Raw genomic sequence first — 60,948 nt, 5'->3', positions numbered from 1 at the left:
ATCAGGATCATATAAAAAATTATGGCTTGCTTTCAAATAAAAATCTTTGCAAATTAAAGCTGTGGGGGCTTTTCTATGACTTAAAAAAGGAGCCTGACAGAAACATGATTTTATCCATTAGACAAATAACTGTATATTGCAGGGTTGTTCTATCCATATTGGTCCCAGGATATGAGAAAGAGAAGGTGGGTGAGGTAATATATTTTATTGGACCAACCTCTGTTGGTGGAAGAGATGAGCTCGGTGTAGTGTGAAAGCTTGTCTCTTCCACCAACAGAAGTTGACCCAATAAAAGATATTACCTCATCCACCTTGTCTGTATCAAAAAATTGTAGATAGTCGTGCTTTGAACTCAAGTTTGTATTAACTGTTCTCCCAAAATTGAGACTGACTACAGCAGTGATTCTCAAACTGCGGGTCGGGACCCCAAAGTGGATCACCCCACTTTGATGAGGTCACCAGGGCTGTCTTAGACTTGCTGGGGTCCGGGGCCAAAGCCCAAGTGCTTCAGCCCTGGGCAGTGGGGCTCAGGTTAAAGGCCCCCTGCCTGGGGCTGAAGCCCTTGGCATCTGGTTTTGGCCTCCCAGCCCAGGGCAATGCGGCTTGGACTTTGCCCCACAACCCAGGGCGGTGGGGCTCAGGCTTTGGTCCCCCCCCTCCAGGGTTGTGTAGTAATTTTTGTTGTCAGAACTCAGAAGGGAGTCACGGTGCAATGAAGTATGAGAACCCTAGACTACAGTGAATCAAGACACCACTGCCCTTTCAGTTAGATTAATCATAATGGCTTGTGTGTGGTTTGTGGGAAGTCCCCAGGGAAGACTCTGGCCTTGCTACAGGCCCACGGTGAGTAAATGGGCAATCTGTTTAATATTGCTAACAAACCCCAACCAGAGTGTCACATTCCACCAATCAATTCAGATCTGCAGTATCATGATGAGCACTATGACATCAGAGGCAAGTGTTGTAGGTCTTCATAGTAGCCTCTATGGATTAGATCCTCATCTGCAGAAAGTCCATGTAGCTCCATTTAAATCAATGGAGCTACATCAAATTACCCCAAGTGAGGATCTGACCTTATATGCTCTGGTTAGTTCCTCTGTAAATACTCAGACACATTTACTAATAAAGGAGTAGTCATTCCAAGGGCTGTCAAAAGAGAATGGCTTCGACTACCTGTGGTACAAAGCCTTCATTAGAACCAAAAGGAAAATATGTGCTAATTCTAAATGAGGTCTTTGGAAGTGCTGAATAGGAGTGTTCAAGAATAGCCTTGCTTCTCCAGTTTAGTATCTAAAATATTCCTTTAGCCCAACCCTCTCTGCAGAGAGAGAGTCACTGAACTCAAACCTGGGCTTGCCTCTGCTCAGATGTCCCCACCCAGCAATCACATTGTAAGCCTGTCTGTCAAGGCTGATTCTCCACTCTGGCACTTCGAGTGCAGAAGGTGGGGGCCTGCAAGGATTCTAACAATTAATACTGGCCACTCCAGGCTGGTATTAAACTCCCAAGGTTACAGCTTTTCTCTGACCATCGCTTGGTAAATGCTGCCACCACCCAAATGCCAACCCCTTTTTGGAACTTAGGAAGATGCACTTGGGAGTTCCTTCCTCTGGGGTACCCTCAAGCCCTTTCACACATACCTCCTCCAGAGAAGAGCTGAGAAAGGAAACAAAGGAAATTATCTATTGCCACCAAACAGCATATGCACAATCAAACAGCATATGCACAAACCTCTTAGGACACAAAAATCCAAATCCTTCAGAAAAAAAGTAAATTTTATTAAAAACAAAAAGAAAGAAAATACATCTGGAACTTAGGCTTTTGCTAGATTTTAAAAGAGCAATTCAAAAAAATTAAGCACCTAACATAGCTTTCTTAGGGGTTCATCTTAAAGGTTACAGGCAAACAACAGCATCTGGGGTTAGCACAGAGGAAATCCACAAGCCAAAATAAAGAAATAAACCTGATCACGTCTATCTAAACTTTCCCTGTCCCAATGAATCCTTCTAGGTATGGAAGATGATTTGTCATACCTGGTTCAAAACTTATACACCATCCCTGCTGCCCCAGTCTCTTCAGCCCAGAGAGAACAACAGACAACAAAGGGAATTTTTTCCCCAATTTTAAAAAGTTCTAGCCCTCCCATTGGAGGCATTTTAACCCCTTACAGGTAAAACAGAGAACAGCTACCAAGAGGGACTTTATAGCTAACTGGCTGGCTGGGTGTCCATAAAAGGGATCTACCCCCCCTTCATGTGTCACACCATCTATATCACTTCCCTGCTGCCCAGTGGTTTCACTGATCCATATATTCTGTTGGATTATCTTTCCTGTTGGTGACTGGTAGGGTGACCAGATGTCCTGATTTTAAGGGGACAGTCCCAGTATTTGGGGCTTTTTTTTTAATATAGTCTCCTATTACCCCTCACCCCATCCCGATTTTTCACATTTGTTATCTGGTCACCCTAGTGATAGACAAAATACCACTTCCCCATTGTCCCTGAAAAAGCTCTTGCCTGTTCCTCATTCCATGCTCCTTCCACACCTCATTGTCTATAGAACTAGGTGAGGGGTATTGATTCATTCCTACTCTCCTTTCTACTGGGGAATTTTTCCCCAGTAAATATAATCAGAGTCTGACTTTTCATGATCTGATCAGCCTTTCTTCAGGTCCTGCTCTTTTAAGGTTCTGGCCGACTACCAATGCTTTATGGAAACTGTATTGACCCTTCTATCTTGACTGCTTCCATTTTCTTTTCTGAATAGTGCTGTAACCCTTATTTTCTCTTAGCTGTTGCTGCCAAGCTCTCCAAGGCTACAGATCATAGCTGCCATCAGAGCTGTTGCCAACTTTTGCCCTTTTTCCTCACAATATTTTATTTTCTTAAACCCTCAGTTTCTGGAGCCAGATTATTTAATTGGAATCTCAACTATTTATTTTTAACAGGGCTTTGGAGCTGTGCTCCAGCTCCAGGCAAAAACCTGCAGCTCCAGTGCTCTAGCTCTGGGCTCCACTCCAAAGCCCTGATTTTTTAACTAAGTTTCTAGCCCTTGTAGTTAGAGAAAAGTTTGATAACACAAATCAAGTGCATGGCTCAGAAGACTGACAAATAAGAACTCCAAATTTATTATTTTAAAGACAATCTCATGACTTTGGGGGTCTGGTCTGACTCATGAATTTTAAATACTTGGGGTTGGCAATACTGCATCACTTTTTATTTGGCAAGGACTGTACTTGTGTTTGTAAATTTGTCCAGGCTGCATGGTAGCAGGAGACAACTGTAGCAATACTATGCTCAGAGTCCAACTGCTTCTCTCCTGCTTGCTTAGTGGACCCAACCATCCCATGCCAGCTATTCAAGTTATATAATAGCAGCTCTAGCTCTGCAAGATGCATCTCAGCTGCTGGTTGCCTAGAGAACCTGCATGCCATGCAATTATAGAAGAGGTCAGAACCAGCCCAAATGAAGAACAAGAAGGGAGAGAACACACAAATAAAAGTAGTAACAGTGGTTTAAGACCACTTTTCTAGTTAAAAAAAATCTCTATTATTGACATATACAGGCTTTTGCTTTTAAATGTTTAAAAGTTTGTTTTGTTCTAATTTGCCTCCATGCTGAAAAGCCAAAAAAAACCCAAAAAAATCCAGACTGGATAAGTGAAGAAGCACTCTAGTTGCAAGCCTCTCAGCAGTAGAATAATTAGGTTAATGTGCAATGTACTATTATCCACAGAACCTACAACAGGATAAGAGGATGAAAAGATTAAAAGCAACAATTAAAACTGTCTATAACTATACCACTCTGAACAGGCCTGATCTTGGAAGCTAAGCAAGATTAGTAGTTGGATGAAAACATCTTTGACATACTGGTGATTGTAGACTTTTTGATTCTACTCTAATGCCAGATGGTGCTCTCTTCTCAAGACATTTTTCTCTCTCTTTTTTTAAAACAACTTTTCCACTAAAAGCAAGTGCAATACAGGAAGACCCAGATCCACAAAGAGACTTAGACACTTCTGAGAGCCACAAAACCTCCATTCAGCTGCTTCCTAAACTCATTCAGCACTTAACTTTTCACTACATTGCTACTGTATTTTCCACTCCATGCATCTGATGAAGTGGTTTCTAGCCCACGAAAGCTTATGCCCAAATAAATTTGTAAGTCTCTAAGGTGTCACAAGGACTCCTCATTGTTTTAACTTTTCACTGTAACAGATCCATACTTGCCTCAGCCACTATCACATACCAAAGTCTCAGCCTGAGCGTCAAACCCTGGGAAGCTAGGCATTCTCATACTATCTTTAAAAAAACAACAGCAAAAAGAAAGAAATATTTTCTTTTTTTACCTAGTATAGAAACACACACACACACACTCTCTCTCTCTCTGACGTGCAATATGGACAATATGTACCAATGACAGATTTAAAGTCCAACATCTCACAACTCACCAGAGCTTGACATGAGCTTTGTATCAATAGAGAAGGGGGATTCCTGGTTTTCCAATGAGACAAACAGTACTTACTTCTAGCCCTGGAAATTTTGAGATGTCTTCTATTTAAACTGTGATTTATACATGGGAAAACAATTTTAGGTAATTTATGTATGGAATATAAATTACCTAAAATAACTGACCATTACTGTTTTAAAGTGGGAAATCTTCCCTTTTCCATTGTATAAATCTCCCACTTCTTGTCCTAATTGCTTTACATATAAAGTCCCAGTTTTGTAGAGTGTGAGCAGTCTCACTGTATGATCAAATACATAAGTGTTCCACTTATACCAATGTTTATATTACAAACTAGTCTGATAACATAGCAGCCCTCCCAGACTTTGGATATGTTATAATTTAATACAAAATGCAAGAACTTGAAATAAACTTCTGCAAGGTTGGGGATGAGAGTGGGGGCGGAGGAAGGGTATGCAAGGCAGCAAGGAACCACAGGAGGCAACATCAAAGCTAAATGCTTCTCTTTAATTTCAAACTTTGAGGGTACCTACAGATTAAAGTAGGACTTCCAAGGAGTCTTATGTCATTCAACGCTGGTCACAGCACAAACCATTTTGATTTAAATTGTGTTTAGGATTATTTCCCACACTACCACCCTTTTTTTTATATATTATTAAAAGGACAAGTAATTTAAAGTGCACTTTTGCTGTGAACAATAACTAAGTAAAAATAGCATCTTCTATATTCAACAGATCCATTTTCTGTATATATTTTCACAATCAGATCTGCCCTGTAGGGACAAATACATCTGTACTGCTTTTTACTCCTTTTAGTGCTACAGAGCTCAGTTAACACAGCTGAGAGAGAATGGACTGGATGGATTCTGTTATTCCGTGTGCATCAACACTAGAATTGCTTACTGATTTCTAATCAGTTATACCCGCACAACCCAGTGACATAAGTGTAACAGAGGGCCTAATTTGACCCAGGGAACCTTTATTATTTGTTGAATTTTTTTTTTTGAGGTGAAGATATATTTACCATTGAAATAAACTGACATTGGAGGCCAGTGCATAGGCAGTTGTGAGCCAGATCTAATACTGCTGCAGCCAGCGTGAATGCTGGATACAAACCCCAGGAAAGGCACCGCACTAACAAGTCCAGGGCAGTTCTCCTTACTTCTCACGATTAGCAGGGAGGGAACATTTCTGTCAGCTGAACATATTTAAAGCTAGAAATAATGGATAGTACATAAAGGGCTCCACAAAACGAAATTTAGACAGTAGCTGTTCAAACTGTGCCAACATTAGGCAATTTTTTCCAAATTGTAAAATCAATAGAAATATTTTTTTTCTTTTGAACACTAATAGGATCTAAACATTTCCTTGCAGTTTACTTCCTGAAACTGACTGTCCAATTTCCACTCTTCATGCTGAGAAAAAAGCAAAAAGTAAACCATGTAAAAGGTGAAAATAAAAATTCCTTTTAGTTTAGTAAGCTGGCTAGTAGCAACAAGTAACTTTGCTTCTCAACATGTTTTATCTTTTTGGTGACCCTTTAACGGCAACACCAAGGGCGCCTCCAAATCCAAAGGATGGTTCAGGGAGGCTTCAAAAAATGCGCGTGGTCCCAGGGAGACGCGGTGGGTAAGGCCATGCCTTTTATTGGGCCAACTTCTGTTGGCGAGAGAGCCATGCAGGGGACATAGTATTTGCTCTGCCCTGAGGAAGGGCGCAGGTGAGGCCGCGGAGCTGCCAGCGCCACCCCCCGGCTGCTCTCTTGGGGGGTGGGTTTGGAGCTTGCCACGGGAGGGGAGTCAGCGGCTACTGAGGGGGAGGGGATGACCCCGCGCTAGGCTTCCGGCCAATAGCGTCGCCTCCTCGTGGCTTTGAGTCTTCTTCCGCTCGAAGCCTCACGTCAGCAGGCGGTATCCCTCCGCGTCTCCCCCCCCGCTCCGATCAGATGTTCGGCTGCCCCATGCGATGTCCGTTCAACTGTCAGGTTAACCGCCACATAACAGGCGCGACGCCGTGGGAAGGCGGCGGCTCTGGGCCGGGACCCCGCAGGGAGGAGGAGAGGCGCTTGAGAAGTAGTTCCGGCGCGGAGCCGGAGAAGGGAAGCTACTGCCGCGCCGCCGCCGCCGCCGGGTGAGTAAAGGCGGCGCGAGACAGGGGGCATCGCCGGCGGGTCGCGCTGCTGCAGCTCCGCCTCCCGCCTCCTGCGCGCGGCGGCCACTGCGGGCGGCAGCGGCTCCTCCCAGGGGCAGGCTGGGGGCGGGGCGGCGGCACTCGCGTTTCCTCCTTCGGCGCCATTTTGTAGCGCAGAGAATCCGCAAATAAAGAGCGGGCGGCAGCGCGGGGTGGGGGAAGCGGCGACCGCGGAGGCCCCGGGTTTGGGCGCTGAGGTGGGTGCGGAAGGTGCCGCACTTGATGTGACGGGCCAGGCCCGGGCAGTCGGTGCGCGGGGACAGCGAGGCCTCCGCGCCGCAAGCAGGAGGTGAGTGACCGAGCGGCCTCCCCCGGGCCGCCGCCGCCTCCTTCTTCTCCTCCTCCTCCTCCGCGCGGGATGTGGCCGCTGGAGCGGGGGCGGTGCGCACCGGGCACCAGGGTGTCCCCGCCCTGCTGCTCTTGGGGCTGGGGGCTCCGAGCCCGGCGGCTCCGGCCGTTACCTACGGGGGCAGGGGCAGAAGCGCCTAGAGCCATTTTGTGTGAGGCGCAGGCGAGAGCTCGGCTGGGTGCGTGAGTCACGGCCCGGCCCCGGGGGCGTCCATTGTCCCCACCCGCCGGCTGAGGAGGCCCCGATTTCTCTTGTAGGAGGCGGCGAAAGCGGCCAGGGAGGGCCGGGCGGGATTGGGAGCCGTTCGCCCCCTTCCGCCGGCAGTGAGCCGCGTCCCCGCCGCGGGGAGAGGCCTGTGCGCTCCGCTGTCAAATGGCCCGTGTCGCTGCGGCCGGGCGGGAGAGCTGAGCGGTTTCCAATGGCCTGTTCAGGGCGGCGGCGGCGGCGGCAGGGTTCGCCGGCTGAATGCGGAGGCGCAGCTCCCTTGGGTTCCCGTCCTGCGCAGGCTGATGCACACGCTTAGCTTTACGCGCTGTGCGTGGGTTCCGGGAAGGCAGCGGGACTAGTCACCGCGCCTAAAGTTGAGTATGTGAAGAAATCTTTGCAGATCCGGGGCCTTGTTTTGTATTTTTTGTTTGTGTTGGAGATACTGGTGGTGGTTTCTACACAAACTATAACAAAAATATTAGCTGCCAGGTATTTAAAAAAAAAAAAGCCTGTAAAGCAATGTTTTAATTGCAGTTGTTTTAGTTAACTGCATAATTTTACCTCTGTATCTTTTATATCCCTTAAAATATTACAGTACTGATGACACAATATTGTAAAGTGGCATGTGAGATAAAATAGAACACGATGATCCTCAGGCATGAGCCTTTTAGTTCATGTGTCAAATATGGCAAAGTAACAGCTGCTATAATTAGCTTGTAATAAGTTTTAAGAACTTACATAAAAACTTAAATAAAAACCCATCCTGTGTTCCAGCTGTCTGTGTTACATTAATATTTCACCTATTTGTATCTTGATATTACTGAGAGCAAAAGTAAAAGGTTGGAAAGTTGACAAGCTACCATTTGTCTCTAGAACGAATTTTTGGGTTAAGATGTACATTTTTAGTATGATAGTGAATAAATTATGCCATATATAAACACTGAATTTGTGTTTATTTCAATAGGACATATTGAAGATTATTCTTTAAAAGAATTTCCGTTGTTTATTCTTATAGAAAATGACATATTGTCATGCTCTTACAGAAAACTAGGATCACCTTAGCAGTGAGCTTGAATGTTCTTTCAGTTGAGAGCCAATTGAGGGGAGGCATCTTTAGCTGTTGCACAGTATTTAAAGTTGCTTCCTTTTTTGTTTAAAAGCAAAGCACAAAGAATAACTTATTTTTAGTTAACATATTCTATGTACTGTGGTCAGTGTCTTGGAGATGGGTCAGAAAACATGCTAATGGACCACCATCTTACTATTGGCATGTTAATGGCATTTAAAATAATAAAAATTGATAAAATAACAAACAAGACCTCTTAGGCCTTAAGCTTGCAAATAATTAAGAATGCAGTAACTTTACACATTGAGTAAGAGTACCTCATGCTTAAGTGTTTATAGGATTGTTGCCTTACTGATTTATTTTTTTCTTTTCCTATATCCAGGTACATATACTGACAAAACAATAAGCAATTTAAAACAGCCAGTCAGCATTCAAAGACAAAAAACAAATTTAGGTTGGCTTCTGACACTCCTTCATGCTGCTGTAGAGGTGTCAGTTTTGAGGAATTACCTAATGCATCTCAAAATGTTGACTACTGGGGTGCTGCTATCAATCTGCTCTGTATATCTAAATCTCTCAAGTTTAAATTGCTAAATTACTATGAAGTATTGCTAATGCAGAAAGTCTTCCATGTTCCAGTAATAGGGTGAAATATATATAATATGTACAAAAAAACTATTACAAGAAAGTTAGCTATTTAGGTTGCAAAGTCAACCCCTAAGTTAAGAAATACTGGATGTACAGTTGCTCATGCAGTATGAATTCAGCCCCTTGTGCATCCATCTGGTGCACTGAATAATATTAGCTGCGGGGGGATACACACAGTCAGATTAAAGGTTATATCATTATGCATATACACAAGGGGGGAGAATTAAGAGTGCACAGGAAATTTACATCTGGTATTTCCTAATATTTGAGCCATTTGGCTTTGCAACCTAAATAACTGATTTAATGTAGACTAATATAATTTTGTAGTTCTTAAAGGAAAAAGTGTTAACATTATGCATATAGCATCATTGGCATGCATCATTATTCATATAGCAGCGTGGTTTGAACTCTGAACCTTCATTGCTTCAGGACTCTTACTACAGTAGTTGGCAGCAGGAGAAACAACTTGGGTTGATTAGCTGCTGGTAGCTTTTGCTGGGGTGGAGGCAACCTGGCCTGGCTCTGATCAGTACAGTGCCCCCTAAAGCAGAGGTGGGCAAACTATGCCCTGTGGGCCACATCCAGCCCATGGGACTGTCCTTCTCGGCCCTTGAGCTCCCAGTCAGGGAGGCTAGCCTGTGGCCCCTCCCCCGCTGTTCCCCCTTCCCCACAGCCACACAGGCAGCACTCTGGACGGCGCATCTGGCTCCGGCCGAGTGGCATGGCTGCCAGACATGCTGCTCTGAGCGGCATGGTAAGGGGGCTGGGAGATTGGATAAGGGGCAGGGGGTTCTGGGGGGCAGTCAGCGGACAGGGAGCGGGGGGGGTTGGATGGGGTAGAGGTTCTGGGTGGTGGTGGTGGTCAGGGGATGGAAAATGGGGGGTTGGATAGGTGTGGGAGTCCTGGGGGGGGCTGTCGGGGGGGTGGGGGTGTGGATAGGAGTTGGGGCAGTCAGGGGACAGGGAGTGGGGGGGTTGGTTAGGGGGTGGGGTCCTGGGGGAGTGGTTAGGGTTGGGGTGGGTCCCAGGAGGGAGTGGTCAGGGGACAAGTAGCGGGGGGGGGGGGAAGGTTGGATGGGTTGGGGGTTCTGAGGGGGGCAGTCAGAGGACAGAAAGTGGGAGGGTGTGGGGGCCAGGCTGTTTGGGGAGGCACAGCCTTCCTATCCGGCCCTCCATACAGTTTTGCAACCCTGCTGTGGCCCAAAGGCTTAAAAAGTTTGCCCACCGCTGCCCTAAAGCCTTGTGCATGGTCCAGAGAGATGGTTGTAGGAATGGAGCCCAGCTGTGCTCCCACCACTGCATTTGCAGCTCGAAAGTGTCTGCTACTGCAACTTTGGCACAGCAACTAGGACCTGTTTTAGAATGTTCACGTTTTGTTTTGGCATGCTGCTAAGAGTTGGGAAAGAGTTCTGCTGGGAAAGAGTTGTCTAACAGATTGTAACTTCTCATGCATTTTATGAGACAAGCAAAAGGCACATCCCTATCCCCAAGGTTTTCGCCTTGCTGAATTTCAGACATGCCAAACAATGCAGATGTGTTAGAATTACTAACAAAAATAAATGAGCCTTTTTTAATGGAGAGTGGTAGGTAACCTAAACATAGGGGGCCACTACCAGTTCCATCCTATGATGTAGAATAACTTGAGGTCTTTCTGGTTGACAACACCTGGAGCAAAAGCGATTTAGTAAAACCAAGACTGAGTATTTCCATTACAATCCCATTTTCAGTTGCTTAGCTCTTTTCAAAATTTTCATCTATTGAACTGAAATCTCAGAGCGTGGTTTCTGCCCACAAATGGCTAGTTTTAGAAAGTTTGAGCAAAAAGGTTTTGGTGGCTTTTCAAAGGTGTGAGTGTTTGGGGGGGGGGGTAGTGGCAAATGCTTCCCTTTTTAAAAAGTTTGAATAGCTGTAACTCCACTTTTTCTGAGGAAAAGTGTCTTTAACCAGGTGGCGAGGTTGATAATTGCACTTTGTACATGCACTGTACTTCAGGTGCAACTTTTAAGTACTTTTTGCCACTGTTCTATGCATGGCTAACATAGCAATGTGGTGTATGTACATTTATGGAGCCCTCTTTCATTGAGTGAGTATGGCTTTGCACATCTGAAAACAGTACATTGCCAGTGCAGTATTTAAAAATATGAAAAACTTTAAGTCCTTGCCTTACTAGGTGCTCATCTAGAACGTCTTGCAGCGTCTAACCTATATGTTTGGTTTTAAAAAAAAAATCATTTAAAAACTACATCTAGGAGTATTATGCTTGCAAATGGTGAATAAAAATCAGTTTAAATATTGATAATTTAATTTAAACAAAGTACAGGCTTATTTAAAAAACCTGTTTAACATAAAATTTGAAATTGACCACCTATGTTAAGACCTAAACTTTCTATAATCTATTAATCACTTAAATTAAATACAGAACAGAACATTAAGCAGCACATGTCAGGTTGTAAAGAAAATGAAACCACTGAGCTAGTGAAAGTCAATAGCTAAGCACCTGGAACCAGAGTTTGATGAAATGCTAAACCAACTTTTGACATCAGTAGCCTCGTCTGCAGAGAGAATATTCTGTTCATTTCAGTTTATTCAACTAGTTCAGTTTAATGACTAGCTCATTGAAAGTTAAGAAACCAATTGGGATTTGGGAAAATAAGTTTTCCTCTTCCAATCTATGTATAAAAAGTAGGTGGGAGGATGAGATGATCTGCTAGTTCTAAAATCTTGAATGACATGGTGACCAGAAACTATCAGTTCAGTTCACAAACTACATATAATCAGTTTTAAATGCAAAGCATGTTTTGATAAATGTGCAAAATACATAACTTTAAGAATTTTATTTAATGAAAAAAATTAAAATGCTCTTCATGCATTTTGAGTTTGGGATTTCTATCTAAATAGAGCTTGACACATCACAAGAAAAATTAAGCACCTAGTAAATAAGAAATGCATCACTCACCATTTTCTAACATAATTAAAAATTAAGAATTTGAATAAACATAAATTAAGCTATATAATTGCTTAAATGTGTATGGATCATGTATCCTAGTTAGCAAAGTGCCAAATTTAGCACAAAAGCTATATTTAGTTGCAAAACAACCTGTTTTAATAGGTTGATTCTCCTTGACTGGTAACTTTCTTTAGGAAAATAACAAATGCAAATACATTTGTTAATGAAAAACGTGATTAAAATCAGTGACTTAAATCAAGGTTTCCTGCTTGTCAGTGTAAATCATGATTAAAATCAGTGATTTTTAATCAATCCACCCTGCTTGCAAACGAGGTAATGCCAAAGTTAAGGTTTGCTGCTTGTATGTATACCTCACACCATGGTCTTAAGATAGTATAGAATTTGAAAAACTACTACATTTTGTAATATAAGGTATTTCAGAAGATTGGAGGGCTGTACTGGATTCTTGTACGTTAATGACATTTGAGGACTCGTGGCATTTCAGTGATTAAAAAATGCCACATCTGTTTAAGGTGTGGAAGTGTATACTGTAATTCAAGAAAGTGTAATCTAACCTAATGTAATTACTGTATTGTGACACATGCACAATGGAGCAGAATTTAGGCTGTGCAGGCACCCTAAACTTTGGTAATAACTATGCAACCTCCGGTGTTCTAAGTTGCCGCAGTATACTTTCCTTCCATCCAAAACGTTAACTTCTTATTTCTGTATTCTTAAGAGACGTCTCCAGCATTCATTACCATCTTCACATCCCCTACAGCACAGTCAGTAACACTCTCAAAGTTATTCACTTCCATCACCAATAGAAGTAAAAAGCAGTATGCATCCCAGGTTATCAAACTTTGATTCTAGGGCAAAACATTAATAGTGATCTCTGCAGTGTGAAAGTAGAATGACATTACATAGGTATGGTCTGGGACATATATTGATATTATGTGTCAGAGTTAAGATTTATTTGGGAGTGTAGTTGGCCAAACAAGGCATTTGAACAACTGAAGAAACTCACATTAATTCCATTAAAAATAAACTAGTATTAGCTTCTGATAGCCACTGTGGAAAACTTGACGATAAACAGAAAATTCCTTCATGACCTTTCTTAAATGTTCTGATTGAAACTTCAAAAATACAGAATATTTTTGATGATCAGTGCAGATATTTTTGGCAGTTGTGTACCATAAATTCATTTTATTAGGAAGTGCACTTTCTGTATTTGAATTATATTTGTTCTTAAAAAATAGCGTGGAATGGAGGGAGAGAAGAAGCTTCATGATACTTAATTAAGCCTTGCAAAATTATCTTGAAAATGTTCCTCAAGGGTGTGTGATAACTGATTACTTGTCTCCCCCCCCCCACTGGCCTCCCCCCCCCTCCAAAAAAAAATTTGCTCATGGCAAGTGGGTGGATACAGTTTAAAAACTAATTTTTTTGTAACTGATCATTCAAAAGAAGCATTTGCTCTTTGAAAGTCTGAGATTTAAAAAAAAAAATTAAACTTTCTCCTTTGAAACAAAACAAAAGGAAACTTACGGTTTTCTTTGCTGTCTGGGAGAAAGGTACATCTTATAAAGCAATAGAAAAGGTGTGGGATTTAAGCCCTTAAACACTAAAATCAACAATTCTGTATTATATTATGAATTTAAAAATAGTCCATGCATTTGTAATTGTATAAAAACCACATTACTGGAACTGGACTAGTATTTTACTTAAGTAAATTTATTTAAATTTGGGTAGGTATAACTTACCTACCCACTTGACCACAGGACCACTTTCTTTTAAAGAAACAACCATTCATTACTCTTAGGCCAGGTCTACATTTGTTGTTCAGAGGTGTGAAAAACCACCCCCTGAGCAATGTAGTAATACCAGCCTAAGTCCCTGTGTAGACAGCGCCATGTTGGCGGGAGAACTTCTCCCACCAACATAGCTACTGCCTCTCTGGTAGGTGGATTAACTCTGATAGGAGAGGTCTCCTGTCGGCTTAGTGCATCTTCATTGAAGTGCTACCGTGGTGTAGCTGTGCGGATGCAGCATCTTAAGCATAGACTTGCCCTTAATGATCTTTTTGTCTTTTCTGAGTGCAAGTGTTCTTTATTGCTTGTAACATGCTGATAAGTCTGGTCCTGAGAACAGCTAAGAAGGCTGTTGCTTCTACCTCTCAGATGAAAACTAATCATTGGTACCTCTCTCCTGTGGTTTAAAAAAAAAAAAAAAGTCTAAATCCAAGTTGCTCTTATCACAAGTTATGTCTCTGCTAGGTATGTTTTACCTATGTAGGTATACCAATATACGACACTGGCGGAGCTCTCCTGGTGTGGATTATAGTGGTAAAGATGCATTCCGTAGTTTATTCTGTGGGATTGTCTACACAGTATGTTAGTGAGCACCAATGGGGATGTAAATTCTTGTGTGCAGCAGTATGTCATAAACTGTGCTGGTGCACTCTAAAAGTTCCCTAATTGACATTGCCATAGTACTGTTTGAAACTCTTAATCTGTGTCAGCAAGGTTGCACACAGTGTGAGACACGCTGCTGCACATGAGAATTTACACTCTGTTGTTCACTAATGCACTGTGTAGACAAGCCCTCTCTACTGGTCTAGATTGATCTACTGGGGGAAAAGTAGAGTTCAGCCAGATAGGGATCATGTCTCAATACCCTGGACCAGTGGTTCTCAACCCATGGGCGGCTTACAGCCCAATCAGCACACAGCTGCAGCCCATGTAACATCCTCGGGGCCATACAGGTAGTATATATAGGTTGTGGATACGGCCCACATAACAGAGAGAGCTGTATTTTTGTCCCACAATGGTAAATAGGTTGAGAACTGCCTGGACTGACATAGCTATTTCAGCAGAAATCTGTAGTACAGACATAGCCATAGATTCTATTTCATAATAGACTAGGGCCCATTTTAATGAATACCAGATTATAGGACAAACATGTTAACACTTCCAGTGTTATAATAAAATGCATGATGAGGCGGCGTAGCCTAATGATTACAGAAACTGGGTGTCTTAGAGGTTCACCTTGGGCAAGTGATTTGATGACCCTCTTGCCTTAGCCATTCAACTCTAAAACTTTTAAAAGGCACATTGTTATCTATGAGAACTGAACTGTGCACCTGAGATGAATTTCTATCTAAAAAAGTTTCCTTTACTTCCCGCCCTTCACACTTAAACAATACATACTAAAGAAGTAAAAGTAAAATCTGATGAACATATTTCCTGGGAACCAAGCAAGTTTTTTAGTAAAACTCTCTGGTATTTCTTAGATCAGTCTCGCAAAACCAATGAAAACCTATTAGCCAAAATATGGTTGCCTTTTCTCTGCATCAGTAGTATAATGGACAAGTTAATGATACTTACTGAATGCAGTCTTGAAAAGTTTCCTTGGGAAAACAGAACTGTTGACTGTTGCACCATTATTATTCCCTTTTTAAAACACTCTTGGGAAATGTTTTTCTGTTGCTGCCCTTTAACTAGGGTCTTTGAGAACAGAATCTCAGTGTTTGGCAAAGGAGTTCTTGCACTCTTTTTAAAGTAGAGCTGCTTCCAACTGCATAGCATCTTTCCTGCTCCACAAATGCTTTTCTGGTGGCTATACTTCTTTCCCTTTCATCTAAATCACAGCAGATTTCTAGTTTTGAAGCTTTCCTTCAGAGGGAGGAGGGGATCAGTCTTTTTGTTTAAAAGACTTCTTTGGCTTATGGAAAGCTGGAGTGTCTCTCTCTCTCATCTTTTCCCTGTGTCCTGCCCTTCCCCCCCCGGTTAGAATTGGTTAAAATTTCAGCCTTTTTTTTAAAACTTGTGTCAAACTTAAAAATCATGGGATGTACTTAGAGGTTATTTAATGTTGAAGGGTTGCAGAGAGGTTTGAGCATAACAGACTGGGGTATCCTAGTTAAATTGAAAAGCTAATTTTGTTTTATCCTTCGTGTGTGTGTATTCATAAACTACTTCCCGAGTTGAGTCAGTGTGGAATTAGTGGCTTTTCTCCAGCAAATTGATTTGAAACAAAGGGAGTCTATAACCGTTTTAAATCATCAGCCACTTTCCAAACAGGCTATAAATGTTACTCAGGAGCTACTTCAGTGTTTCTCAAATGTGGCCACCAGGGGCTTTTTGTGGGGCCACAGCCTCCTGGATGGTGATTGGTGTGGGAGGGGGACAAAACAGGGGCCTTTCCCCTGGTGCTGTCAGCAGGGGTTGGGCCCTGCCCCCCTCTGGAGCCATAAACACCTGAGAAGCAGGCAGCCAGTGTGAGTACCCCACCTTCCTGGGGGCGGTAGGGCATGGGCTTCTGGCTTTCAGCTTCAGCCCTGGGAGGAAGGCAGTGGGCTCCGTCCCCTGGCTGCAGGGCTTCAGGCCCCAGCCCTCAGCCACATGGCAGTGGGTGCTGGCCTTGGGCCCACCCCTCCATCGTTCCTGGTCCCTACTGCATCCTCCAGCCCCGCACTTTAGTGGTGCAGCTGCAGGCCTCTGGTCCCCAGGCTCCAGCTGCAGGCTCACCCCACCCTCTCACCCCATTGCCCTGGTCACCATTGCTTCCCTCGGTCCCCCATCCATTCCACCAAACACCTGCTGCCTCCCTTGGCTCCTTGTTCATCTCTCTACCCCTCCCCCCCATCGTCACTGTGCTCCCCATCCAGAGCCCTACCCGCCTCCCCATCCAGAGCTTAATTTGTCTCCTGGCTTGCCAGGGCTAAGTAAGTCTGTTGTGAAAAGTGATATTTGTATGTTTGTTAACATCACTTGTCGCTGCCTCCCAGCTAGCTAGCAAGTCTGCTGCTGAGAAAAGTGATGTTAACAAACATACAAATATCACTTTTCACAGAAGCAGACTAACTAGCAAGTCTTAAAGAAAAGGCAACCCCAAAAAAGCAAAAAATCACCAAGAAGATGCATGGCACCTTTTGTTTCTATTCTGTTTAGGTCCAGTAAATAGAAACAACTGTACATTAATTTTTATTATTGCATCTGCAAAAAAACTACATAAAAATTGCAGTGAATTGGACATGCATATTTGACAATTTTTCCCAAAATCTTAATTAACTTTCGAAAGTTAAAGTGGCCACCAGCAAGAGTTGATGGCCGCACTCTGAGGCCACTAAAATTTTTTTTGTGAGAAACCTTGTTTAACAAGATCAGCCTATGATTGACTGACCATTGCAGTAGTAGACTGCCAAAGAAATTAATGTTGTGCATAAATGAAAATGTAGAAGACCTGACTGCTATCTTTGCTGTGTGACCTTATATTGAGCTCCTGTATTTCTTCTAAAACACTATAACCAACCAAAAAGTTTTAAGTAAGTGATCCTCTATTTTGGTGTCAAGTATCAGAGGGGTAGCTGTGTTAGTCTGGGTCTATAAAAGCAGCAAAGAGTCTTGTGGCATCTTATAGACTAACAGACGTTTGGGAGCATGAGCTTTCGTGGGTGAATACCCACTTCGTCGGATGCATGTATTCACCCACGAAAGCTCATGCTCCCAAACGTCTGTTAGTCTATAAGGTGCCACAAGACTCTTTGCCTCTATTTTGGTGGTGGTTTTTCCATTGCCTCTTATGGTATTTGATCTTTGCCCATTAGGTTTTGTTATGCCTGTCATTACACCTGTTGCTACAAGGCATGACCCGTGAGAGAGAGAAACTTCTGAGGACTTTGCTACCAATGTTTATGGAACTCAGTACTACAGAATAAAGTTACAAACTGTCTCACTAGGAGAGTAAACTGCATATGTATAGCAGAAATAAGTATTAACTGGAAGAGTATTCTCTGGAAGTTCTCACCAGGGTTAATAGCAAAATTATAGATGTTTGCTTAAATATGTAAGTGTCTATGTAGAGTTTTCCTACTACACTTGTGAAAATAGAAATGAGAATAAACACTTAAAATTGAAAATTGTCTTAACAGACCAATCTTTTGTTCGTCACAGTAAAAATAACAATACCAGTATCAATAGTATCACCAAAATAAAATATTACTTGAATTCTACCTCCTGATGTTTGTGCTGGAAGAGTGACTAGCATGGTAATGGTTGCTTATCAAACAGATGTTGTGTACTTCAGCATCTGACCTCACTGATAGGGGTGGGTTTTTTTTGTTTTTTTTTTTTTTAAATCAAGGCTGGGAATGCAAAGATGGGCTAACTTTCTGAACTCCCTAACTGGACCAAATCAGACTAAGTAATGTTTTTTTCTTCCTCAGTTCACAATGACTAATGAAGAACCTCTCCCAAAGAAGGTAAGTTTGAAATGTTTGTTTTTTCCTTGTTTTGTTGGTAGCAGTGACAAACGGTTAAATTGATTGTTTTGGTTTTTTTTTTTTACTTTGTAGGTTCGCCTTAGTGAAACAGACTTTAAGGTTTTGGGTAGAGATGAACTGATCCTAAGGTAAAGTAACAAATGGGTTTCTACTGTATAAACAAAAACATTTTTAAAATGGGACTTCTCTCAAATCCTAATGGGAAATGTACCACTCTGTCCAAACTGCTTTTCATAAAGCACACCATGTAGCAATACTTGTAATTTGATAGTTGACAATAGCCAAGATTTTCAAAGTGATTTGATGTTTTCGTGTCCAACTTGAAACATATTTAAAGGGTTTGATTTCTCATATTGCTGCTCTCCACCCTCTGAAAAATCAGGCCTCTTTAAAGGTATCTAAACTTAGATACCCAGAACTGAGGCACCTGAAATCACTAGCCACTCTTGAAAGCATTTGTCAGTATCTGTAAATATGTTCTTGGAGTTATCAGGGTTTCCCAAAAAAAAAAAGTCCACTTTAATTGTAAATAGCATATTAGTATTGGTGAGTAGGGAGAGTTAAGCAGCTAGTAACTATGTAATTTAAGCTTTTTATTTAAAAATAAATTTCTGGTGGTCTTCACACCCCATAAAGATCTCTTGAATGTGGATCAAATATAAACTGATGCAGCTGCTTAACATTTTTCCCAAGTAGCAGCTGAGTGAAATTGGCAAAATTAATCAGTTTCACTACTGCTATTGGGAGTTCTTTAGCCAGCACTGAAACTGACAGTCTTGTTTTTTCTCTACTGTTATGGAAAGCTGTCTGGAACAAATACACTGAAACTATTCAAAGGAGGGAACATCAAAATCAGACTGGAGAGAGCAGAAGAGACTGACTATATGGGGAAGTGGGAGCCATTAAGTGGGAGTATTTCAGATTGGTCAGATGGTCTCAGATTCTGGCTAATAGGTTTTTGTAATTGTAAAAGTTGCAACAGTTTAATTTAAATCTGTTCACTTATTCCAGTGTCAAGCCTTGTGATGAGCAAATCCAGTTGTAAACAAATTTAACTGTTCACGCAGTTGGGATTTTGTCAATACAGGGATGAACGCTGGTTTAAGTAAATAGATTTAAAAAACAATTTTAGTTAAATCACTGCAGATATTGTATGTAGATCAGCCCTAATGAAGGGAATTCACCGTGGGTTGGAATACCCTCCCCCCTTCAAGCAGCTGGAAGTGGTAGGGTTGGGTTTTTCACCAGGCTGTTACTGCTGAACCTTGCTGGTGACTGCATCCCACCATTACCACCTGATCTATTGTATGGCCTTCATCCAGTGATTTTTTTCAAGCCTGTATCTCACTGTTAGATGGCAAATTACTTCAGAGTTGTCTTTGGACACAGGAATATACATAAGTGGTGTCTCACAACCTTGAAGTATGAATGTTTATATATGTTGGGGACCCCCCCCAAGATACTAGAATATTTATTAACTGACAGTATTCATGTTTACATATATAGTATGTAGGGATTGCATAGACTTACCTTCCTTGGTTATATATTTTGACAACTTAAAATGTTTCAGTATCTTCTGTGGTGTCTATGTGGGAATCTTGCTGTCTATATATGTTGTGCACAGATAATCAGTGTGTTTGTGGGTAATGTTTTGCTGTTTTCTAATGGGGTCTAAAAGATGTACACATTAAGTAGACTTCACATCCTGGCACTGGTTACATCCGTGAGTAAACAAATAACTTGAAGTTCCACAACAAATACTGTCTCTTTCCAACTTTTTTCAAACTGGTTATGGGAGTACTTTTTTAAAATAGCTCTCACTATGTGGGGGGAGGGATAGCTCAGTGGTTTGACCATTGGCCTGCTAAACCCAGGGTTGTGAGCTCAATCCTTGAGGGGGCCATTTAGGGAACTGGTAAAAATCTGTCTAGGGATTGGTCCTGCTTTGAGTAGAGGGTTGGACTAGATGACCTCCTGAAGTCCCTTCCAACCTTGATATTCTATGTACACCTAGGGGAACCCAAATTCATTATAGCGCTGCATGACAGCAGCTGCTGTCTCTTCCCTTCCCTCCCCCCCCCACTTTTTATCCAGTAGCTAACTACTATAGAAATGACATCCCCTTGCTTATACAGACTGTTCAAGAGAAGACTATGGTTCCAACATTTATCATGGAATCCTGCCTTTAAATCTGCTTTGCTTACCCCCACACGTCATTCCTAACAGTTCCCATTCTACAAATGGCTTCTGTAGAGCATGTATGTAAACCACTTGTGACCTTCATGAGGCAGCAAATGTGTCAGCAATCATGTGGTTATTCATTCTCCTTTTGACTGTTCTGTACTAAATATAACTGGTAAAAAGAGAAAATAAGAGAGACATGAAGGTGAACTACCAGAACAGACAAAATTACAAAGGGCTTCTGGGAATCTCATGGGCACACTGATCTGCAGCAGATTTTGATTTTTTTGGAATAGTATTTCACTACAGTGAACTTCCATTTATCTCCTGCACCTACTCCTTTCCTTCTAGTAGTGTCATCTAGACTCTAGGTTTCAGATTTCTATCTTAAGCTTTTCAAAGATTGGAATTCTATTACATGTCCCATTTCTAACAGCCTGTACTGATAAAGCAAATGAGGAGACGCTGTGATAAAAAGGAGGAGTGACTGACACAGTGGAAAGCATATTACGTGACTAGTCAGTAAAAATGTAATGGGGGTAAATAATCCAGAAAAACAATTATGCTCTAATGTTCACAAGATTAAAATGTTTGTTTACATTTGAAGTGACAATTTATAAGATTCTACTTCTAGCAAGATTGTAAACACATAATTTAAACGTGTTAATTTCAAATTCTAACTTAATCCCTTATTTCCCTCCTTGATCTTCCATTTTAACATCTCCACCCCTGGAAAAGTTACTTTTTTGCCAGCAGTTCAAAACAATCAAGATAACCCTTCCCCACAAATTGACAGATTTTTGTTTTGCAGTCTACCATTTCACTAGCCTGGACTGTTTTTTTTTGTTTTTTTTTTAAATGGCGATACACACACACACACACTAACTTTTTATTCTCCATCATGCTTAGAGCAAACAAATTGTGTGAACTGATAACTTTTACAGTTTTGAAAGGCTGTGTCGGGATTGTTGAAATTTCTACAATAGAATTGGGCAAACAGATAAAAGCTTATAACCCCCAAGTTTGTGTGCCCAATACTTAGTGCCCTTTAAAATGGGCAAACAATACCATTGCCTATATTGTCTCTGCTTGTATCATGAAAAGGGATGGTCTGCTTAACTTGTTCACAAATTTTTAAACTGAATTTTTTAACAGACTTATGAAATTGTACTTCTGTCACTGAAGGGCCTTTTTGAAGATTGATGGAATCCTTTGGGCTTCTGAGGATGAATTTAGTGAGTGTGTGTGGACAGAATTCTGTTGATGGTCTGGTAGGATATTATGTTAACCTTTTGTCTACTGTTGATATAGTAATTCCAAAACACCTTTTTCTTGACTTTAATATTCACAGGTCATTGTGGTGTTCTAATTCACTTTACTAGTAAAAAGTAATCTAATTCACTTCCCTGTAGTAGTGGAAGGAGAGATTGCTTACCTTGTACAGTAACTGGAGTATTTTTGAGGCTGTCCCTATAGATACTCCACCTCAGGTGTGCATGTGTCTTTGGGAGATTTTTTTTTTGTGGCAGTGTCTCATCGGCATGTGCTCTAGACATTGTACCAAGGTGAAACACTCTTGGTTCCTTTTCCACCATAAAGTCCTGCAGAGGGAGGGTGGGTACTGGAGCAGCCATAGGGGGACACATCTCTAAGAACTTAATGTACAAGGTAAGTAACCTCTCTTTCTTTGAGTAGTGTCCCTATTGGTGCTCCACTCAAGACTCCAGGGCAGCATTCTTGGAAAGAGGAGCAAGCTTCAGAGCTTGATCTAAAACTGTTGATAAGACTGCTGTGTCAACAGCAGCATCTGACTGCCTGGAGGTGTATACCAGAACAGAGTGTTTAGAAACTGTGTGAACTGATGCTCAAGTTGCAGCTTTGCCAATTTCTGCAACTGGTATACTTTTCAGCTATGTATGTGTCTCCCAGACAGTGGATGCACTGTGAATGTCATTTGCTATCTGCAACAGATTCCAAGCATGTGAGGCAGTGCTCGAGTCCCAGGGATCCTGGTATACCACACTGATGACAACCCCTGAGCAGAGTCTCTTGATGGGAGGCAGGCGGCAGTGAGGGGAGAAGAGAAATGAGGTGTTTAATGGAGAAAAAACCCTAAAACAAAATAAAGCTATAAAGTAAAAGGAAACAATGTCAACCTGAAGCAGGCACTCTAGATGCTCTGTTGCAGGACAGTTGAGAGGTAATGAAGGGTAGTGGTTTGCCCTCCTGGGCACAGCTCTGTATCTCCCCCATATGGGCGCGAGGAAGTCTAGTGTACACCCATGGGCCGAAGAGGCACCGCTACCAAAAATCTCAGATTAAAGGCACGTAGAGTGCATGCGCACCTGAAGTGGAACATGCAAAGGGAGGCTACTCAGAAGTCCTGTTCTAAGGCTGAACAATTGCAACACTAATTTTGAAAACGCCTTGCTGTAGAGGAGAAAGAAGGGATCTTCATCATAGCATCCTGAAAGTTCTGATCAGCAGCACCTTTCCAGAAGATGAACAGCCTGGCTAACTGAGGCTGTTTTAATCTAGCAACAGTCACAGGTTTTATTATTTTGAATGACTTAAAATTATTTGCAAATAAAACCAGTTGGATTTGGACTAAGCTGTCTTCGTAGTGACAAAACAGTGCATGATTGGCGCCATCTTTCCTACTTGAGCTTTGACAGATTGGACATTGATTCTGAGGGCGCTGCAGGGTACAAACCTACAGGTTCGGTCCATAACTTGTCTAATAAAGGCAAGTGGGAATATGCTAGACTATTGTTGAAGGGAAGGCATTAATGAGCAACTCCAGGAAGGGTAGGATGTTGCTTACGAAAGCTTCTTGTCCTCGTTCTCAACTATTGCTCTGCCCAAATCATCTTTTTTGGGGAATGGTGGTTGAAGGTTGTGATTGAACAGTTCTGACAGAACCAAAAGTAATGATCGCCTTGACTCCAGTCATTGTTTTTAAACTGTGGGAATAGTGTCAGCTGTGGTGGTTCCACTCCTAGTAGTGGATTAAGATTAGATGTCAATGCTCCTTTTTCTGGAAATATCAGGCAACAGTATTAAAGCCCATAAAGTGTTTGTTTGCCATTGGAGCCTACCAATGGGAAGGGAATGAGAGCCCCAAAGATTGTGTGGAACAAATTACTCCCCTACCTGGATGACTCTATTGTGCATAATTTTGTTGTTACTCTTATTAATTTATGTATTAAAACCAGTAGGAAGCCTAGTGAGGAAGTATGGACTGTAGTGTCAATCATTTAAGATAAGTTATGCTTGCAGGCTGTGGAAAGCAACAAGAAGAAATGCCAGAGGTCTTTACAGTAAATTTTTTTTTTTTAAAAAAGGATGTTGAAAAATTTGTTTTTAAAAAAAAAAAAAAAATTTCAGGTCTCAAACATGTCCTTCAATGAGAGACTGAGGTCCTTCAGTCTATTAACAGTCTCTTTAATCAGATATCGAATTGTAGATTTTATTAAAGTCCAGAAAGGATCATTAAATCATCTAGTCCAGTGGCTCTTGAACTGTGGGTCAGGACCCCAAAGTGGCTCATGACCCCATTTTAATGGGTCACCAGGCTGCATTAGACTTGCTGGGGCTTGGAGCTGAAGCCGAAATCTGAGCCCTGCTGCCCAGTGCTGAAGCCTTCAAGTTGTGGCACCCCCCAGGATGGCAGGGCTTTGGCCCCCCTGCCTGGGGTGGTGGGGCATCATGCGCCTCGGCTTTGGTCCCCTTTCCTAGGGTCACATAGTAATTTTGGTTGTCAGATGGAGGTTGCAGTGCAATGAAGTTTGAGAAACCCTGATGTAGTCTGACCTCTTGTATAGTGCTGTTGTATTGTATTGAGCTCAGTAACATGTTTCACTAAAGCATATCTTTAGGAGAGGCATCCGGTCTTTATTTGAAGACCTATACAGGGAGAAGATCCTGATGGCTAGAAAGCACATTAATCTTAGATAGTCATAAGAAGATCCAATGACTGGATCGGATGGGGAAATAAGTGCAGGCTAACAGCGAGCATTATGAAATATTGGAACAGATTGATAGGTCCTCTTCACTTGAACTCTTCACATCCGAGTTTGACATCTTTAAAACAAACACACACACCACCCCTCTAGCTTCCACAAAAGTTAAGCTCAGTGGAGGAATTATTGGGTGGAATTCTATTCAGTGTGTTTATGCAGGAGATCAGGTTAGATCAGGAGGTTCTCAAAGCAGAGAGCAACTGCTTTAAATTATATAATTGAAATCTAGTGTTTTGGAAAATTATACACACCTTTTCACTTCAGTGTAGTGTATTTACTTCAAAAAGTATTGTAAACATATAATGCATAAATCTTTGTTCCTAAACACTATATATATTGTTTATTATCACCACTTTAAGGAAATTGGGCTCTGGGGATTGTAATATGCATGCATGCAGGTTTGTCATCTTGAGACTAAAAAGATGGGACAGCATTAGAGGGCTTGATTGTTCAGCTGCTGAAAAGCTGCACTAAACTAGACCAATCAAAACACTGAGATCAGCCCTCCAAAAAAGTAATTTGTAATTTAACAGTCAGGGTGGTACTGGGGAGGAGGAGAGCTTATGTGACCTAGTGTGCACGCCCCTCCCCCCCAAAAACTTGCTGTACACACACCCCCACCCCCAGCACAAAGGCCAAGCATTATGCAGAATGCAAGGTGGCATGATACAAGCATTGCCACCCTTACTTCTGCAGTTCTGCACTGCTGTTGGTGGTGGCACTGTCTTCAGAGCTGGGCGCCCAGCCAGCAGTCGCCGCTCTCCAGCTGCCCAGCTCTTGAGGCAGCACCTAGCAAGTCTGCTGTGAAAAGTGATACACCTCTACCCTGATATAACGCAGTAAAGCAGAGCTCTGGGGTGGGGGCTGAACACTCCAGCGGATCAAAGCAAGTTCGATATAACGTGGCTTCACCTATAACACAGTAAGATTTTTTTTGGCTCCCGAGGACAGCATTATATCGGGGTAGAGGTGTATTTGTTAATACCACTTTTCACAGCCTCCCAGCTAGCTAGCAAGTCTTTCTCTGAAGTCTGTGCTAATGTCTGGCATGAAAAGTAATAGACAAAGCGCGCGCTCTCTCTCTCTCTTCTCCCCCCCTCCGAATTAAACAGTACCTATTTTTTAAAAAACTTTTTCTGCTTATAACAATGAAACATTTTTGTTGAAGTCTTAATTTAAAAGTGATGAGAAAAGGTAAATTCATTTTAACATTTAAAATAGTGTTAAATATAAATGTTTAATTTATATGGGGGGATGGTGGTCTCATTTAGTGGTTTGCTGTCTGAAAGGGGTTGCCAATACAAAAAGTTTGAGAACCATTGGATTAGATTATGTTGACTATTATTAGCCTTAAAATCTGTCAAACCCTCCTCAGAGGGTACTTGTGCCATTTGTCTAGTGGATAAGGTGCTGCGTTGGGAATCCAGGTTTTTTTCCCAATTCTATCACTGACTTGCTGTGTGAGCTTGGGTAACCTGTTTCCCCAACCACCCATTTGTCTGTCGTGTCTGTTTTGATTGTAAACTCTTAATGGCAAGGATTCTTAATGGAGTTTGTACTGTGCTTAGGACAATTGGGCCCTGATAGCTGTTGAAGCCTTTAAGTACCACTGTAATACAAATACTTAATGATGTATGAAAACAGAATCCAGCTCGTTTTTCTAGCTTTGCTCTGTATTAACAGGGACAACAAGTAGTAATTTTTGTCATGAAAGCAAGCAGATATAGACAGCTATTACACAAAATAAATCTGTTGAATAAGAATGTGGCATTTTTAGTCATACTTCAGTAAAACTGCACTTTAAGCCAGTTTCCTAGTAACTGTCAGTCTTCCTAGCCTTTAAACCATCAATTTTCATGAAAAAGTGCTGTTAGTTAACACCTATTAAATGTGCTGTTCTGATTCAAGTTTAACGTTTCAGGAAGTAGCATTTCACTGCAGCGCCTGCTGCAGATGAGTTTTCTCTGGGGTTATGGAATAGATGCTATTATAGGAACATATGTCAAAGGCCGGAGTTAAAGCACAGTAAATAACCTCAGTGCAGGATTTTCACTCCTGGATATTGTGCCCTCCTGGCTCTTCAGATTTTTGCCCATCTGTGGCACCTGTAGGCTGGCTGTATGACAGAGCTTTTCCCTACTCAGAACATTCCAACCCCAGGTACCTCAAAGGCTTGAACATTTGAGCTAGTTCCTTTTTGACTGGTCAAGAAAGGAACTTCCTATATAAGCTGTCTGATGACATATGAAGGTTAATTGTGTACAATAAAAGGTTCCCTTGAGTCTGTTTACACAGTAGATTCCACTTATTAGCAACTGCCAAATAATAGCAACTTTTTGCTGGCAACCAAGGTGATAAGTGGAAGGCAGGTTTCTGAATCAACAGCCAAGGAAGGAAACCAAGGGCTGCAGCCCTTAGAAAATCTGCTTGCAGGCAGGGGAGAGAGGCCGCAGCCCATGTGCCAGGGCTTTCTGTGGGGAGCAAGGGGACTGGGAGCCAGTGGGGCTGCACCGTACCTCTCCCTGTGCTCTCTGGGGTTGGGGATAAGCACATCCAAGTGCTTCCTTGCCTATATGTAGTCCCTTGGCAGGGCACAACTTGGAGAATGCAAGGAGAGAGGTACCATGTGATTCTGACATCTGGGCTGCAACCCCCGCCCACAATCTCCCATCTCAGCTTGCAGCCCCATACCTCCAGGGTTGTCCCTGTGTGCAGGTGGGTGTGCCACACTGCAACCGCAGCAGGAAGCACTGGGATGGACTGAGCACCAGATGCAGGCAGGGAAAGCATGTCCTAGCACTTCTTTCCCTGGCTTCAGGTGGCAACTTAAAAAATTTAAATTAAAAAAAAAAAAAGCAGCATGCTGTTGCCAATATCCGAATCCCCCTTAGCATTGTGTTAATGGGATGGGATTGGTTCCTGTCAACATATTGCCATTAACTGGAAGTTGCTAATATCAGGATTGCTATTAGCAGAATCTACAGTACTTCCAAGACACAGAGTTGGGAGACCTGGTTGGGGAACACCAGGCCTTCTGGAGCAAAGCTTTCTGAAACTGAGTGAACATCTGAAGCAAAACTCTTACAGCTTGTCTACACTGGCACTTTACAGCACTTCAACTTTCTTGCTCAAGGGTGTTGAAAACACGCCCCTGAGTGCTGCAAGTTTCAGCGCTGTAACATGCCAGTATAGACAGTGAACCAGCGCTGGGAGCCATACCCCTTGTAGTGGGTTTATTACAAAAAAAAAAAAGCCTCTTCCAACGCTGTGCTGCAACTACACAAGCCATGTTAAAGTGCTGCCATGGCAGTGTTTTAATGTTGCCCATGAAGATGTGCCCTCAGTCTCCTGGGATTGGTCTTGGCCATCCAAACAGAAGAGAGAAATCACATTTGTCTGTGTCGGTATGAGATTATTAGACCACTTGTGGCAAGTTAAGAGTTTTGTTTTAGATGGCTGTTCACTTCCAAGTTCAATAGGTATAAGGTCCTCAAGGAGGTTTTCCCAACTCCTGAAGTTTTGGTAGGAGCCTACAAAAGGGTCAGCAGTTGTGAATGCAAACTGTCTGCCACAGAGTTTGAATGTTAAGATGTGCCTAACAGTGTTACAGTAGAGAAGTTGTGAAATTGTTAACACACAGGTTGTCAGTTTGCATGTAAACTGGTGATTTCTTGCAAGGACCAAGCTAGAGTATTCTGAAGCATCTTGAAAAATTAAGCTGGAGCAAGCTCGGTATTCAGACTGTGTTAAACTACAGGAGTGCTAGAGACCTTCCCAAAAAACGCACAAAAAAACCCCACACAACTTAAGAGCCAAGGGAATTTCCTAAATGTATAGTGGGCACAAGACCCAAGAATGAATCCTGTATAGTATTTTCAGAGAAATAATAATTTAAGGTAAGTAATTTTGTTCTTAAATTGATATTTTAAGTGTCAGAACTTAGTAGAAATTCCAAAGGAAATCTTGAATAAAAAGCTGGCCATAAAATAGAACAGGTTGAAAATGCTCCTATAAATTAGGAGATAGCAACTTTTACCAGAAATATTATTTACTGGGTGCATACATGTTGTTATTCCTAGGAGTCAGGTGCTCTCAAAGATTTTATTTTGACAATTCACTGTAACTGAATTTTATCTCAAATTAGACTTTTTTTTTCAGACCTTTAAACAAAATGGAAAAATCTCTAGACAAGGAATAATTGCAAGAATGGTCTTATTTAAGTGAAATTCTGAAGTTGTGGTGTCTCATGGTCATTACTAAAATATTAGTCTTATTGTATACCTTACCATTTGATAAAGATCTCTTGAAGTCCGCTGTTAAGTCAGATGGGAGCTCATTCCTTGAAAAATCTAGATAGTTTATTTAGTAGTCTAATTTTTTCCTTCTTAAGATTTTGACCTGGATGCCCAAATGCCATTCTCTCTCCCCTCCTCCCCCGCCCATTTTGTTTGCATCAGAATCGTGTAAATCTAGAATCTCTTCTTGAATAAATGGATTATTTAAGTATTCCGTGGCTAGAGTATCCAAAAGATGGCCAACTCTAATAACTTAACCATTTCTCCCATTCATTGGATTTTCAGAAGACAATCCTGGCTTGAACAAGCCAAGAAAACTTCCCAACTTCTCACTTTATTAATTTTGACTGTCTGAATTTCTTGATGGATTCTAAATCTGCTTGTATATTGTGCGTTTGTGATGTCTTCACATTTCTTTTTATTTTGTTTGATAGTTTTGCATTTGGGAACACAATAATATTTAAATGAACAAGTAAAGTGTTCCATATATTAATGGCTAAATAATAAATATGAATGGTCCAAAGTTTTGTCCAGAATAACACAAACAACCTTCTAAGACTCTAGTATGTCACTTTTTTGAAAGCAGTGATTTTTCTTTATCCTTTAGTTCAGAAGCAGAATTAAACTTGACTTTTTCAGCCATGAAAGTCAACTTTTCCATCTTTTTAGCTAGCATATAGAGGATCTAATATATATACCTGCATGTTTCCCTTGTGACTTATTCTGGTTATGGTACAAATGTGTATTATGTTAGTGTTTTTAAACAAAGATGCCTCAGTCTAATGAATCAAGGTTCAGAAATGTTTGTTTTTTCCTCCCTCAATAGGTGGAAGCAATATGAAGCATATGTACAGGCTCTGGAGGGCAAATACACAGATCTTAATTGTAAGTTAGTCCACTTTCAAAGTCATAAATGTTATACAACTGTTTAAATATAGTGTCAAGTGATTTATATGCCTTGTAAATAAATAAGCAAACGCAGTAGGGGATAATAATCTGGACAGAAGGGGTTACCTGGCTGGTACGCAGAAGGGGTTACCTGGCTGGTTTAGTATAGGCCACAAGAGCAGATTCTCTCCTTCTTCGAGTGATTGCTCCTATGCATTCCATGTAGGTGTGCGCGCCGCGCGTGCACGGCTCTTCGGAACATTTTTACCCTAGCAACTCCGGCGGGCCGGCTGGGCGCCCCCTGGAGTGGCGCCGCTATGGCGCTGGATATATACCCCAGCCGGCCCGTCCGCTCATCAGTTCCTTCTTACCGCCCGTGACGGCCAGTTGGAACAGTGGAGTGCTCCTTTACCTCCACAGCCCTAGCGTTTCTCTGTTTGCTACGTGTATATAGTTGGTTAAGTTAGTTAAGTTATTAAGTTAGTTGAATAGTTTTAGTTAGATATAGTGTAGTAAGAGAATTAGGGGGGTTTACCCCTCTTCTTCCACAACTGGTGCGGGCTCATGCCCAAGGCTTAAGCTCTGTGCGGCTTGCCAGCGACACATGCCGGTCGGGGACCCGCATGACTCCTGCCTGCGCTGCCTCAGGGAGACCCATCGGCCAGATAAGTGTCCGATCTGCACGGCGTTTAAGCCGCGAACTAGGAAGGAGCGGGACTCTCGCCTAAAGCAGCTCCTTATGGAGGCGACACTTCAACCTTCCGCGCCGACCCCAGCGGCACCGAAGTCGTCATCGGCGCGCAGCGCACCAGCGCCCCGAGCCGCTCCGGTACCGAGACTGCTCGAGCTCCGCAGCCGGCACCGACGTCCCGGCACCTTTCCCTCTCTCCCGCAAGGAAACGGAAGACGGCGCAGACGGCCTCTAAGCCGCATGCTCCGGGACCGCTTGCCCAGCCACCACCGGCACCTCCGGCACCGGCTGCGGCGGTGCACAAGCCGTGCACGGTACCGTCGACTCCGGCACCGCAAGAGCCGTTGAGTCTGGTACCGCCCTGCTCCCCGGTGCCAACCGCGGTCGAGCTACATCTCCCGTCCACGCCCGAGACCTTCTCGGCGGCGAGAGAGCTCATCGAGCTCACAGAGGCACCGAGCCCCCGGCACCACCGGTGCGGGCTGTTCAGTCAGCGGGCAAGCCGGCGATGATGCGGCCACCTTCCCCTGATGGACGGGTTAGACGACGCTCCCGGTCCCGCAGACGGTCACCGCCACGCCAATCCAGGTCCCGGCACCGTTCACCATCGTGGTACCGCTCAACATCGCGGTACCGGTCGCACTCCTGGAGACGCTCTCGGTCCCGGTCACCCGACCGCCGGTACCGAAGGAGGTCCGGATCCTGGTACCGTTCCTGGCACCGCGACTCCCGAAGCCGCTCCCGACACCGTCGGTCGAGATAGCAGTCGAGCTCCCGGCACCGAAGCAGTCGATGGTCCCGCTCTCCATCCCGGCGCCGCAACTACCAGCACCGATCCTCGGCACTGTCCAGGGACATACTGCCGGCATCCACGGCACAATCTATTAGCGCCTCTGCCCCGCCATGGCCTTCTCGTCAGCCCTCAGTCGCCTCTCAGGCGGGCAGCGGGAGAGATCTCCGGGCCGACCCCCAAGGCCAGGACCGTGGACCGCAGCAGTGGGGTTTTTGGGTCCCCCGGGCCTACCACGAGCCTCAAGGGCTCCCCTTCCCCCCACGGCACGCAGGCGCCGAACTTAGGGTGCCAGAAGCCACGGTGAGCAGGCCTCCCCCCATCACCACCGGGTGAGGCCCCGTCGCCACCTGGTCCCGCAGAGCATCCCGGGTCCGAGGCGGCTTCACACCCCCTGGAAGAACCACCTCCAGAAGCGGTGGTCCAGGGTCTGTCCTCATCATCCTCGCCGGATGAGGCGGTGGCGGGGGCTTCTACGGCAGACCCCCCTCCTATTAACTTGCGGGCCCACCAGGACCTTCTTCGCCAGGTGGTGAAGGCTATCGACCTCCCTGTGGCGGAGGTCCCGGAGGATGACGACCCGGTGACCAACGTCATTGGAGCTGAGGCCCTGCTGCGGGTGGCCCTTCCATTCATCTGCACTATCCAGAAGAATGCCACTACCATCTGGCAGTCACCGGCGTCCGTCCCTCCCACCGCACGTGGAGTCGAACGAAAGTACTCGGTTCCTCCCACCAGCTACGAGTACTTGTACACCCACCCCACTCCGGACTCCCTCGTGGTAAAGTCCGTCAATGACCGAGAAAGACATGGGCAGCCAGCCCCGGCACCAAAGTCTAAAGACGCTAGGCGCATGGATCTGTTGGGCCAAAAGGTCTACTCGGCAGGGGGTCTCCAGCTCCGGATTGCCAACCAGATGGCTCTCCTCGCTCGCTACACCTTTGACATCTTGGTGTCCCTGTCAAAATTTTCGGAGCTAATCCCAGCAGCCTCGCGTCAGGAGTTCTTGGCCCTCCTCGAGGAGGGCAGGAAAGCCTCCTGGTCCTCCATCCAGGCCGCTCTGGACTCGGCGGACTCAGGAACCAGAACCCTGGCCTCAGGGGTGACCATGAGGCGCATCTCCTGGCTGCAGTCCTCCACCTTGCCGCCTGAGGTGCAGTACACCCTACAAGACCTCCCATTCGACACTCAGGGTCTCTTTTCGGAGAAAACGGACTCCAGGATTCAGACCCTCAAAGATGGTCGAATCGCCATTCGCACCTTGGGTATGCACACACCGGCTACCCAGCGGAGGTCATTCCGGCAGCAGCCCTACCGGCCCTTTACTCAGGCCAGGTCGCGGCCGTATAATAGTCGGCGAGGTAGCCTGAACCGCCGTAGACCATCGGGCAACAGGCGCAACCAGGCCCAGGCACCTTCCAAGGCCCCTCAAGGGCCCAAACAGGCCTTTTGATGGGACGCCCGAGGACGGCCCATCAGACTCTTTCCCGGATCCTACCCCATTATTTTGCAACCGCCTTTCCCACTTCCTCCTGGCGTGGTCCCAAATAACATCGGACAACTGGGTACTTCGTACTATCCAGTATGGTTACCGCCTTCAGTTTGTTTCGCCCCCTCCCTCCCACCCACCTTCCCTGTCCCTCTTCAGGGACCCCTCTCACGAGCAATTCCTCCTACAAGAGGTCGAGACTCTGTTGAGCTTGGGTGCCATAGAGGAGGTGCCGCACGACATGCAGGGCAGGGGATTTTATTCCCGATATTTTCTCATCCAAGGCGAAAGGAGGTCTCCAACCTATACTAGACCTCCGGGAGCTCAACAGGTACCTGCTCAAGCTCAAGTTTCGCATGGTCACCCTGGGAACCATTATTCCCTCCCTGGATCCGGGAGACTGGTTTGCCGCCCTCGATATGAAGGACGCGTACTTCCATATCGCGATTTACCCTCCGCATCGACGCTACCTGCGCTTCGTGGTCAACAGCGCGCACTACCAGTTTGCGGTGCTACCCTTCGGCCTGTCCACCGCGCCGAGGGTTTTTACCAAGTGCATGGCGGTGGTTGCTGCAGCCCTCCGCCGTCGTCGCATACACGTCTACCCGTATCTTGACGACTGGCTGGTTCGCGGGACATCCCGACAGCTGGTAGTGGATCAAATGACCGAAATACTATCCCTGTTTCGGTTCCTGGGCCTTCTCATCAATGCCGAGAAGTCCACTTTAACTCCATCACAACGAGTGGAGTTCATCGGAGCGGTCCTCGACTCCAGTTTGGCCAGGGCCTGCCTCCCTCGACCTCGGCACCAGACAATGGTCTCCATCATCCGGGACCTACACACCTTTCCCACGACGACGGTTCGGTCCTGCCTATGCCTCCTGGGCCACATGGCGTCCTGCACATTCGTGACCACGCACGCCAGGCTGCGCCTTCGCCCATTTCAATCTTGACTAGCGTTGGTGTACTGCCCGCATCGCGACCCCATAGACATGGTGGTCTCAGTCACGAAACCAACCCTCGATTCGCTCAGCTGGTGGCTGGACCCAGAGGTCGTGTGTGCAGGAGTCCCGTTTCGCCCTCCTCGCCCATCCATCACCCTGACCACGGATGCCTCGGGGTTGGGATGGGGGGCTCACCTGGGCGACCTTCACACCCAGGGTCTCTGGTCACCCCAAGAGCTCTCCCTCCACATCAACGTCCGGGAGCTGCGAGCGATCCGCTTGGCGTGTCTCACCTTCCGCGCCCGTCTGCAAGGCCGCTGCGTGGCGGTGTTCACGGACAACACGACGGCGATGTTCTATGTGAACAAGCAGGGCGGAGCCCGCTCCTCCCTGCTCTGCAAGGAAGCGATGCTCCTGTGGGACTTCTGCGTGACCCACTTGATTCGCCTGGAAGTGTCCTTTCTTCCAGGAGTGCAGAACACGCTGGCCGACCATCTCAGCAGGTCGTTCCTCTCCCACGACTGGTCTCTTTGTCCGGATGTGGTGCACACGATTTCCCGGAGGTGGGGGTTTCCCCAGATAGACCTGTTTGCCTCCAAGGAGAACAGGAAGTGCCACCTGTTTTGTTCGTACCAGGGTTGCTCTCCAGGCTCCCTGTCGGACGCATTCCTCTGCTCCTGGACGGATCATCACCTCTGCGCCTTCCCTCCGTTCCCGCTCATACACCGGGTGCTGCTCAAGCTTCGGAGGGACAAGGCCCACCTAATACTCGTCGCTCCAGCCTGGCCGAGGCAGCACTGGTACACCCTGCTGCTCGAGCTCTCCGTTCGGGATTCCATTCCCCTTCCGTTATGGCCGGACCTCATCACGCAGGACTTCGGCAGACTCCGCCACCCGAACCTACAGTCCCTCCATCTTACAGCTTGGTACCTGCGTGGTTGACCCACGCGGAGAGGGACTGTTTGGCGGCAGTACAGCAAGTCCTACTTGAAAGCAGGAAGCCTTCCACTCGCTCCACCTACCTCGCGAAATGGAAGTGTTTCGCACTCTGGTGCGATCAGCACGGCCTTAATCCCTTCCTAGTCCCTATCCCTACAATCCTGGACTACCTCTGGTAGCTTAAAGAACAAGGACTTGCTGTCTCCTCCTTGAAGGTGCACCTGGCAGCCGTGTCCACCTTTCGTCCATCCATGGGAGGTCGGTCCATCTTCTCCAACCAGATGGTTTCCCGCTTCCTTAAGGGCCTGGACCGCTTGTACCCGCTGATATGGCGTCCTACCCCAGCCTGGGATTTAAACCTCGTTCTGGCCAAGCTTATGGGAGCACCCTTCGAGCCCCTGGCCACGTGCTCCCTCCTCTATCTCTCCTGGAAGACGGCCTTCCTCGTCGCAATTACGTCGGCAAGACGAGTTTCCGAGCTCCGTGCCCTGACGGTTGGTCCACCATACACCGTCTTCCACGGAGACAAGGTGCAGCTTCGACCACACCCGGCCTTCCTCCCTAAGGTGGTGTCGGCCTTTCACCTCAATCAGGAGATCTTCCTTCTGGTCTTCTTCCCGAAGCCGCACGCCTCACCTCGTGAGCAACAGCTTCACACCCTGGACGTCCGCAGGGCCCTCGCTTTTTATATCGAGCGGACGAAGCCCTTCTGGCGTTCGCCACAGCTGTTTGTAGCGGTTGCTGATCGCATGAAAGGCGAGCCGGTCTCCTCTCAGCGGATTTCCTCCTGGGTGACGGCATGTATCCGGACATGCTACGAGCTTGCTCGCGTGCCACCATGCCGCCTCACCGCTCACTCGACGAGAGCGCAAGCCTCGTCGGCTGCCTTCCTGGCCCATGTTCCCATCCAGGACATCTGTAGAGCGGCCACCTGGTCTGTCCACACCTTCGCTTCCCACTACGCGTTGGTGCAGCAATCCAGAGATGATGCAGCCTTCGGCTCCGCAGTCTTACACTCTGCCACGTCTCACTCCGACCCCACCGCCTAGGTAAGGCTTGGGAATCACCTACATGGAATGCATAGGAGCAATCACTCGAAGAAGAAAAGACGGTTACTCACCGTAGTAACTGTTGTTCTTCGAGATGTGTTGCTCCTATCCATTCCAGACCCACCCTCCTTCCCCACTGTCGGAGTAGCCGGCAAGAAGGAACTGAGGAGCGGACGGGCCGGCTGGGGTATATATCCAGTGCCATAGCGGCGCCACTCCAGGGGGCGCCCAGCCAGCCCGCCGGAGTTGCTAGGGTAAAAATGTTCCGAAGAGCTGTGCACGCGCGGCGCGCACACCTACATGGAATGGATAGGAGCAACACATCTCGAAGAACAACAGTTACTACGGTGAGTAACCGTCTTTTCTCCCCCCTTCCTCTCTTATCTCCCCCCACCCCGTACATTCAGTCAGTTGTCTTCCATTGAAGGTCTTCCAGTGGCGGCTTCATCTATCAGTAAATGGTCTGTTTTTGTTTGGGCACGTTTAAAATTAGCAGGTGTGTCCAGACTAGGGGGCGGGAAAATACATGCCCCTTTTAAGACAGACCTTGGCAATCTGGTCCATTCAGACCCATCATATTATCCTGTGAAAGAGAGGCTGTTTTACAAAACCATTATAGGATGAGAAGTGAAGGGATTTTTGGTTAGGGGAAGAGGTCTAAAATGAATCACCAGTTAAGTCTCGTATGTCATGTATCTTAATTTACCCCTTTTGAATATTCACCAGCTATTCTTTAACTGTAGCTCTTATCCTTTTGAAAGAGAAGAGGAGAGACTTCCACCCACCCCAAGATTGGATGAATGGGTGTGTTTTAAGGGTAGCTGAGTTACCAATCCTAGTTATCTGTCACTAATTGGACTGGCAGCTAAAATAATTGATTTACCATCTTTTGTCTTTTCAAATCTTGAGAATTCTTTGTACCACTACTCTTCAAGGTGGCGTTGCTCTCTCTTTCAACCTGTATTTATCATGCTTGCTCTGAGAGAGACTGACATCTAATTGGTTTCATGCTTGTTGTGGTTTTGTACATGCAACAAACTGAAATGAGTGTATACCATAGGTTTCCCTTTGTGCTGGGACCACTCTAGCCCTGTAGAAATGCATTAAATGGACTGGATACGTAACTTTCACTCTAATGCTCCTGCCATCTTCAGGTGCAGGAGCAGTAGTACCAGCACTAATAATCAGTGACTAAAACTAGTACAGATTTTATACAAACAATAGTTTTTTGTTTTTTTTAAATTGTCCCCAAAGCTAGTTTTAAAACTTTTTCCATAGTGTGCATTAAAAGAGCTCAAGTCGTTTAAAATAACATTACTAAATAGCAGTCCTAGCATCTTGTCATTTTAGTTGACAAATGCTGTGAGCAAAACAACAAAGTTACATCTGGTGTCTGATGGTGCTTCCATTGAAGCCAGACATTGGCAAAAGTTCTGTTGTTACAATGTCAGTAGAAACAAAAATTGAATCCCTAACTTTCATTTCCAACATATCTAATATAAATGTTTTAACATGGTGTGTTTGGTTGGAATGAAACTTTTAAATGTGATTAGATTGCCATCTCTGAAGTTTTGTAATGTCAAAATGTGACCGTGGGGTTTTGACATTCCAGCTTGAGTATTGTCTAAAACCAGTGCTGCTTTTAGAAATTGAGCACAGTTGCTGAGAATGCACACTCCTCACCTGTACTGGTTTCTTTCTGAAGACCTTGCCTTCCCATAGTACCAGTGCAGCTCCTTGGGTGGTAGCAGCAGAGTTGGAGTGCTAGTGAAGAAGAGGCACAGGCAGTGGCTGGTTTACCTTAGTGCTCTTGCAGTTGCTACTACTGGTATTTAACATGATAGAAAGTTTTCAAAAAAGGACTAGTAGAAACTGCTTAACAGGAACTGTCACAAATTTAAAATGGACTCTAGAGTAATTCCAGTATCTAAACCTTGATGTTTTTGACTTAGTTTTTCTTTAATCTATTTTTAAAGCAACCAGTTTATGCTTTCTAAAGTCATAATAGTCTTTGAGCTAGTCTCTTGTAAGCTAGGCTATTAAAGTTTGTGCTTTCTGTATTATCATTATTAGCTAATGATGTAACTGGATTGAGAGAGTCTGAAGAGAAGCTGAAGCAACAACAGCAAGAGTCTGCCCGAAGAGAGAATATCCTGGTGATGAGGTTGGCAACTAAGGAACAGGAAATGCAAGAGTGTACTGTAAGTATTTAATGTTGATAAATGTCTTAATGTTACAGGAATGTGTTTTCAGCTGAGCATGTACAGCATATTGTTAGTATCTTGTGGGGAAAAAATAGGATCAGAATCTGAAGTGTAATGATGGAAGAATATACATTTTAACTTAAACTACACCTCTACCTCAATATAATGCTGTCCTCGGGAGCCAAAAAATCTTACTGCATTATAGGTGAAGCTGCATTATATTGACCTTGCTTTGATCCACAGAGTGTGCAGCCCCGTCCCTCCGGAGCACTGCTTTACTGCATTATATCCAAATTTATGTTCTATCGGGTTGCGTTATATCGAGGTAGCGGTGTATAGCAAAGACATTCCTCTCCTGATGAGTGGCACTAATTCAAGTACTGTTACATTCATAAACAATGCTGTACTTTTGCTGCTGCTAACCTGTTGCCTGAGTCCATTTTCTTTTTTAATATATAGTTTATCGAATATATAAATGTCAAATAACTTCTTCACTCTGGATATGGGAGCAGACTTTGGAAGTCAGTGGCATTTTATCCTTAAGCGCCAAGAATCAATGTCTACTGCTGGAGCTTCTGGTCTGACATTCATATTGGTGTTGGGTTGCTAGTTTTTGTTATCCTTCCCCCTGATTCAGATTGGGTAGACATGCAGTAATTTTAGGAAAGGAGGCTTTGTTTTTTCTGATCAGAATTCTTTTGAAATTTAGCATCTCAGTTTTTCTTTTCCCTCAGAGTTACACTTCTGTTGTTCCTCTTTTTATGTTTAATTTTTTTCTTTCTACTCTTCTCTTGCCTCCCCTCCCCTTTTTCTGATTTTCTTTTTTATATCTTTAATTTGGCCTCTGGGGATTCCTCTTTCCTTGTTTGGGATTCTCTTGGAATTCTGTATTTTCTCCTTTTACATGTTTCTTCCATATCACCTCTACCTTTCTTATCTAGTCAAGTATTTGTTTCTTCAGTGAGCAACCCATGAGAGAGAGCGCGCTGTAAAATGCTTCCTAATCCTGGGGGTTAAGTGTGCCATCCATCCACAGTGCACTCCTAGGATCTGCTTGCATGGGGAACAAAGACCTAAGCTCTGTTGAGAACAGTTTCACAACCCCCTTCCCTTTCTCCAACCTTCCTTTCTCCTTCTCCTTCAGGATCACAGAGGTGCCAGAAGTAGTAGTGTAAGCCTGATAATCTGTTTCACACCACTGGTGCAGAGCCACCATTGAAACATTGTCGCAGTCCTCTACTCATGCTGTGAAAGTTAAGAAATGAGGAGAGGGTTTTTTAGTTTTTTTCCTTTTTCCCCCATACTCTTATTTACAAATTAATGACTTCAGCAATTTTTTTCTTGTAAAAAAACGTTATTTTCGGTTCAGATTTTTGAAATACGTACAGAAATAATTTTATCTTGTTAGATAGTCCGATTAAACTTTTTCTGAAATGAGTCTGTAGAACATAGATCAATTGTTGAATTCAGGTATGTGTGTGCGTGTATGGCATACCACTGAACTTGAAATACTTAATTATCCAGTAGCTGTAGATATGAGATGACAAGGATTTACATGATTATCAAAACGTGTAATGATGCATCCTTACCTTGAGTACTGCTCCTTTGTGTCAGGGTGCAGTGTTGCCAGGGGTCCTCGTCTTTGGCTGTGGCTTATCATTTTCTTGGCCCTGAGATGGCCTCGCTCTTCTGTGTAAGCTGGCAGGACAGCCAGGCCAAAGAAGTTCACTCCCCTTCTAGGGTAAGAAAAGGTCCAACTGAAAGTCCAAAACAAATGCTCAGATTTATGGTTCTTCTGCCGTCTCAGGTTCTACCAAAGTACTCTGCTTCTTGGCCCCTTCTCCTGGCCCCTGTGGAGCTTCTTGGTTTTTAGTGTCTTGGTTCTGCCCCAGGATTCCCCTACTGCCTCCTTTCCCCAGGGACTCTGGCTGCTTCACTTAAGGCCTATGAGGAGTAGAGAGATCTCTCTCATGGCTCAGCCACCAGAGTCTACTCTGCTCCCTGTGGGTCTCTTAGCCCCTCTTCCCCTTCTGAAACACTGGCCCCAAGACAGTGTCCCTGGATGCCTGGCCCCTTCCAGGAGCTCACCATAGGCGTTAGCTCTACAGTAGAGCTCTGCTCTCTAACCACAGTCAGCCCCAAACCACTGGGCTTCCCATGCAGGAGTATCCTATCTCCTCTACAGTATCTCTCCCTAGACTGCATTCTCAGCTGTATTTAAGTCCTTCCTGATTCTCTGCAGCCGGGTCACTGATTAAGTTCCATATCACCATCAGCTGGGGTTAGCTGGTAGGTCAGGACAGGGCTGAGTCAGGTTTGCCTTAAAGAGACAGCCAGCCTGTGACAATCCTATGAGGTTTTCTTGGAATGTCATTAAATTGTTTGCAGATAAGACACATACACCTAAAGGAGATTCTCTTACAGAAACTTTTTTCATATTTTTAAGGTGGAAATTTATTTTAACTTCAGGGTGTCAAATACAAATTGCAGCTCGATTTTTGTCCCTTTAAAAAAAAAAATCCCCATTTACATGTTGGAACATGTCCTTTATGAATCTCCTCTTTCTGGGATGGTTAAAAGGATGGAATATCCACTTCTAAGTGAAGATACAGAAAAGATACAGTGCAAGATATATATATATATACCTTTTGAGTATGTGGGCTTTAAAAAAAAAAATGAAAAAAAATGGAGAGGCTAGGGTTTTGGGGTTTTTTTGTTTTTTTTTAACTCTTCCAGAATTGATTTTTGCAATGCAGTTTTTGAGGAAGCTTGGTATATATTTTAAATGGTGGTGTTAGAAACCTGTTTTTGTAACATTGGAAGTGAAGTATTTTCATAGATAAAGTACAGTACTGGCAGCATTATATATGAGAGGGGAGCAAACCTAAGTGAAAAGTGGGTTGAACACTGGGGTTTTGTAAACGAACAAAATAAGTCACTGTTTAGTGGAAAGATGAAGCCTGTTTAGTGAAACATTCTATGTAAAATAATGTACTGTGTGGATTAGGTAATTTTGGTAAAAATACAAAATGACACCACAGCGCATTCGCTAACTTTTGACTGCTTAACTTTGCAACTGTAACATTCTTTTAGTGTAGTTTTGTATGTAATATGTTTATATAGAAGGGAATATGTAATAAACATGTTCTTGGAAAGAATCTTTGAAAAAAGGCTTTGTAATAAATTGTTTGACAGGTTGAAGTTTGTTTGAAAGACCTCCTGTAAACAATTAAAATAAAACTGGTATTCTAGTTGAAGTCCAAGTGAAACAGTGGATATCTTAAAGGTGCATAATTAAAATAAAATCTAATCAGAGTTTAAACTGGTTTCAGGGACTAAACCTGCCCCTGGGTCTTCACTGCTGTTTTCAATGGTAGTGGTCTTTCAGTCAGATTTTTTTTGGGGGGGGCAGGGGGGAGGTGTTGTGTGTGTGGGTTTTTTTTTGTTTGTTCCCTGTTGCTATTTGAAAGACTCCCTCAAATAGCATAAACTGACTATACAAAGAGAAAAGTCAAGCTAACTGGACATGCAGTTTTGTCAAATGCACAAACTAAACTTTAAAAAAACCCACAAATATTTTTCTATCACGTATACAAAGCGGCCTCAGTCCTGCAGGCAGATCCTTGTGCCTGGTGCAGAGCTTCCTTCACTTAAATGAAACTTTATTTAGGCACAAGGATTTGCCCGTGCACACCTACCTGCAGTATTGGGGTGTGTAAGTGACCATGGCAGTTTAAAAATTACACTTCTGTTTGATTTTTTTTAAGTTTATGTTCCTTTCAGCCTGTGAAACTCTTAATTTACTTTATTGCTGTAATCAAGAAACATGAGAGAGGCTTAGGAAGCATATTAAACTGAATTTAGTATAAACAGATTCTGCCTGTGCTAAGGAGATGTAATTTTAACAAGTAGATGGATTTAGAATTCAAATACTTCTGTTTAGCACCCCTTTTAAAGTAAAATATATAAAGATCTGGTTTTTAAGTTGAAAGAAATCACACTTCCAAAAATGCAGTTGAATGAATCATATTTAAATATGGTAACAGTAGTTCTATAAGTAATGTGCTAAAGGAAAATAGGTAAATTGAAAGTAAATACAAATCTAACCATTATTCTACAAGGATTTCATTACTGGATTGCAGATTCTGCAAGAGAACCTAAATTCAAACAAAGACCCTTGTCTTTTTTGTTGAAGTATAGCTTATATTCATTTAAAACAAGATAATTAAGTTTCATACTCAGTAAGAAAACACAGATTTTCAACCTTAGCTTTCTGATTTTTTTTAAAGAAGAATACTGCAAATAATACAAACCACATCAAAGGTGCCTGTTTGTGGTCTTCAAAAACACATCAGGATTTCAGACAAACAATTTGGAAATAGTAAGAACCACTATTTATTTGTTGACATTAATGTCATCGCTCTGATTTGGCCTCCATTACAGCTATATGGAAACTATTCAATTTCTAATTTGACTCTGGGAAAATCGGTGTGTTTTTGATACTCTTCCTACTTGTAGTCACCTTTCAAAAGAATACAAACAGTACAAAAGTAGAGGATTATAGGCCTGGTCTACATTGGAGGGGGTGGGGTTGGAACTAAGGTACTACGCAAGTTCAGCTATGCGATTCGCGTAGCTGAACTTGAAGTACCTTAGTTCGAAGTACTTACCCGTCCTCACGGCGCAGGATCAAAGTCCGCGGCTCCCCCGTCGACTCCGCCACCGCCATTCGCGGTGGTGGAGTTCCGGAGTTGACGGGAGCGCGTTCGGAGTTCGATATATCGTGTCTAGATGAGACGCGATATATCGAACTCCGATAAGTCTATCGCTACCCGCCGACCCGGGTGGGTAGTATGGACGTACCCATAGTAACCTAAATGCTACTCTTATTATGCAAACCTAAATTGAGGTGGTATGAAGAATTAGATTTGGGAGAGAGGAGCAAAATTTGTAACCTTCAAATTTAAAGTAAATTGAGTTGTATTTTTTTCTATTCTGGGTTCATTTTCCTACTGATTATACTTTAGTTAATACTGCTATCTGCATGTGAATTTAACAGTTACAATATGGAAGAAAAATGAGCTGCTTTTAACTCTATCAGCAGAACAGTGTGGTTTTTTAACTGTCCATTCTGTAATCATTGAAGCTTTTAAAATTATAAATGAGTAACAATTTTTCTCTTGTTTTATGCAGAATCAGATTCAGTACCTCAAGCAAGTCCAGCAGCCTAGTGTTGCCCAACTGAGATCAACAATGGTGGACCCAGCCATCAACTTGTTTTTCCTAAAAATGAAAGGTGAACTGGAACAGACTAAAGACAAACTGGAACAAGCCCAAAATGAACTGAGTGCCTGGAAATTTACGCCTGATAGGTAAACAAAACAAATACTCCCCAGTCAAGACTTCCCTGACAGTCTCACTGCGAGAATGCTATGGTGGGACAGCCAAGTACTCGTTTCCACACCAAGACTCAGACGTTTTGAGCCAAAAAGCCACATTCTTATACTGTCCAGCTTGTAATGCTTAATGTAAAACTTACCAGATGAACCTTGTGTTTCAGCTTTTTTCTCCCCCTTTGCTTCAGAGGCCTGATGGCGTCGGACTATTCTGAAGAAGTGGCCGCCTCTGAAAATTTTTTCCTTTCTAGAACATGTAGACACGTGCAAAGTGGTTCTATTTGAAGAAATAGAGGGAGAAACAGAAGTCTTAAGTCTGTGGCACACTGTGTCTACAGACAGTTTGGAGGAGAGAGAACCTAGAGATTTTAAATCATGAATTGAACATGTAAAATTCCAGTAAAATGTAAAAATGGAATATGCTTCACTCTTAACCTTGAGCCTAGTGACTTAGAGACACTGTAAGTCAGTTTTGCCAATAAGACTGTGGACTTCCTGCTTGTTCACTGAACTGCTGAGTCAAAACTCAAGGAGGTGAATTTTGCATTAAAGAGTTTATTTGCTAACCAGCTTTAAATAGCCATGAGAGAGTGCTATTTCATATCGCATCAGTGGTAGTGTACACTTTTGAATGACTGTTTAGCATTTGGGCTATATAGCATTTCACTGAGCCATAAGTCAATATGATTTTAAATAATGGATTGTTCTCTGGATGGTTGATAATACTGTGGACTCACAAATAGGACTGTATAAAATACAGGTACTATCTAATTGCAGGTTTTAAATTGTTTGAAGCAATATATTTGATCACAACTAGAGTGTATGATGAGGAAAACTAGTTGTGATAAGTATTTCACTGCATGTTTCCATGCAGAAATTAGAATTTTTCAAACTTCTATTCTGAGAACTGATCTCAAATGCTCCATATATAAGGCACACATAATGGCAACTGTCTTCAGTGTTGGTGTGGGGTATTTTTTTGTTTCATTGTATGCCTGTTTTTGTATTGCACTTCTATATAAAATGTGCCTTGAAAGAGTTGTTAATATAGAGCTTAAGGAACATGACTGGTCATACTATTGTACTGTGAAACTTTTGAAGTAATGAACGAGAATGTTACCTTTTAAGATGTCTCGTTCTCTGAAAGAGGAAAGACCATATTCTTAAAAAATAATAATTTAAATGCATGCATCCTTCTGGCTGGAATCAATCAAGGAGCTTTGCTACTCTATTGATGCCTTTTTGTAATGTCCCAAGTTATTTGCAAGAATAGTAATATGGGACAGCTCAGAGTGGACATTTGAGATGTGTAAGTGTGCAGAGAAATGTGAAATTATGTGGACTGGTATAGTGCTCATGTATTTTCAGCCGATTAGTTTGTCATCAGAACATTAATGTTCTAGATATAGAGTCAGTCGGGCACTATTTCATGACTCCGTCCAACACTGTGGAAAGTTCAGTGTAACCACATAATTTAAAAAAAACAAACCTACCTAAAACCCCAAATCCACCAGGTTCAGTTTTATAAAAGGTAATGTATTCTAAGGTGGATAGACAATAACTGCTTATTGTTGAAAATGCAGTTTTCATTAAGATTGCTTAAATTTTAATTCAACTCACTTAAACTATTGTGTGCTTCAGATAATTAATATGGGAGAGAAAGAGTGTAGTGTGCTTGTGTAGGCTTATTGTTACCTAAGCAATGGATTTACATCAAAAGAAACCTTCAAAATATTAACTTTTTAAAAAAAATTATACATATATTGAACCTACTTTGCTGTGGCAGTATTATGTAAGGTTTTAGTGGTCTAGCATCAAAACAAAGGTAAGACTTGCATTAGTGAACAATTGTGTTAATGTGTTACCAAATTTGAAATTACTATTTACTATAATATGCAGTCAAAAAAGCCAGCCATGCTGATTGCTTGGTTAACTTGGAGTTTATAAATCAGTTAATTTATTTAGATAAAGGATGCAGAACTGTCCTCTGGATCAAAATGTGTTGTGTGACACTGAGGTGACAGATGTTTCCTACCACTTTGTCTTAATTTCAAGCAGAAGTATTTATAAAAATTAGCAAAAAAAGATTTCTATAGTCTTGAGGGGGGAGTTTATGTTGTGTTTAAATGCAAGTGATAAAAGAGAACTGAACAATATTCCCTAATTCAAATTCTATGTAATTTGAGTCTAATCATGGTGCAAGTATATAAATACATATTAGATATGTGCAGGAAATAGAATGCAAGGAATCAACAATGTATTTCTAGTCTGTTTAGTTATTTAGGGAACTCTTTTATTTGTCATTGGGTTCATGATTTTATTTTAATTGGTAAAGGGATAATGAGTCAGACTGCTCAAGCTATAAAGAGTTTGTAGAAATTTTCATATATCGTTTCACTAGGAACTGTTTCCCATTTATCGTCCCGTCCTTGTGTATAACCACCCTTATTTCATGGCACCTCATCTCATGTTTGAAAGAGTTGATGTTCTCCTTCAAAATCGTAAATTGTTCTGAACTAACAAACACACGTCTGCTCCAATACCACTGCAAGCCCAAGTTTAGCATCAAGCCTGGGACTTCATTGTAGTAAATGCATACAGCATTATCCTTGCTGATCGATGTTTAGAGGGGGAAAGAAGTGAGTGGTCTTATTAAGCCATTTAAATCACCATTTAAACATTCAGTACATAATATGCATTTTTGTTTAAATAAAATGTCAGCAGAAACTTCACTTACAGAAAGCGTACTGCTACAGATGTTAGTCTTTTGAAATTTAACTGCTTCCATTTTTACAGGTTTTATAGTATGTGTTCACATAAATTTGTTAAACATACAATTGCAAAACCTGGTTCTGTGACTTTAATCAGAGTTATTCTAAGATTTACTACCTTTGATATTCTTGCATGTATTATCTTTATTACATAATTCAACATGCAAGGTAGGTTTGTTCAAACTCAGTACTGCAAAATGTTTAGACAATCTTGAGGGGAAAAGTTAAATTGCATTATAGGTAACTGTGCAAATTCCTATACCGGTAATAAAAGCAAAAGGTTTGTTGTGGCAGGAACAGACATGGTGAAGAAATTAGCAGGCATTCTAGAATTGTGCAAAGCTTCTGAGGTTGTTAATAGTGCATACTAATACATGCAACAGTTGGCAATGACTGTTATGAAGACATTACATGATTATAAACTTTTGAAATCTATAGTGGTAATAAATACAGAATAAAAGTTTACCAGTAGCAGGAACTTGGAAATGCCTAAATCATTGCCTATCTGCCTAAAAGCTTTTGCAATATCTGTCACATTGGTTAAGTCCAAAGTGGTCCTAGTTTACACAGAATAAATAAGCATCCCGTAGAAAAAATTATCTTAAATTGTATTACTTGTATTGTATTAGGTCAGCACAACTCTAAGCTTCAAGGACTTGGCATTGGACATCACATCAAGATAAAGAACAGGTTGCTGTATTAAACACATTTGCAGGCTTCCAGGACTTTACGCAGCCAGATTCCTTCTGGAGCAGCCCATCTGAAAGATGTGGGACAGTCAGTTGGAAGACTTTAAATGGGACAGTTGGCAGAACTTTTCAAAATCTGAAGTGTTAAAAGCTTGAATGCTTAAGCAGTAGCTAATTGAGAGATTATTTGAAGTGACTTTTGGCTGGGCACCAGTTTTGCTGTGGTTGTGAAGCATACTAGCAATTTTTTTTCCTTTTTTTAATATGCAAAATTTCATTCTTTATTATACACTCTCAAGCTGACCTTTTCAGGCTTGTTACCTAATACAAGTCCTGACGTTCAATCACAAACCTGATTAATTCTGTTTTTCCAGGCTTTCATTTCCTGTGGAAAAAGAGGACTGCTTCATTATATATGTTGCTGAACCTCAAGGAAGGCAAAATATTTGTGGTTACTTTCCTAACTTTGGCAGACCAACAGTGTTAGAGGGTGCTTTAGCTATCAATTTTATTTTGTGATGAAATAAACATTATTGCCTATATATTAATTTGCATACTAGTTCCTATAATGCTCTACATTGCAGTTTTAACATGAAGATTTAAGATATGCCTGTGTTCCTGATTTTGCAAAAAGCAGAATATCAAATCTGCTTTTTCCCTATGAAATACTTTTGGTCTGGTGTTTCCTGGCTTTTGATCGCCAGACACTCTTAAAGGGACACTGTCAACTTTCAGATCTGGCTAAACTAAAAAAAGCTGCTTATACTTGCTCCTGGATCCCCTTGCTGCCTTGTATTTTTCAGCTCCATTTTCTGTTATCTCCTCTCTCACTCTGTGAAAGAGACAAAGGAGGAGCTTACTGTAGCTATTGGGGAAACAACAAAGCAATGTATATAGTGTAGTCAAAAGTACAAAATTGGAAAAATATAAAAAGTTTTCATGCTGGTCAAAAATCATTACATTCAATATTCTCCAAACCTGACAAATAAATAAATAAAAGCTGAATAGCTAGTAAAATATTTTTAGTACATAAAATGAAAAGGAGCACTTTTAATGTTTTGTAACTCACTGTCTGATTACCAGGCACATACTTAACCTTTTTTTCTTCCTTTGAGAATGGACAAATGCCAAATTGTGTCTTGATAGTCCAGATGTCAGTAATCAAAAACATTGTGGCCATTCGTATTTACAGTAATAGAATTTGCCTTTCGCTTTTACGGAACAACGACAGAAGAAGATCAACAGACATTGGAACAGCATGTGGTAACTATAGGGAGACTTTCTGCTATGACAATTACCTTGAGGCACAATGTTCCTTAAATTGTGACATGCAGAAATCACATCTCCTATCTCTGTTATAATTGTAATTGAGGAAGATTACAGAAGGTTTTATCTTCATTTTGTGATAGATGGCTCTTTCCTTTGCAGCCAAACAGGCAAAAAGTTAATGGCGAAGTGTCGAATGCTTATCCAGGAGAATCAAGAGCTTGGAAGGCAGCTGTCCCAAGGACGCATTGCACAGCTTGAGGCAGAGCTGGCTTTACAGAAGAAATATAGTGAGGAACTAAAAAGCAGTCAGGATGGTAAGGGCTTTTTTAAGAAAATGGAAATTGCCTTGCACTTGCACTGGCTTAATTATTTAATCTACTGGTCGTGTCACTATTGTAAATTTTCCCGTTACTGAGCACATGACACTTTTTTTTCTTTCCCGGAATCAAAGGGACAATGTCAGGTTAAACATAACTTAAAAATTCTTATCTGTGGTGCTGGTTGCCTTAGATTACTAAAACAAAAAAATTAAGGCTAACTTTGCCGTTTACACTGGGGTGAGAGTCACTTTAAGGTGACGAATGAAACTATTTCACTTTTTGGGTCTGAACACAATATTTTGGACTGCGAATACTATTGAACTGTCAAATCTAAAACTTTTTATTTATTTCATGCAAATATTAATGGGATATTTTATAGTCTCACTTCATTTGCTAAAAACAGCCTTTTATCAATACCTAAAATAAATAGAAATCTTCACAGCAATCTTTTTACATTTCAGTGACTATTTTATACACAAATGTCTGCAATATTCACAATCCAAATATTGCAGCATTTATTAGTGCCTCTGAACCTGCAAGTGAAACTATCTGTGAACTGACTACTTTCCCCATAGCTGAAATGGAAGAAAAATTCCTAGCCTACTAAATTTCCAGCCTTAACGGTTCAGAGTTTGTAACATAGGTCAGGAAATTTCTTTTAAATTTATTGTCCTGAGCGTGACCCTTCGACTTTTTTATAAAATATTTAAAAAAGAAAGTTAAGGAGTTAAGTCTGATACTGTCCCTGAATCCAGTTGCAAAAAAGGAAATCTAGATGTTCAACAGGACTGCAGTTTTTATTTGATTTTGGCTTGTGACATGACGCACTTGTTTTTGAAGATAGGATTATCTGTTTCCTTTGTGAGGAACCTCATTGTATAATGTCTAGAAGAATTAGGGAAAACAGTTCTTACAATTGTGGCATCAGTTTGCAATATGTTACTGGAATAAAGACTACTTTTTCGGTTCCCCAAATTAATGTGTTAATCACCCAAGTGACTTTTTTTCCTTCTAAATTTATCAAGTTGGTAATTGAATCAAAGGAAGCGAATGTTCTTTCAAAAATTGCCTCTGCAGATATCTACTCTTGAATATGATGCAGTATTACAAGCTTCAGAATAATTTAAAAGCAGCCATTGGGGGTATGAGCACAGCTTCCCTGCAGAGCCAAATGTTTTAAAGTGAGATTATAAACGGCTTGAGATCTTAACCAGCCCACAATTCTGTTCTGTTCCACCCATGACCATTCATTTTCTCCTTTTTTAAGTTTCCTTTTTAGCTGCAAATAGTATGTTAGAGTTCTGAAAAGTTCACTTTTTGAGATACTTTGTTTATAAAACATCAAAATAAAGTAATATAGAACCCTGCATATTTTGCTTTGTCATCTTCGAGTTAATGTGCAGTTTAATGTAAAAAGTGACCAAAGATTGCACTGTGGGATTCCATATTTCTCTTATTGACCTGGTCAAACTTGCTCAATTTGCCAATACAATTTTTTCTTTCCCTGACTCGCAGTATTGCAATCTCATTCGAAGCTATGAGAGGCAAGCTGTTCTTTCTTTTGTTATACATCCATACTAAAAATTCTACAGTTGGAACTTGGTTAACAATTCTGTTGTTGATGTGCCAATCAGACTGGAATCCATCTCTCTCCTGTTGTACTTGTTATGCAGGGCTGAAAGGAGGAAAAGTAATTAAAACACTTGGTAGTAAACTAATGATTCTGAATACCTACAAGTAGCTCATATGTTGCATCAGAATGTGCTTTGCCCCGTTTTCCCCCCTCCACCCTCCCCCCTTTTTTTTTTTTTTTTAAAGGATAGCAGCTAACCTATTGTGTACCTGGAAGTGAAGTTCACTTGCAGCATATTTCCTACTAATACTTTGAGTTCAGCTATTTCCCAGCACGTATTTCTACATCCTCCCTTTTGTCCAAGAATGGATTTCTCCACACAAACCCCCACCCTCACCCAATATCTGTTGTTTGAAAAAGTATGTAGATGGCAGTTTGGAATTTAGGGTTTCTTCCATTTAAAACATTGCAACATCACGCATTTCGCAGATGCAACAGCTGAAAATACAGACCTCTAGGAACTTGAACATACAAACCTTTAGTAATAACTCTATCTGCTTAGGGTTCTTTTATGTACTGTTTTAGGATCCAGATATGTGAGCTATTAAGTGTGTGCTCCAAATGTGTTTTCTCTATATAGAATTGAATGACTTCATCATCCAGCTTGATGAGGAGGTAGAGGGTATGCAGAGTACCATTCTAGTTCTCCAGCAGCAGTTGAAGGAGACTCGCCAGCAGTTGGCTCAGTTCCAGCAGCAGCAGTCCCAGGCCTCAGCACCAGGTACCAGCAGGACTCCATCTTCTGAGCCTACAGACCAGGGAGAGGCCATGGGTAAAGACTGCAGCCGTCTGGCTAATGGACCGAGCAACGGCAGCTCTTCCCATCAGAGGACGTCTGGGCCTGGATTTTATAGGGAGGGTAGTGGCACAGAAGATGACTTCTCAGCATCTCCAGGGAATGGTAATAAGCTCTCCAACCACTCTGAAGATAGAACTGTCAGAGGCGGTTGTAGCTACATAAACCAACTAAGTACTGGGTATGAAAGTGTAGACTCTCCCACTGGCAGTGAAAACTCACTCACTCACCACTCAAATGACACAGACTCCAATCATGATCCTCAAGAAGAGAAAACAGTGAGCATGAAAGGTAATAGAACTGTGGGTTCTCGTCATGTTCAGAATGGTTTGGACTCCAATGTAAATGTCCAGGGTTCAGTTTTGTAACATTTTTTTTCTGCAACACTTTTATACAGTGTCATTTAAATTGGGAGAGGATACTGTCCAGAAACCGTTTAAATTAGTGCATACTCGTCACAGTTTTGCCTTTTTGTGGGTTTTTTTGCTTCAATACCTCTGCCACTTTGGAAATTTTAACAGTTAATTACGTTGAACGTTGCTAAAAGGACATTTGTGTAGGCTCAAGTTATTTTTATATGAGTTAATGTGAAGTTGAAAGTGGAAATTATTTCCACAAAGTATAACATAAATGATGTCTGTACAAATCTGTGTATATCTAGAACCTGTGCTGTGTAAGGGCATTCTTACTCATATTGTTATATTTACACCACATTCAAAATTTGTCATACTAGCTGTGGGTTTATGACTGCCAAGTTTGCCCAGTACCGTAGTTTTATCACTAAAAGATGGACTTGTTGAAGGAGTCCTGTAGTAGTTCCAGTGTTAATTACAGGTTTTTTTTCCCCACCATTCATCTGTGCATTTCTCCTTAGGTGGCCGAATGTTTAAGAAGTTTGTGTGCATAGTTACTCAGTTTTAAGAACTGTTGTATCCTGTTTATGCATATTGCTCTGTGACTCCAATATTCTCTTACCTGTACTGACCAAACCTAAATAAAGACTTTTAATAATGTAATTTATTTTAGTCTGCATTGGTTTCATATGATGTATTTGTATACAATGCATTTTTATTGTACGTGTTTTCTGTTGGGTTATTTGCCCACTACCAATCTACATAGTAAAAAAATCATGCTGAAGACTCAAGCTTGAGACCTGTGGCATTTTGTTTTTAATAAATAAAAATAAGTTCTTGTAGTTTAATTTCAGGTTGGCTTGGTGGCTGGGGGGTGTGCTTATCTTGTACATTCATTTGGTGACAACAAATGAAGTGACGATACCATGTGTGAAGAATTGATATTGCAGACTTCATGGTGTCATATATCGGATTCTTAGCAAGGTATAAATGTCTTGTGTGTAAAGTTAATTCCTTGTGAATTAATTTCTTCTTTTATAGTTTATTCCTGGTTTCATTATAATTAAACTTAACCGTGAGTTAAAGCAAATCTGAAACTGCTTTAAAAATCACTTTATATAGTCAAATAAATGTGTTTTTTAGTTACAAATTCTTCGGCACCTGAGTTTCTGGTGACACACAATCTGCTTTACCAATTTAAAGGTGGCAGTATGAAAACAAGGAGAACTTATTTAGTGTCAATGCATTTCTAGTTAAAGGTTAAAATTAAAGCAATTTTAAAAGGTATGGCACTCACTTATCTGGTGGGTTTTGGTTCTTAACTCTAAATTAACCCTAAGTGCTTTAGCCATATAATTGTGTTGATAAAATTCACATTTTCATAAAGTTATCAATCTGCTACTTGATTGTTTTATGCTGCTGGTGCATAGCTGAGGCAAAAGGAGAGAAATACTGCTGCCAGCTTTGCAGCCTAATTGTGGAAGCACTTGCACTACTGTTGCTGTAAAGCAGTACTTGTAAGCCATGTAGATTTTTGGAAACCATCTTTTAACCAATTGCTATTAAAAGAAACTGTCCACAATCTATTTTACTAAATTCTTATAAGAATAAATGTTTTGATATTTTGTTTAGTACTGTAATCTAGAGAAGAATGTAGAGTCCATGGATACTAAAGTGTCTACAATAGCAATATCAAGAGATGAGGGGATGGAGATAACATGCTATGAAACAAAACCATCGATGTAATAAACTGCAGATCTCCTGTTAGACATCAACATGAAATATAGTAGATCTCAATAAATGAGTTAAAAGTAGCTTCAGATACACTTGCATTGAATCCTCAAGATATTTTTGTGGTTTGATGGGCAATTTTTTTTATTGCGTGTATCTGCATATTTCACAGCAACTAGGGAAACTACAGGTAAATGATAAAATTGCACCGTGGCATCAAATATTCAGAGTAAATATATGAAAAATACCTTTTCCTCTAATCTTCAAATTACAGCAATATGCTGTTTTTAATTGATTTTCAAATGTGATTTTTTTAATTGACTTTGTTCTTATGTAGTTATCTACGTTGCAAAATAATGCATTCTGATATTGAATATTAAAAGCATTTTCATTTAAATTGCCAGTTTACATTTTAAATCTTTTTAATAAAAATGGGAAAAGTCATTTTATATGGTATGTTTTTAAATTAACTTTATTAAAAAGATAGCATGGAATAGTTTGACAGCATTTAGGCTCTCTCCATTCTAAAGCAGATAATACAAGTTTTATCAAAATTAGTAAGTTGCATTAGTAAACTTTTTCTATGCCAAGGGTAAGCCAAGTGTTAAACAACTCTCTCCCTCTCTATTCTCCACTTGCTACATGTTAATTGTGTTCCAATATCCAGTTTTAAAAAAAATAAAATTAGTATCTAGCCTATATATTTGAAAAAATCTGAGCAGTTCTGCAATCCTTATGTTGGTTAATGGGAGAAAAGTTTGATCTGTTTTGCAAAATGGCTTGCTTATTGGAACATATTTGTCAGAATGCAGCACAACTGGCAGGAAATGCGGCAACGTAAAAGGTGTAGACTGTCTAAACAGTTTGAATATTAAGTATGTGTGGATATATAAATAGTCATAACTACCAAATTTAATGAATTCATCAACATACAAGTGAAGTCGCATCTTAAGTGTAGATGTTGTGTAATCTCACTGCATTTGTCGTGAATGTTGGAGTGAAATCCTAGCCCCACTCAAGTCAATGGCAAAATGCCCATTGACTTCAGTGCAGTCCAGATTTCACTCTAGATGTTGGAGTATACAACTTTTTATTCTACATCCTTGAATTGCCAAACAGTGTAATTGGCTCAGATGGAGCCATATGCCACATTGCTATGCTGTCCTAGCAAATCCTAAACTGGCGACCTCCTAGATGCTATGGTACTACACATCCTAAGTAATGGGGTTACAAAACAAAGGAGTAACTTGTCAGATTATGCACAGAATACAATTTATGGTCCCTATATGGTGCCCTCCACTTGGATTTTCTGAAATGATGCTTCATGTAGCATCCCTAGCAGAAGCCAAGTATAACATGCTGGCTTATACATTTCTTGATGTATTTATGGGGCATAACTGACATCTAGATTCTGCAGAATCTGAAATCTTTCACTTTTATTTTAAAACAAACTTTAACTCATGTTGGCTAACCACCTTCTGATGTGATCTAAACTTGTGGCAGTGTTTCTGCAAACAACTTTAAGGGTATAGAGGCGTGAGCTCTCTTGTTATTGATGCTAGCGGGCTTAACAGTTAACTCCCCAATGACACAAATGTCAAACTACTTCCTATCTAATTATTTATCTGATAAAGGAAAAGGTGTTGGAATGAAACAGTGGTGGGGAGAGAATGAATGGGGTTGGAGTTTGAGTGGATGCATGGAAGAAAACAGAGGGGAAAACAAAGCCTGAAAATAAAGAAGAGAACAGAAATAGCAGGTTCAACATAACTTAACAATGCACCTAGTGTCACTGAACACACTGAAACCATATTTCTGATCACTTGAAAACTCAGATTTTCCAGTTCACTAAGGCCACTGGGTGTTGCTATAAACAATAGAATCAGAAATGTAGTGCTGGAAAGGACCTTGAAGTCATCTAGTCTTTTCCCCTCTGCTGAGGCAGGATTAAGAATACTTAGACCTGTGGTTCTTAAACTGGGGGTTGTGATCCCTCTGGGTAGTCACAAGGTTATTACATGGGGGGGGGGTTGTGGGCTGTCAGCCTCCACCCCCAAACCCTGCTTTGCCTCCAACATTTATAATAGTGTTAAATACAAAAAAAGTGTTTTTAATTTATAAGGAGGGGGATGGTCGCACTCATAGGTTTGCTGTGTGAAAGGAGTCACCAATACAAAAGTTTGAGAAACACTGACTTAAAACTATCCCTGACTGTGTTTGTCTAAATCTGGTGTTCTCAAACTTTTTTGTGTGGAAACCCCTTTTGAAAATATTACAGGCTGTGATGACCCTCAGACTATGCCACTGTTACTTCTACACTGCTGCTGACAGCAGCCACTGCTCTCTGACTCCCCAGCTCTGAAGGCAATGCAGAAGTAAGGGTGACAATACTGTGATCCCCTCTTTTGGGTGAATACCCCCTGTTCTTAAAAACCTCCAATAATGGAGATTCAACAACCTCCCTGGGTTACCAGTTTCAGTCCTTAACTATCTGTAAAGTATTTTCTGATATCTAACCTAAAACCCCTATGCTGCAAATTAAAGGGAATTCTACTCCTGCCTTCAGTGGACATGGAGAACAATTGATCGCTATCCTCTTTCTAATGACTTTTTACATATTTTAAGATGTAACATGTCTTCACTCTCCCCTGCCATCTAAACTAAATGTCCAATTCTTTCCATTTTTATTTGGTCATGCTTTCTAGTCCTTTTATCACTTTTGCTCTCCTGTGGATTTTTGCCAATTCATCTCTCTCAAAGTCCAGTGCCCCAAATTAGGCAGAATACTCCAGTTGAGGTCTCACGGCTGCTGAGTACAGAAGAACAATTACCTCCACCATTTACATATGACACTCCTGTTAATGCATCCCAGAATATTTGCCTTTTTTGCAGCAGAATCACACTGACATACTTAATTTGTGACCCACTCTACCCCTACAGATTCTTTTCTGCAGTACTGCTTAACCAGTTCTTTCCCATTTTTCATTTGCTAAGCAATGCAAAATAGGTGTAAATCAGCTGATGCCTCAGAAGGGAGAATTCCGTATGTAGGGAAAATCCCTGCTGGTGGAGAGACCATATTGACTTTACATCTTATGTCAGCCTCCATCTTCATTAGTGCTAGGGGGTGAGGCATAACTCAGCTCTGCTACACCCAATCCTACATTGACATACAGGACTTAGGCAAGTTCAGAGTACAACCGTTCCTGCTCTAACTTGCCTGGCAACTGAGGCTCTGAAGGGCTGCAACTGGCTCGCTTTGGCTACTACCTCCACTATGTTCAAGTACAGCTCATCCAGAATGGAGGCCAACATCTTTATCCCTCTCCAAACTTAATTTACTCTTGATTTAATCTAGTCCAGTATTTCTCATCTAGTGGTCTGTGAGGCACTGAAAAAAATTTATTACAAACTAAGAGCAAGGAATCATGCACCCTGCTTCTGTGCACATCCTTACCCTCCTTCAAGCTAAGTATGCTTTGTCAACCCCTTGGAATACTCTCGCAAATCAAGGTTAGCACTGATATATTTTGTTCTTTTGTGGTAAACATAAGGGCACGGGGGAAAAATATGTTGAAAAAGGGGCCACCAACCTAAAAAGGTTTAAAAACAGTGGTCTAGTTCAAGCACTGGGGCTAGATGTAGAAATTACTGGTTGAAGTTCTACGTCCTGTGCTATACCTAAAAGGTGAGACTAGATTATCAAAATTGTTCCTTGTGGCTGAAGAGCCTACCAAATCTAAGAAATTCAACACTACCACCATAAGGCAGACTTTGAGACAAACCAAACTATAATGGAAATTTATAAATCAATTCTCCCTCTCCCCTTGATTTTTTTTTAAAGATAACTGACCAATAAATAAATACAAAAACACTAAAAAAGGGCAAGGCTATTTCTCTAGATATTTATGTGGCCCCCATCACTTTATTATCTGATTATTTTGTGCCACATGTGTTTTTTGATGGGTCAGTATGACCCTATATTTACAGTATTAATATTAAATGGAATAAATTTGAATGTCAAGTAACATCCCTAGGGGTGCTCCACTGCAGATTTTCATAGCAGTGCCTGTTTGGCCTGCACTTCCACTCCAGCCATCCTTGTGCCCCATACAGAGTATATATAGAGCTGTGTAGATGAACTGCCCTGAGTTCCTTCTCAATCAGCCACCTGAGACAGAGCATCTAGTGTGCCACTTAGCTTATACCTTGACCATACATTCTTAGTGTTAAATTGTATTAGTTTTACACCTCTTTGGGTTTAAGGGGTCCCTTTCCCCACCCCCTCCTACCTGAGGGGCTTTTTCAGGGGTGCATCGCTGAGGTGTGCAAAGATCCCTGGGATTCAACATAAGAATAAGAATGGCCATACTAGGTCAGACCAAAGATCCATCGAGCCTAGTATCCTGTCTACGGACAGTGACCAATGCCAGGTGTCCCAGAGTGAGTGAACCTAACAGGTAATGATCAAGTGATCTCTCTCCTGCCATCCATCTCCACCCTCTTACAAACAGAGGCTAGGGACACCATTCCTTACCCAACCTGGCTAATAAGCATTTAATGGACTTAACCTCCATGAATTTACTGAGTTCTCTTTTAAACTCTGTTTATAGTCCTAGCCTTCACAACCTCCTCAGGCAAGGAGTTCCACAGGACTGTGTGCTGTGTGAAGAAGAACTTCCTTTTATTTGTTTTAAACCTGCTGCCCATTAATTTCATTTGGTAGCCCCAATTCTTATATCATGGGAACAAGTAAATAACTTTTCCTTATTCATTTTCTCCACACCACTCATGATTTTATATACCTCTATCATATCCCCCTTAGTCTCCTCTTTTCCAAGCTGAAAAGTCCTAGCCTCTTTAATCCTTCCTCATATGGGACCCGTTCCAAACCCATAATCATTTTAGTTGTCTTTCTCTGAACCTTTTCTAATGTCAGTATATCTTTTTTGAGATGAGGAGACCACTCTGTATGCAGTATTCAAAATGTGTGCGTACCATTGATTTATACAAGGTCAATAAGATACTCTCTGTCTTATTCTCTATCCCTTTTGTAATGATTCCTAACATCCTGTTTGCTTTTTTGACCGCCGCTGCACATTGCGTGGACGTCTTCAGAGAACTATCCACGATGACTCCAAGATCTCTTTCCTGATTAGTTGTAGCTAAATTAGTCCCCATCATATTGTATGTAAAGTTGGGTGTTTTTTTTCAATGTGCATTACTTTACATTTATCCACATTCAATTTCATTTGCCATTTTGTTGCCCAATCACTTAGTTTTGTGAGATCTTTTTGAAGTTCTTCACAGTCTGCTTTGGTCTTAACTATCTTGAACAGTTTAGTATCATCTGCAAACTTTGCCACCTCAGTGTTTACCCCTTTCTCCAGAACATTTATGACTAAGTTGAATAGGATTGGTCCTAGGACTGACCCTTGGGGAACATCACTAGTTACCCCTCTCCATTCTGAAAACTTACCATTTATTCCTACCTTTTGTTCCCTGTCTTTTAACCAGTTCTCAATCCATGAAAGGATCTTCCCTCTTTTCCCATGACAACTTAATTTACGTAAGAGCCTTTGGTGAGGGACCTTGTCAAAGGCTTTCTGGAAATCTAAGTACACTATGTCCACTGGATCCCCCTTGTCCACATGTTTGTTGACCCCTTCAAAGAACTCTAATAGATTAGTAAGACATGATTTCCCTTTGCAGAAACCATGTTGACTTTTGCCCAACAATTTATGTTCTTCTATGTGTCTGACAGTTTTATTCTTTACTATTGTTTCAACTAATTTGCCCGGTACTGACGTTAGACTTACCGGTCTGTAATTGCCGGGATCACCTCTAGAGCCCTTTTTAAATATTGGCATTACATTAGCTATCTTCCAGTCATTGGGCACAGAAGCTGATTTAAAGGACAGGTTACAAACCATAGTTAATAGTTCCGCATTTTCACATTTGAGTACTTTCAGAACTCTTGGGTGAATGCCATCTGGTCCGAGTGACTTGTTACTGTTAAGTTTATCAATTAATTCCAACACCTCCTCTAGTGACACTTCAATCTGTGACAATTCCTCAGATTTTTCACCTACAAAGGATGGCTCAGGTTTGGGAATCTCCCTAACATCCTCAGCCATGACGACTGAAGCAAAGAATTCATTTAGTTTCTCCGCAATTACTTTATTGTCTTTAAGTGCTCCTTTTGTATCTCGATCGTCCAGGGCCCCCGTTGTTTGTTTAGCAGGCTTCCTGCTTCTGATGTCCTTAAAAAACATTTTGTTATTACCTTTTGAGTTTTTGGCTAGCCTTTCTTCAAACTCCTTTTTGGCTTTTCTTATTCCATTTTTACACTTAATTTAGCAGTGTTTATGCTCCTCTCTATTTACCTCAATAGGATTAGACTTCCACTTTTTAAAAGATGCCTTTTTATCTCTCACTGCTTCTTTAACATGGTTGTTAGGCCACGGTGGCTCCTTTTTAGTTCTTTTACTATGTTTTTTTAAATTTGAGGTATACATTTAAGTTGGGCCTCTATTATGGTGTCTTTGAAAAGTGTCCATGCAGCTGGCAGGGATTTCATTCTAGGCACTGTACCTTTTAATTTCTGTTTAATTAACCTCCTCATTTTTGCATAGTTCCCCTTTCTGAAATTAAATGCCACAGTGTTGGGCATTGGGCTCTTTAGGTTTTCTTCCCACCACAGGAATGTTAGATGTTGTTATATTATGGTCACTATTTCCAAGCGGTCCTGTTATAGTTACCTCTTGGACAAGATCCTGTGCTCCACTCAGGACTAAATTGAGAATTGCCTCTCCCCTTGTGGGTTCCTGTACCAGTTGGTCCATGAAGCAGTCATTTAAAGTATTGAGAAATTTTGTCTCTGCATTTCGTCCTGAGGTGACATGTACCCAGTCAATATGAGGATAATTGAAATCCCCCACTATTATTGAGTTTTTTATTCTGATAGCCTCTCTAATCTCCCTTAGCATTTCATTGTCACTATCACTGTCCTGGTCAGGTGGTCGATAATAGAGCCCTACTGTTATATTCTTATTAGAGCATAGAATTACTATCCATAGAGATTCTATGGAACATGTGGATTCATTTAAGATTTTTTACTTCATTTGATTCTACATTTTCTTTCACATATAGTGCCACCCCCCCCCCCGGCATTTTTTACTTCATTTGATTCTACATTTTCTTTCACATATAGTGCCACCCCCCCCCCCCGCCCCGGCACGACCTGTTCTGTCCTTCCGACAGAGCTGTAACTAGCTATTTTTGCACCTGAGGCAAGAATATAAAATTGCGCCCTCCCCCCTCTATATAAATTCATAGTAGCTACTTTGTAAAAAAAGAAAAATAGTTAAATAACAAAAATAATAATGATAATAGAACATTTTTTTATTTTAATAATAAGTTCCGCGTACAAAATCAACTAATACATATAAGGTGTGCATCATAGTACATGTAACATACTATTTAAATAATCACAAATAAAATGTAGCTGTAGAACCATATCAGATACGATTAATGATTATTTTTCAAAATTGTACTTTTTGTTCTTTTAATGAGGCAAATTCATTGATAATTGCATCAAAATTAATATTATTCGCTACTTCATGTTCTATTGACAAGATAGACATTTTTGTTAATCTCTCCTGATCCGTGGTTGCTCAAAGGTAGTTTTTAATTAAATTGAGCTTAATGAAGCTTCTTTCACAAGAAGCCACAGTTACTGGCAAGCAGAGAAATATTCTTAATGCAATTTCTAAATTTGGATAAGATTCAGCCAAATTATATTCACGAATTAACTGGAGAAGGTCCAAACTAGTTGCGCATGAAACCTTTGGAAACAACGCTAACGCCTGACGTTTAAAACTCTGAATCTCTGACGAAATTTCTGAGACATTCAAATCGCTGTCATATTTGAGACTTAAATCCACTGCTGCTTTTTGAAGATTAGTAGTGTCCATTTTAACAAGCAAATCAGCTGAAAGAAAATCGAAATCAGAAGATATCTCATTTAAAGTTTCATATCTCCAATTTAACTCAACTATTATGGTGTCAAATACGTTTTTTATTTGTACTTTGAAAGATTGTTCTGCTGATAAATTAGAAGATTTGTCTGCACACTCATAAAGTTGCTGCCTTTTTACTTTTCACTTTCTGGATTCAATAAATTCTGCTGGTATTTCTATATTTTCAGCCGTTATTTTACAATCTGTAAAAATATTGACCATATCGTTATTGCTTTCATGCATCTCTTGTAAAATATTTCATAATCCGTTGATCATTTTACAAGCCTGAGAAACAGTGATGCCTTTTGCTTGTAGGGCTTTA

The 60,948-nt window shown here is 41.9% G+C and overlaps 1 protein-coding gene across 5 annotated transcripts; it reads left to right on the top strand.

Moving 5' to 3' along the window:
- Positions 1–6,461: 6,461 nt before the first annotated feature.
- On the top strand, positions 6,462–51,660 carry LOC123366232 (WT1 associated protein). Of its 5 annotated transcripts, none has more exons than XM_045009486.1 (8): positions 6,462–6,591; positions 18,098–18,134; positions 18,228–18,283; positions 29,480–29,538; positions 37,517–37,644; positions 42,841–43,019; positions 47,932–48,086; positions 50,306–51,660. In XM_045009486.1, exons 2-8 carry the CDS (start codon positions 18,105–18,107, stop codon positions 50,887–50,889), a joined length of 1,191 nt encoding a protein of 396 aa, XP_044865421.1. In that variant the 5' UTR covers positions 6,462–6,591; positions 18,098–18,104; the 3' UTR covers positions 50,890–51,660. The 5 variants fall into 5 exon arrangements, with proteins under 5 accessions (XP_044865421.1, XP_044865422.1, XP_044865424.1 ...); XM_045009487.1 differs by having other exon boundaries at positions 6,577–6,595; positions 18,099–18,134; XM_045009485.1 differs by lacking the exon at positions 6,462–6,591 and adding an exon at positions 6,806–6,944 and having other exon boundaries at positions 18,099–18,134.
- Positions 51,661–60,948: the final 9,288 nt, after the last annotated feature.

This window comes from Mauremys mutica, chromosome 3 (assembly GCF_020497125.1).
Source record: "Mauremys mutica isolate MM-2020 ecotype Southern chromosome 3, ASM2049712v1, whole genome shotgun sequence".
In the NCBI taxonomy this organism is placed as follows: domain Eukaryota; kingdom Metazoa; phylum Chordata; order Testudines; family Geoemydidae; genus Mauremys; species Mauremys mutica.
The sequence above is the reverse complement of the archived record's forward strand: the minus strand, read 5'-3'. Positions and strand labels throughout refer to the sequence as shown.

Bases quoted from the DNA above. Each gene is read 5' to 3' on its own strand.
- LOC123366232 (XM_045009486.1), top strand. From the start codon at position 18,105: ATGACTAATGAAGAACCTCTCCCAAAGAAG. The intron at 29,539-37,516 runs GTAAGTTAGTCC...TATCATTATTAG, and splicing joins CAAATACACAGATCTTAATT to CTAATGATGTAACTGGATTG. The intron at 48,087-50,305 runs GTAAGGGCTTTT...TTCTCTATATAG, and splicing joins ACTAAAAAGCAGTCAGGATG to AATTGAATGACTTCATCATC.